General features: G+C 35.4%; 1 protein-coding gene across 2 annotated transcripts; it reads right to left on the bottom strand.

The window, feature by feature from the left end:
• Window positions 1-12,089: 12,089 nt before the first annotated feature.
• LOC143249847 (all trans-polyprenyl-diphosphate synthase PDSS1-like) lies at window positions 12,090-38,543 on the bottom strand. Of its 2 annotated transcripts, XM_076500393.1 has the most exons (9): window positions 38,329-38,543; window positions 37,275-37,408; window positions 35,582-35,720; window positions 24,251-24,340; window positions 23,164-23,295; window positions 20,104-20,184; window positions 16,309-16,422; window positions 14,158-14,238; window positions 12,090-12,817 (listed from the first exon to the last, which is right to left on the bottom strand). In XM_076500393.1, exons 1-9 carry the CDS (start codon window positions 38,527-38,529, stop codon window positions 12,677-12,679), a joined length of 1,113 nt encoding a protein of 370 aa, XP_076356508.1. In that variant the 5' UTR covers window positions 38,530-38,543; the 3' UTR covers window positions 12,090-12,676. The 2 variants fall into 2 exon arrangements, with proteins under 2 accessions (XP_076356508.1, XP_076356509.1); XM_076500394.1 differs by lacking the exon at window positions 37,275-37,408 and having other exon boundaries at window positions 38,329-38,477.
• Between the last annotated feature and the right edge of the window lie 18,564 nt (window positions 38,544-57,107).

Below are 57,107 nucleotides of genomic sequence, written 5' to 3'. Positions count from 1 at the left end.
GGGTGGTTAATGTTGAAGCTTTCTCCTTAGTTTATTTTTGATATAAAAATCTAATTCAATTTTACTTAGTATCCAGATTACTTATTCTAAATTCATTTCAGCCTGAATATGATGTGGTTATTAATTCGTCACACTGTAGAACAAACAGTCTAAGATTCAAGATGTGTTGCTATTGTAGAAGTAGTTGCCAAGTTACAAGCTTTGGCAATCAGTCTTGTTACTTATTTCAAAGAACCACTTGGTGGTCAGTAATTCAGCATTAGGATAACTATACTTGAACCCTAAGGGTTCCGGAACTGGCCGTGCAACCAATGTACACATGAGGTGCTGCTCAAGTTAAAATATTCCAGTTTAATTAATCTTTCCTATTTCTATTTTAAATATACACACTTGTATGTATACACATTTTCGTGAACCTAAATTCTTTATGCATGTTTTACATCACTACCGACCTCTATCATTTTGTCAATTGTTGATTTAGCATTTAGTTTTTTTGCGTTTTACATCCAAGTCTGTTTTAATTTGTTTTGCCACTAACGACTCAGCCCCTATTACTTTTACGGATTTTACTCTTTTGTGTCTTTTCGTATTCCATGTCTTGAAATATCACACACACGTAAGCAAACCGCATCCATCCATCCATAAACACGGTCTGAAAATGGTTTTGCCAACCTGAATTTAATAATGCTAAGAAAAGCTTCTTCTTTCCATAAAGTGATCACAGCTTACCAGTTAGATTTTAACTAGTATCAGAATGCGAAGTTGATTATTAGATCTCCAATGTAAAGAGAATTATGAAATTTGGTTTTGTTTCCAAATTTAACACATAACTACACGAGGGTTATCTGTGCTAGCCGTCCCTAATTTAGTAATGGAATATTAGAGGGAAGGTAGCTAGTCATCACCACTCACCGACAACGCTTGGGCTACTCTTTTATTTACAAATAGTGTGATTTACTGAAACAGTATAACGTGCCCACAGCTGAAAATGTTTGGCGTGATGGGGATTCGAAACTGCGACTCTCAAATTGAGAGTCAGGGATCTAACCATTTGTCTATACAGGGCCTTGAGAGAAGGCAGCTAGTGAATACATCGCTCATTGCCAATTTTTTGGATGAGAGGAATTCGGGCCTATTAATGGAATTAGCCCTAAGCATCAGGCTATGCCAGGCTGGATCATGTAGAGATAATAGTGAAAACTTTAGTAAGTCGTGTTGAAGATGGAAAATAAATCATAATAAGAATTGAAGACGTAAAAGAATTAGGTTTTTTTTTAAATGTAGGTTCCAAGAAGAGACTGGTATTAATAGTGCAAAGACAAAACTTTTTGAAAACAATATGCAGAAAATAATGATTTATTTAAATCAGCTGTGCTGTTTAACATTTATCGTATAAAAACAATACGATAATTATAATGTAAAAATAATACTGGAATGATAATATTTTTTTGAAAATGTAATGTTCTAGGCATCTGCTTAACGGAAACTACTGTTATCACCACCACTAACAACAATAGAAGAAAATTCTTTTCTTGAAATTATTATTTGAGTAACTGCTAGGTGTTTGAAGTGAATTGGACCATATAAGAGCACATGCAATGTGATATGCTCTTCTGTAGAAGTTGAGCCATACAACCGTACATGTAATGTGACGTGCTCCTCTGTAGAAATATTTAGTGAATAAACTCCGTATATATTGATAAATAATTTAATCGATATTAAACTATTAAAGTACTCGTACATGATTGAGTTTTTTACGATTTTGTTAGTAATCGAATTTTCGATTAATGATTCAGCACTGACAAGTTTGTTTGTTTTTGAATTTAGCGCAAAGCTACGCTAGGGCTATCTGCGCTAGCCGTCCCCAAATTAACAGTGCAAGACTAGAGGGAAGGTAGCTAGTCATTACCACCCACCGGTAATTGTTGGGCTACTCTTTTGTCAACGAAGAGTGGGATTGACCGTAATATTATAACGCCCACACGGCTGAAAGGGCGAGCATGTTTGGTGTAACGGGGATTCGAACCTTCGACCCTCAGCTTACGAGCCGAGCGCCCTAAACACTTGGCCATACCGGGTCAGCACTGACAAAAACAAGAAGTACGCGAGTACGTGAGAAAATATGAAGACCAGGTTATGTATTCACGGAGTTACTTGCTTCCTCTGGAAAATAAAAAAAAATATAATTCATTATTAATTCAATATATGCAAGTGACTTATTTTTTATTTTACAATTACACACTACTTTGCCCCCACCTCCTCAGAAAAAAATTACCTGCAGACGCTCTGCCTGTATTAACTGGTCTTGGCATTTTAATACGTTACAAATGGTCTACTTTACTCATGAGATTCGAAGCAGACCCAATTATCAAATTAGTATGACAGCTGGAACTATGAGAGTGACGTAATACTCAGATGTTTGAAAGAAGTTGAGTATACAGGTACAGAGACACGTGCTCTGCGCGAACAAGAATAGAAATAAATGTTGGTTCAACAACGAAGACACAAACGTTTCATTATTTAGTAAATCTTCTGAAAATGGTGTCGTACAGACACTAACACATGTACAGACTTTTAAGGGGAGGTCTCTGTTCTTAATAACTATTTGTTGTGTAATATTTTACGGTTGTATTTTATAAAATTATAAACATATTTTACACAAGTGTCGTTTTCAAACAATGTATTGAATTGAGTCTGATTTATTTATGAAAATCAGTTCTGAGGCAAAAAGTTACCCTGGTCCAACAAGCTCTTTTTTTTTTTATTTCGCGCAAAGTTACACTAGGGCTATCTGCGCTAGCCGTCCCTAATTTAGCAATGTAAGACTAGATGGAAGGCAGCTAGTCATCATCACCCACCTTGGGTTACTCTTTTACCAACTAAGAGTGGGATTGACCGTGAAATTATAGCGCCTTCACGGCTTTAAAGGGCGAACATATTTAGTGTGACGGATTCAAACCTGCGACTCGGATTACGAGTCGAGTGCCTTAACTTCCTGACCGTGCCGAGCCTGCAAGTTCTTAATCCAGCTTATAATTTCTAATATTTCTGTGAGAAACTTTGCCACTGGAGTAAAAATTAGATAATCAACATTAGATAACCTAATAACATGTCCCTCGCTGGTACAGTGGCATTAGATAACCTAATAACATGTCCCTCGCTGGTACAGTGGCATTAGATAACCTAATAACATGTCCCTCGCTGGTACAGTGGCATTAGATAACCTAATAACATCTCCCTCGCTGGTACAGTAGTTGGTCTGCTGATTTCCATTGGTGGGCTCAGCAGATAGCCCGATGTGGTTTTGCAATAGAAAACACACACACGCTAATAACATCTTCGGTGCAGTTATATTCCTTATCGAAACCTAAGTTTAACGTTACAGTGCTCGTATCATAAATATGACGAATTATAGCACGTGACTCGTTACTGCGGAACGCGTGAAACGTTTTGGGACCTCAGGTGTTTTGAGTACCTCAGACGTAAGAAATATCTTTCTCAAATTTTTGATAATTACTTTGTCTTCGAGCTATAGCACTGTACTCTTTCTTTAATTAATTAACTGTTTCTGCATTTAAAATGTTTGTATTTATAGCTTGCTACACATCTCGTATTTAACATAATGATACTTGATATGTATTGACAATAATGTGAAACCAATGTGCAATACTGTTCGTATACACGTCTCGTTGTTCTTTTTCATCTTACATCCTGGACCCGGCATGACCAGGTGGGTTAAGGCGCTCAACTCGTAATCTGAGGGTCAGGTTCGATTTCCTGTCGCACCAAATGTTCGTCCTTTCAGCCGTGTGGACGTTATAATGTTATGAATCAATCCCACTATTCGTTGGTAAAGAGTAGCCTAAGAGTTGGCGGTGTGTGATGATGACTAGCTGCCTTCTCTCTAGTTTTACACTGCTAAATTAGGGACGGCTAGCGCAGATAGTCCTCGTGTAGCTTTGCGCGAAATTCAAAAACAAACAAACAAACATCTTACACCCGCTCAGATAGCCCAGTTGCTTTGCGCCATAAAGCGCCATTTTATATAAAAACAAGCCCAAGTTTTTTACAGCGACATATTTATATGCAATAGCTAAAACTGAGGCGGGCGTTTAAATGATTCGAAAAGCAACAAGTTAAATAAAGTTTACAAAAGCCCACGTTTCTCACTTGATAAGAGACGATGAGGCTTAAGTTTTAATGCTAGTTGATGATTTGTTTTTGTTTGTTTTTTTGAATTTCGCGCAAAGCTACTCGAGGGCTATCTGCGCTAACCGTCCTAATTTAGCAGTGTAAAACTAGAGGGAAGGCAGCTAGTCATCACCACCCATCGCCAACTTTTGGGCTACTCTTTTACCAACGAATAGTGGGATTGATTGTAACATTACAACGCACCCACGGCTGAAAGGGCAAACATGTTTGGTGCGACCGGGATTCGAACCCGCGACCCTCGAATTACGAGTCGAACGCCTTAACACACTTGGCCATGCCGGGCCGCTAGTTGATAAGAAACCATTTAAGAAGTTTCAGCTCAATTAATACGTTCTTAAAAAATAATTTTAATTATTGTACACTTAGGTATATTTGCTCAAAAAAAACATTTGGAACTTTAACAGTTCCGTACGTAATCTGAAAACGTGTAGTTTGGACTTCCTAGTGGATGACGTTGGTCAATCCTAGAGTTATGAAACAAGATTACTATAAAATGGCCAATAAAAGTTAGAGGTCAAAAGTTCATAGCCAGGTGTGACATAGTAGGAAGCGTATTTCTGTGGGCAGCACCCTTTACTCATTCCAACTTAGATTTGCCTAACTTTCCCTACTTAAGGTCGTAATTTTCCCACAGGTGTTTGGATATTAGAGAGGTGGCGAGATTTTGGCACCCTCAAGATTCGTGGTTCATGTCCTGTAGATGCAAAAATGCTCACCCTGCTTTAAGGCCGTGGGCTCTTTGTACAAAGGATGGTTAAATACCACTCTTTGATTGGATTTTGTTAACAGCGTTCATTTTCTCTAATTGGTTATTTGACATGAAAGAAAAGTTGTATACATATATAACTTTACTGTATAATTTTATTCGAAAACTTCAAAGTAAAGGAACTAAATAAGCCGATTATGGCGCAAAGGTTTTTATAACGACGTATCCACGATCAAGGATTGTGGCAATCCCAAAGACTTGCGAAATATTTTTCTTCTTAGCACAACGTTCATAGCTAGTAAATCTTTCTTCTTAGCACAACGTTCAGTAAATCTTCCTTCTAAAATGCATTACTGATAACTTCATTTGCAAACATTGAGATGTTAGATCTCTCTCTCTCTCTCGTGACTTGGGTGATCTTATGTACCCTGAAGGGTCAGGTACACTACCTCTTCCTCCTTCCTTCACTTTCATAGTCATACAGTATGAGTTGGTATGGCTACTGCTTTAGGGTCAGAGTAGTCTGAGTTTACTCTGTCCCTTTTCAGAACAATGTCCATGTGTTACTTTCGTACATTTGTCGATATGAATTTGTCCTGTCAGTAGGGAGTCTAGTTTGATGGTGGCCTTTTGTTTTTTTCTCCCTTTTTGATATTATTTTATTTAGTTATTTTTATGTTTAAAACGTATGTTGATCGGGGAGAGATGTTTAGGACCATCTTTACCATGTATGGTTCGCATAATAATTCATTTTTTATCCAGGTTTTATCAAATTACGTCGCTGTACTATGTAGGAGTCTATCTACTATCGTTGGTATGTTTGAATATTTGTGTATGAAATTAGATGATGTGGTTCTGGGAACTCTGTATGCTGTTATGAGTTGTGTGTTTTGTATTGTTTGCAGTTTGGCTTTTATAATCTTATTACTTACATTAATCCAAGCTGGAGCTGCATAGTAAACTGCTGGTCTAATATATGTTTTGTAAATTTTTAACACATTGTATATTGTCTGTTGATGCTCCACTGTTCTTGCCAGTTAGACTTCTAGCATAGTTGATTTTTCGCCAGACTATACTTTTAATTTCATTTAAATGGTTAATCCATGTTAATTTTGAGTCACAGGTTAGACCGAGAAATTTTGCCGATGTGGAAGTCTGAAGTAATGTTCCATTCATTTTTCTATGCTTTGTCAGTTTGCTAAAATACAATTAGTTATGTTTTTACTGTATTTATTTTGATTCTATATTTTGGGCACTATTCACTTATTCTATTTAACTGTGGTTGTATGTTTGTGGCTGCTTATTGTTGGTTTTGGGACACTTTTACAGACTGCCACATCATCAATAAACTGTGAAGAAAATCCATGATCCTTCAGTGGCATATTGTTCACATACATGATAAAGAGTATAGGACTAACCACCCCTCCTTGAAGGGCGCCAGCTTCTGGAGTAAAGTACTCAGAAAAGGTTCTCACATATTTGTTGTTTTCCAAAAAGTTAGATAACCAGAAAATAATTCCATGCGGTAGTCCCATTTCATTCATACGGAATCGTAAACCATTGTGCCATACAGTGTCGAATGCTTTCTCAACGTCAAGAAAGCAGGCGACAGTACATTTTTTTTTTTGAAGTTATTATTTCTTCAGTTAGTCTTACTAAGTGATCACTTGTTTGTCTAAATTTCCTGAAGCATGTTAAGATGCTGGATTGATTTGATTTGTTTTGAATTTCACACAAAGCTACTCGAGGGTTATCTGTGCTCGCCGTACCTAATTTAGCAGTGTAAGACTAGAGGGAAGGCAGTGAAATCATATTTCACCACCCACTGCCAACTCTTTTAACAACGATTGACCGTAACATTATAATGCTTCAACAACTGAAAGGGCGAGTATGTTTGGTGTTACGGGGATTCGAACCCGCGACCCTCAGATTACGAGTTGAGTGCCTTAACCATGTGGCCATGCTGGGCCCGATCTGTTGGATCAATTGTTTTTTAAATATCCGTGTTTATACTGTTTAACTACATCTCTTATTTAGGAAACACTACATACTGAAACCTACTCATAATAGGATCCACGACAACGTCTCACCTTCGTGATCACTTCAAAACAACCAAACTTTTGATGTTACATTCCTTTTCATAAATACTGTTTTGATAAAAAAATCGGCGTTAATTTAAAAAGGACAAGATGCATATTTTATGAAAAATTGTAACTATAAGACTTGATAATTAATAATAATGTAATAATTAAATGAAGTCAATCACCAAAATTTCTCTAATTTTTACAAATATTCAGGAAGTTTCAATTTTTCTTTACATGAATTGATTCATCATATTTTTTTGTGTTCAGACAAAACCTTTTCGTATCGGTATGACTTTTGTATTTTCGAATCATTTTTTGAAAATTTTAGTCTCTTGTAATGGACTGAAAATTTGTTTTATTAGAATAGAACCATTTCTTTCTAATGACATGCCATTTTATGCAACAAAGTGCCGAATTTTTTACAACAACGTGTAATTTCTCATCTTGAAAAATACAATCTATAATTACCAAATTACCTACCTAATTAGATTCTCACTTGGAAACAAACTTTCAAGATTCTTTAAAGAAGTAATAACAAACAAATAAAAATGTAAAATAAAGAAATATTTCTGTGACAAGAGTTTTCAAAATCTGGTTCGACTTTGTCCATCTCCTGCTCATAATAATTGATTTTTCCTATATTGTATTAACGATGTACGTTATGCTATAGTGCTTGTTAAAATATTTTTGTTCGTCAGGATTCTTATGAAATAGTAAAATGGAAACCTTGAATACCCAAACAGACATTAAAATAGCCATTTTTTTAAAGTTTATCTCGTGATAGTTCTGTTTTTTTCTAAAGGAATAGAAAGAAATTATATTTAAAAATTTAGTAGCATTAAACTGCCACATTCTTCGCAATCTTTTAGGGTACCTTAACAGGGACCGGTTTCTAGTTGTTTATGTTAACCATCAATCGTAAGTAGGTTGTTTATGGTTAGACAAGACAGTTTGGTTGCTAGCTTTTATTTACACACTGTAAATAAATATAAAGAACTAGAAGTGTCATGTGCGTACCTGAAGGTAATCAAGATACTAAAGGGATATAATAATGTTGGAGGAAAAAAAAATTAATAGTTACAGAAATACTTTATTATAACTCTGACATTTTTTTTTATTTATCTCATACAAAAATATTGTTCCAACCCAATATCTAACTTCAGAGCCAGATTGTTTTATTTATTTATTTGCAAACTGAAGAGTAGTTTAACGTATAACTTGAGATACAAATAGACGAATATGTATCATAACCAATAAAAAGATTATAAAAAAACACATCGGTCAACATAAAATATTCGTAGTTATTTTTCAAAATCTGGTACCATGCATGTCCCAGAACATTTAACATTTGACCCGTGAAATCCTTTATCAACTTAACTGATAAAGTGTTTAGTGTTACATTATGTTTCAAGACATGCATTTGCTCAGATTCTTTAAAGAAATATATATATTAGGTAAATAATGGATAAACAAATTCAGAACGACATTTAATTAAAATACATTTTAACGCAAGAAAAAGAAGAAAATATACATTACATGAACAACGTCAATATACATCATCAGCCTACCAGTTGAATTTTCTGTCAGTGGAATGCTTGGAAATATATCAATACGTCAGTGTTCAACCAAAGATTTTAACATCTGATGCTCATTGTATGGAACATGAAAGATAACATTTCGTTGCTAGTTACACCAGACAGTGGTTGAACTAATACTTGAACAATAACCATCTTTTTTGTTCTCAACACCTGCTTGTAGAATATTTCACTTTATTTTTTATTCCTGAAAGCCTCGCGCATATGGAACAAATTATACTTCTATTCTGAGTTATTAAAACAAAAGAAAGATTAAACAGCAGGCAGAAGACCAGACTGGTAACGATGAGGCAAAATGATCAATCGAATAGCGTACCTTGTCATAATCTGTCGGGCCCCCAAGCAGAGAAAGATCGAATAGTGTACCTTGTTATAATCTGTCGGGCCCCCAAGCAGAGAAAGATCGAATAGTGTACCTTGTCATAGTCTGTCGGGTCCCCAAGCAGAGAAAGATCGAATAGTGTACCTTGTCATAATATTTCGGGCCCCCAAGCAGAGAAATCTGGTGGAACTTTACTCCTGCTATTTCTTCTAGCTAAGAAAATTTCAAATAAACCATCAAGACATATTTTTGTGCCTCATCTCATGTGTGGTCTCCCAATTAATAGCGTCTAAAATAATATTGAATATTAATGTAAAACAGTGCTCATTTTAAGTTTAAAAAATTACAATAATACCTTTAGAAAAATAATCCTAATGCTCACTTAAGATAAAAGAAACGGTTAACCACGAATAAACCATGTCAGTCAAACATTTGTTAACACTAATAGTACGGATGATTGGTAATTGCAATTCCATAATTATTTTTAGTGGAAAATCGTCAGTCATTTAAAAAAAAAATTCCTTTAATTGTAATAATTTTCTTATTTCATATAAAATAGATGTTTGTATGAGTTTCTATACATATTTTTATATTAATATAAAGTCTACCTTCGTCTGAATATCTTACGTTATTTACAAATGCAATACGTGATCGTATATTTATTAAGAGTCACTATTTTAAAAATACGTCCCTTATTCCCTATATCCAATCTGAAGAATTAATCTAACAAAGTTTCAAGTCTATTTTAATATATTCTCAAATAAGATGAAAACGCGATACGAAAAAATAAGTAGAAAACAAAACAAAGTGATTAAGAAAACATTTCAAATTACAGCAAAACTAACTTGTCAGCTAATTTATCAAGTAACATAAAGTCGAAGACAATTAATTTAATAATTTGTTTGTAATAAATCGTGTGTAGTATGGATTTATAGTTTTGTAACCAATGCGTGGTTAATAAAATATTGTCACACACATTTATTTAATAGGTTTAATTTTTCTCAATACGCGAGTAAATAGACAATATATGCAAACAATACGCTAAGTTCACAAAATTTAAAACACCCCAGTAAGATACTTAAAACTATTGATGATTCTCTCTTAAAGAGAAGCCTACAAAATATACCCAGCTTCTTGGACTCAAGTACAACCGCCCTAAAATTACTTTTTAACTAGAGTTTTCACGAAAAATAAGTTTTAAAGATGAGTTTGTGTGTAAAACTACAACCAAGTACTTAGCTCAATAAATGTTGGTTATTATGTATATTTACAATATTTATTTTACAACAATTTACGCCTCCTACAATTAGTAATAGTAATGTTTCTGCTTTTACCATCAAAATCGGTTTGGTTACTTTTAAAATAATACAATATCAGCGTAATTCATTATGTAAAAGTAGTTTTTTTAAAAATTGAAACTGGAGACAAAAAGCCTATTAAAACGATTAAAACAAGTGCATACTTTAAAAGATAGCACCTAATTTATTTTATTAATGTGATTAAAGGATTAGTCTTTTTCTAGATGTCGCTAGTATCTCACATTACATATTTGATTTAACCCGCGATTCAACGGTAACTTAAAATTGATATTCTATTAATGAAAAAAAATAATTTGTCCGCGTTAAACCATTTTCTTGTGTGCGCCAGATAAAACGATTTAGTTTGGTAAAACTTGCATTTGTTGTTGCATTTCAATGCAAGTCACATGTGGTATCTTTTATGACATTGTTCTCAATTTTAACACATTTTGAATTACATGTACAAAAGAAAAAAATAAGACTGCTAAAAGCTAAACCCTTCTTGGATGAAGAAATTCCAACATTAGACTACCAAGTTAAATTCCTTAAGCTTGTTTCGCATTTAACCACAGTGAGTTAATTACCACAATATGGTAAATTTTAAAAATAACTTTACCGAGAAGATTCGTAACTGTGTGCCTTATAGCGGGTATTATTTTGGTTAATTCGTACGTATGTGTAATCATACGTTATGAATTATGCTCTAAATAGAAGCTTAATTATGTCTATAATAGAGGCTTAATTATATCTAGAATAGAAGCTGAGTTATGAAATGATAATTTGACATGGGTTCTTCTGCTTAAACTTAAACGCATCTCTTCCATGTTTTTTTATTATTTATATGCAATATTCTTTGTGATTTATTTAATAATTCATAGTGTGTACGTAAGTTTACATACTTCTAGGTTATTTTATGGATTTGTAACAAAAATTATTAATACTGGAGAAAGATTAAAAGATTTGATTATGATAAAACTACAATATCGAAGCTCAGGATTGGATTAAGGGAGGGAGGGGAGAGTAAATGTGTGGGAATGTATCGGTTCTCCAGGGTTGAAGAAGCTGTTGACTAAAAGAATCAAAGTAAATTAATCTAAGAATGGATAAGTCATTAAACAAGAATAGTTTGCGCCTTTCTTCACTATGACAAAAGCAATCCTAGTCGTTTCATATAAGCCCATTATTTTATAACTTTTCATTAACATGTTATTACAGGTTAACTTTCCATGAATATTTGGTTAGTCATTTAACAACAAATTCATTGTAATTACTTTATATTTATTATAAATATCACAATTAGTATTTTGTACATTATCTGGTTATCATGTGCATTTGTGTATTGCTTAAACTGTGGTTAAATATACTACTGAATTGTACTTGACTTATTAATGAAGTTTTACGGGGACCTCAAGTCTTTAATCTGGCCTTGCCTAAGCCCCCAACATGGAAAAATAAAGAGCGGTTTTGGTATTTCAATTCTATTAAGATTTTCAAAGTGGAATATATTTTTTTGAAATCAAGAGATTAGACCATGTTCTATGTGAAAGTTTAAAAACATGCCGATTACTTGATCTATAAATGTGAAAGTCAATCCTATATCTAACCCTGTAGATAATGTTAAAATTAATAATTTTTTAATTCAAAACATTTCAAAGTAAATCGAGAATATGCTACACATAATGCATAATAGTTCTGCTACATATATACTGGTCGGTGCTTAAACAGTTGTATGTCCGAATTTAGTACACACACCTATTTGAGTAAATGTTATGTATAGCATAGAGTTAAGGTTATTTGTGATTAGGTCACGATGCATTTAGAAAACAATGAAACTCCCCCGTATCAGGAATAATAGTACACCTTTAACTAATATGAAGAAGTTAACACCTTTATTAAGTTATTTTCTAAAGTCCCTTATAAATGCAAGGTCCTACTTCTAGTGTATTTTTTTTTTATTGAACCCCACTTCGATCCCCTATTCCTTTCCCCCACTTTCATTAGCGTGTTCTAAACTGTGATATTATATCTGTAGAAACACATTCCATTAAATTTGTATAATCTATCACAATTATACAACAAAATGAAACTATCCAACTTATGTACGTTTCGAATGTGAAGTGCTCTAGTAAGTTTAGCTTACACAACTTCAAGTCATGTAAAGTATATATGGAAATTTTCTGATGTAGGGCCTCACAGTTAATAGGCGACTCACACATGAAAATATGTGAAAGTTTGTTAACATGTTGGTAGTTATTTGATGCCAGCACCTTATATTTTTAAATTTTTTTCCACAGTTTCCGTGAACCACTTAACGAGTTTTCTAATCGTCCTTTACGTGTATTAAAGCTGTTAAGTTTTTTACCTCGTTTTGTGGAGGTTAGTAAATCACTCATTCTTAATCTTATAACCTAAAAGCATTTTTTCAGTATCCATTCATCTTGATAAAACTCTAAGAACACTCATTTCTTTCTGTTCAATACTTTGTTCATGATTGTCACCAGAGCCTGCTTCTCGGGTGATTCCCGCCAACTGTCAATGTGACGTAAGGCTTCGTTGCAGTGCTTTTGTGCCAAGAGTTTCGTCTGTTCAAGGCCCTCGCTCTAAAAGAAACCATAAAGTATTGAAAATGTTAAATATTTACATACATAATTAATAAAATAAATAAACCAAATATGATTCTCGCTTAATGAAGTAAATTAGGCATACATAAGAAATGTAAACAAATCCAAAAACTGCAAGTCACAGGATCTATTTCAAACTACCTGGCTACTGTAACACATTTATAAATATTGTCGTATACAATTAATTAAGAAAACATTTTCTGATAAACTGGTTTGTTATTCACACTGAAATTGCTTTTTAAGAATTAATTAAATTTTCCATAATTTGGATTGATCAATAGAATTTTCTAGGGTTTCACAGTCTCTTCCTACAGCATATATTCTCTTAGTATGTAAGGAACAACGGATTACTCTAGAGACAGGATGGATAGGTGGAAATGGGTTATACTGGTTAAAACCAAAAAGGCCCTTTTGACTTAGATAGAAATAAAAATCAAAAATTGGATTTCTCATTGAGAATATATACGTTTGCAACTGTATCACTACGACAAAAGTGATTTTATTCATTTCAAATCTGTTATTTTCTAACTTTTATTAACGTTATTACATCTTATTCTTTCATGAATAGTTGGTCAGCAGCCTTAAAAATCTTATTATAAGTACCGAAATTATTTGTGTGTATTGATCAAACTGTAGTTAATAAATAGTATTGGATTGTATTTGACTTAGTTAAGAATGCAAGTTCTGAGAGCCTCCTTGCAAAATTTACATCAGATCCTAAGTCTAAACGACTCTATAGATATGTTAAACCACTTATTATATAGATAGCATTTATCAAGGGATTCTTAACACTGATGAAGATTGGTCTCTTTATTGAAGTCTTCCTGTCTTCTAATGTTACTCACTGTTACCGAGATTAATGATGCTAACGATGTTTTAGGTTACATGCTAAATCAATCTGTTGGAATACTTGATTCTGATGATGTTTCAGGCTAAGTGCTGAAACTTTCTCTTGGAATGCTTACTTCTGATGATGTTTCAGGCTAAGTGCTGAAACTTTCTCTTGGAATACTTGATTCTGACGATGTTACAGGCTAAGTGCTGAAACTTTCTCTTGGAATACTTGATTCTGACGATGTTACAGGCTAAGTGCTGAAACTTTCTCTTGGAATACTTGATTCTGACGATGTTTCAGGCTAAGTGCTGAAACTTTCTCTTGGAATGAATAATACTAATGGCATTTCAGGTTACATGCTAAATCCATGTTGTTGGAAACACTTGATACTAATGACGTTTAAGAAACATGCCAACATTTCCAGACAGTTGCTGACTACAAAACAGTTATTATAAGTGCTTCACTACTTAAAATTGATGAATACCTTCATTACTGCTTCATAGGCCTGTTCAACGTCTCCAGGATGTGAAAACCTTCTCATTATCAATGTATTCAGTTCTGGAAACTAGAAAATAAAAGGAATTAATGAAGAACTACAAACACACATCAAAAGAAATGTAAGATAATTCTATTTGTATTTGGTGTTTTAAACAAATGTACTGTTAGTAGAAATGTCTGTAGAGAGCCTGGGAACAACCATCTTGCTTGCATCTTTATCTGGTGAGTTTTTTTTTTTTGTAAATTACTAGAGTTGATGACAGATGACCCTCAGTGAGGCCATTCAAAAGAATTTCACTGTATGCAACAACCTACAAGTTTTGAATTTTAAAAGACATTGAAACTACCATAATCGATAATTGTATAACATTCAGTCCACCTAGAAAATTTCTCATGTTAAAGTTGTTTAAAGGAAATAATAAAAGTAAAAATACTCAGTGTATGTATATATATATATATATATATATAATATGAATGTTATATGAATACTGAAATCTCGTTCTGTGTACCAGTTCTTTACCTGTAACAGTTGTAACTAACATGCACATGCATCAGATATATATTTATTTATGAGAACCAGTTCATTCTGCATTTTAGGAAGCTTCCCACTGGCACAGTGGCATGTTTGCAGACTCACTCTGTTAGCAACCAGGTTTCGATTCCCATGGTGAGTAGAACATGGATAGCACATTATGTAGCTTTGTGCTTCATAACAAACAAACTTTAGAAATTTATTATGCACAAGTAAAGTTTTTCTCATCTTTAAGAATACGTGATCTAATGGGTCATTTTATGTTAAATCTCTTCTAACATTTCCAAATACTTTCAACATAATATATAGCACACACTTTAAAGTATCTACATTATGTTCTTACAAAAAATTAAACAGATAAAACATAAGTTAACATCATTATTGTTTGTTTGTTTTTGAATTTTGAGCAAAGCTACACAAGGGCTATCTGCACTAGCCATCCCTAATTTAGCAGTGCAAGACCAGAGAGAAGGCAGCTAGTCATTACCACTCTCGACCAACTCTTGGGCTACTCTTTTACCAATGAAGAGCTGGATTGATCATCACATTATAACGTCCCCATGGCTGAAAGGGCAAGCATGTTTGGTGTGACGGGGGATTGGAACCTGCGACCCTCAGATTACGAGTCAAGTGCCTTAACCTACTTGGCCATGTTGGGCCTAACATTATTATTATTTTATTTAATAAATCTTAATAAATGTTGATCTTCAGGTATACTCCAGTAACATTAAGTTTTCTCCAAAGTAGATATCAATTTATATCAGAACTGACTACAGTTTTGTTAGTGCAAGTCTTATTTTGAACTCAACAGCATTAAAGTATAGATATTACCACTTTCAGATTTAGAGAAATTTAAAATTCTAATGTCTCTTTGTGTACTGTGCAGATAAACAGAACATTAGATATTTTAACCCATCTGTAGAAGACTGCTCTAGTTATACGATGTCTTTGTGATTATTTGTATATCTGGATAGGTTGACATTGTTTTAAATTATAAATAACTGCAGCTGTAATTAGATCTCAAATTGGTCAAGAAATGGAGTTATGAGCTAAAAGTTGGTACTTCATAAAAAATATCAGAGCCATTCTGTAAACCACTGTCACGGCTAATAACAAAAATAACGTGTTCTTAATTTCGTGCAAAATTACAAGAGGGCTATCTGTGCTAGCCATTCATAATATAGACTAAAGGGAAAGCAGCTAGTCATAACCACCCACCACCGACTATTGGGCTATTCTTTTACCAATGAATAGTGGGAGTGACTGTCACATTATAATGACCCCATGGCTGAAAGGGTGAGCATGTATAGTGTGACAGTGATTTGTACCCTGACCCTCAGATTGCGAGTTGAACTCCCTAACTATGTTGCCATGCTGAGTCATGCAAAAATATAAATACACGGAAAAAAGTAGTTATTAATATATTTTCCAGAAATGAGAATCAAAATTCTGGAGGTCTGAATACAAGTGCTGGAACTTTGAGAAAAATTAAATGTGGAGGAATTTGGATAGGCTTGGTTTTATCTACAATTAATTTACAATAACAATACCAGTTTGTCATATTCAACATCATTATATTTTATTTACAATGAAAGTTTTTCTTACCTTTTCGCAGGCAAAAAGAACTGGTGATGTTGCCAAACCCAGCTTTAGATCAGCTGCAGCAGGTTTTCCCATTTCGTCCTGACTTGACACAAAGTCCAACAAATCATCAACCAACTAAAAGTTAAAAAAAAAACATTTCTCAAAATCCAAAAAATTGTCAAGCAGCTAAATGTTAAGGACTTTTCGAAGAGTCCACCAAATCGTGAACTTTCTGAAATTGAAAATAGTTTGCACGTTCCAATAACTGATTAATCTGTCTTTGTATTTAGCATTTATGGCAAAGCTACAAAGGCTGTCTACCATTGTCCTTAATTTTGAGTAACTGGTTAGCAGAAACTTACCATCCACTATGTACGCTAATGGATTGATTGACAATTTTATAATGCACTCACAGCTTAATGTGTGTTCCCCACTGGGACAGCAGCAAGTCTACGGATTTACAACTCTAAAATCAGGGGTTTGATTCCCACTCGGTGGACACAGCAGATAGCTCAATGTGGCTTTGTTATAAGAAAAATACACTAGAACAACTTAATGTGAAGGAAATATTTCATGGTGTAATATCGCACAAATTAGAACCAAGCTTGCAGCTGTGGTTTTCAGAGCACTACGTTCAAGATGGAAGTGGGCACAAAGTTCAACAAATCGTCAACAAGCTAGAAGTTTTTCTATTTAGAGAAAAACTTCACAATGGGGCTATTTGTGTTGTGCCTACTTCTAGGATCTAAATCGAATTTTAATGCCATAAGCCATCAAGCTCACAGAGGAGGGACATCACATAAATGTATATATATTTTGCAAGCAACATACTCAATTTACTAAATAATGAATAGTTTTGTATCATTTGGCAAAGCTATTCTACCACTTTCAAGAGTACTTTTTTTTTATTGTTGTTCAGTACAAAGCCACACAATGGACAATATGTACTGTATCCACCAGGGATATCAAAACATTATGTCTAACATGATAAGGCCTCAGACATAACAATGAGCCACCATGGGGTTATCACTAGTTAATGTCTGTCTTAACAGTACTTAATGAAATAATTGTTTGTTTGTTTGAAATTAAGCACAAAGCTACACAATGGACTATCTATGCTCTGCCCCCCCATGGGTATCAAAACCCAGTTTCTGTCAGTGTGAATCTGCAGATATACTACTGTGCCACTGAGGGGCTAATGAAATCAACAAACCAGTTTTTGTGATTAACGTCTAATTTGACTCTATCTAAGAAACAAAACCAGACTACTAACAAAAGCTAGTTTAATATTATTTATTGAAAACAAATACTCTAATATTTGTTTATTTTTGAATTTATGCAAAATGATACACTAGAGCTGTCTGCATCAGCCTTTACTTTAGAAATGATAAAGTAGAGGGAAAGTAGCTAGTCAACACCACCCACTGCCAACTCTTAGGCTACTTTCCTACGAACACATAGTGGGATTGACCGTCATGGCTGAAAGGGCGAGCATGTTTGGTATAACTGGATTTGAACCCGTGACCCTCAGATTATGAGTCAAGTGCCTTAACCACCTGGCCATGCTGGGCCTTAGCATGTTTGTTGATGGGATGTGATGGAAACGATATATATTGGTAAACTATATATAAGGAAAGTACAACCCCCCTTCTATTATTATGTCTATTTTAATTAAATGTTTCTCTACATTACATGGTTCACATTCACATGGTTTGTAAAAGTCAAGATCTCCCACATGCATCAGTTATAAGAAAGGACCTCGCGTACCTTTCAATGAATGATAGCTACTGGATGTAGGAATGACCAAAGCACTTCAACTCTCCTGTTCATTACTTCAATCCAATATGTGTAATCTGATAATGAAATAGAAGATGGCTGTATTCATGTCAGTTTGTAATAATCTTCCCTATGTCTGAACAATTCACCCATATTTTGAATAAGAGATATCCTGAGAGCTTCGCACTCTTGGGCTGAAATCCATAAGGTGCGTATTACAGCCACGAATGTTTGGTTTCTGCTCTGATGTGTCGAAAACAATAAAAATCTTATCATATAGGGTATGAATATCTCTTTTGATTCTCTGGTCTGCACGAGTGCAACAGCCACCTACAAACACTTTAGATATAACTACGTTGTTCTAATCATTAAAGTATAGAGGAGACAGTATGTTGTATCATGATGTAGTCCAGTTTAGACTAGTCTGGACTTGTTGCACTGGCAATGATTAAGTAAAATACGAGTATTTATTGAATTTTGCAAAAAAACTATTCGAAAATATCCACTGACAATCTTTGAGCTATTCTAATCAAATAAGGGGATTGACCATCACAATATAATGCTCTTACAGCTAAAATGGTGAACATGTTTGATGACGAGATTGGAAACTGCAATCCACAGATTATGAGCCAATCACCTTCACCACCAGGCCATACAGGCCCTAGTTACAAGTGTCTCATTGCATTTTGGTGGAATTATATGGGGACAGTTTATATCTCTTACCACAATTGGTTTGAAACACAACTTCAAGTATGTGTCTGGTAGGTCTAGATCTCCAATCATGATCTATCAAAACCACTCCGTGACGTTTCAAAATACCGCCTAAAGAACAGAAAAGGGAGAACCAAAGATGTCACTATACTTGGATGTACTTTGTGAGAAGGGTAGCAGTTTATTCCAGTAAAGGTGTATTTATAATTAGTTTCATGCACAAATTAGCATCAGAGTCCAAGCTCAATTGATGCCATAGGTGGTGGTTCTGCTTTTTAAAGAAAACAGGGCTTCAATAACGAAACACGAGTCCTCCCCTTTCAAAGTGTGTTATTCCAAAATGTTTGCCAGTATGTGTGTTTGCATATATATTCTCCAACAAGTCAGCGGCAAATTAACAGACTAGTGATGCTAAGAATCTGGATTCGATCTGACGAGGTTGACAGAGTGCAGATAGTCCATTGTTTGGTTCAACATATTTTCATTGGGCCTAAATGTCACTAATACCCAAATTTCTGAATATTACTGTATTATAGTGCAGGAACTAACTCTGTAACTTTAAACTGGTAGGCCAAGAAGAAGGCAGACAGTCAATGATATCTACCACCAATTCTTGGACTACTCTAAAGAAGCAATGATATTTAACATATAGCCTTGAAATAAGAAACACGTTTTGTGGCAACGGAATGTGAACCATGGACCTCTTGATATGTAGTCTGTCATGCTGACTACTAAGTAACGCATGACCCGCGAAGCTTCAGGTTTTTTTTTTGTCTCTGGAATATAAGAAATATTATTGTAAAGAGCTAACAATAAGTTTCTGTTAATTTATTCTAGTCGTTTTGTATTTATTCAGTGACCAAACATCCATAAATATTTAATGTAACATATGTCAATGAAAAAACAAAGTTTCAAATTTTTAAGTTACATCAGCAATCAGGCAGGTCGGAGTAATTTTGCACTGAAAAAATATTACATATACAAATTTATAAGTAATTTCACTTTTTTTTCAAGATTGGCACACCTTGGTGCTTAGGGAGCTTGACTCACCTCCTGCAGTTCGCAAGTTCAAATCCCATCACTGAAGATGCTTGTCTTTTTAGTCACGCAGAAGTTATAATGACATGATAAATCCCACTTTTCTTTGCCAAAAAGAGTAGTCCAGTAGTTGACTGTGAGTTGTATTGAGCATGCATGCTCTCCTTATCAATCACCTCTTAATTAAGGAAGACTAACATAAATAACGTTTGAGAGGCTTCACTTGAAATTCAACAAATAAAGTTTTTATTTATAATTTACTATTCCTGTCCATATTGTAAGCTATCTTACCTGAAATGCAATACCAAGATTTCTGCCATATTGAAATGCTCCTTCAAGCAGAGTTTTATCAGCTCCACCTAGGTAGGCTACCTGTTAGATATGTCAATATTTAAAATGTGGTTCTTAAAAGTTAAAGAAAAAAACACCCACCCACCCAAATAATATTATTTTTGTCTTTTTCATTAACAGCTTTATAACTGTACAACGATTTGAATGACAAACATTAAAGTTCAAAATAAAATGTTTCTATTTTTCCGTAAAAAATTAAATAATGAATTTTTTCACGAACAAATTTTTCTATTTTTTAGGTTAACAAAAAATTTAAGTAACAGTCATGAAGTAGTTTGGACATGTTATAAACAACTAAATAATTCATATAAAAGTGTTTAATTTCAACATAAGCTTCAGAAAATGTGGCAAAGTCACATCAACAAAGAAAAACAATAAACAAATAGCCAAAACGTGAAGTGGCAACAATACCAGTGTCAACAGTGAGATACGAGAACAAAGTTCATGTGTTAATTAGGTCTAAAACAGTGGATAATGGTAAATCAAAGAAGAAAAGGCAACAGCAGCAAATCCACTTGTAACTTTAAACAGAGAAACAGTAATTAACACTAAGAAACTCAAATATGGCATATCTATATTGAAAATTAAAGAACAAGGTAATAAAAATAACTGTTTAATAAATAATGATGAACAATTGATGAAACTAGTTTTTTTTTCAATGCTATTACTGATTCACTGTAAAAAAAATATGATTTTTTTTCATTTTGTTTTAAGATATTTAACGAATAATATATCATCAAAATACTTTTCATAAACCATTGCGGATATGTAGGGTATACTGACAAGTTAGCCAACTAGTGCAATCTGGCAAAACATTTCAAATACATTTATATAGCAGATAGAAATCCTGAAGTTGTACATAAAGGACACAAATCATGAAGAGATTATTAAATGAATGCAATGTATTTCTGTTGAATTCTATGTTTACCCACAGCTAATATTCTGAAAATGTTAAGACGCGAGTCAAATACAAATGACTGAAATTATGGAAAATAAAATATTTTGTTATCAAGTTGTCATATGGAAGAAGCTTCTTTTATTTTGTTTAAATAAAATATTTTATAATCCAATCATGAGAAAACTGAATTTAAAAAGTTTCAGAGGTTATTAATACAAAGGGTTGAGAATGTTATATTAAAACAGTTTTGACCATGTCGTCACATTCCATGTCACAAGATTCTGTCAAGCTGTATCTAATGGCCATATAGGTTACATTAAAAAAATACTGAGTTGTAAATCTCTCATGTCCAAAGTGTATCATTCCCCCCTGCCTGTTTTCCAACTACTGTACGAGGTTGGCAGTTTCCTAGTGCCCGTTTCAATGAAAATCCAAAGGCACTGCATCAGGCTATTTGATGAATTTCATTCTCCAGCTGGTTAAGATATCCCATGGTTGAAAGGCAGGTAAAACTATAAACCTTATCTTTGTGAACTCATATCCTATTGTCCTCATTTCTAGATGGAAATACATCTTGATTACGTTGTGAATTTTTGTTTCCTGGAACAAGTGGATGGTTTTTGCTACTGGAATTTGCATTTTTAACTCTTACAAGATACCTCACTTTGATTAACAACAGCTGGGGTATGACTTGTTGCAGGTTTCCTTCTGGATGATCTTGCTAAGTTCATTCACAATCCCTTGTTTATCATTGAATACAAGAAGTATCTTCTTCTCAGATATTACATACTTCCAATATGAACAAACCTTTATGTATACATAGGAATGTTTTGTGCCAAAAAGTGCTTTAAGAAAAGCAATCAGTTTTTAGAAGCATCATATGACCTGTGAAACATCAATTTCAAAATGCAGTTTTAACACATTCCATACCATCACAACTATTAATGAGCTGTGGTGGATAAGCAATTTGTTGATTTACATATTCAAAATTGTTTTAACATATCCTGCTCAACTTGTTTGATCCTTTAATGCAGAGCATTTACTTTAACAATTTGTATCTAAATAACAAAAATATTACATATAAAGTGAAAAAAAATGGACATTTTCAACAATTCTGAGTTAGGTTCAAGTAACCTATGTAACAAATTATTTATTGGTGATTGTGAAAATGGAACTGTTTGTATTACACGAGCTTCATAAAAAAAAAAAGACTCAAAAACTGAATTTGTTATTAGTAATTAACAATTAGCTCAGTTTCAAAATGAAGTTTTAAACGAATATATCTAACTGTTAAGCATCAACTTTACTAAACCAATTTATCCATTGTTGGTGGTAAGAGTAGTTACTAAACCAATTTATCCATTGTTGGGGGTAAGAGTAGTTACTAAACCAACTTATCCATTGTTGGGGGTAAGAGTAGTTACTAAACCAATTTATCCATTCTTGGGGGTAAGAGTAGTTACTAAACCAATTTATCCATTGTTGGTGGTAAGAGTAGTTACTAAACCAATTTATCCATTCTTGGGGTAAGAGTAGTTACTAAACCAATTTATCCATTGTTGGTGGTAAGAGTAGTTACTAAACCAATTTATCCATTCTTGGGGTAAGAGTAGTTACTAAACCAATTTATCCATTGTTGGTGGTAAGAGTAGTTACTAAACCAATTTATCCATTGTTGGTGGTAAGAGTAGTTACTAAACCAATTTATCCATTGTTGGGGGTAAGAGTAGTTACTAAACCAATTTATCCATTGTTGGTGGTAAGAGTAGTTACTAAACCAATTTATCCATTCTTGGGGTAAGAGTAGTTACTAAACCAATTTATCCATTCTTGGGGGTAAGAGTAGTTACTAAACCAATTTATCCATTGTTGGTGGTAAGAGTAGTTACTAAACCAATTTATCCATTGTTGGTGGTAAGAGTAGTTACTAAACCAATTTATCCATTGTTGGTGGTAAGAGTAGTTACTAAACCAATTTATCCATTGTTGGTGGTAAGAGTAGTTACTAAACCAATTTATCCATTGTTGGTGGTAAGAGTAGTTACTAAACCAATTTATCCATTGTTGGTGGTAAGAGTAGTAACATAGAGCTATAAACTTACAGCTTTACAAGTGTAAGCCATAAGGCTGGCAGTTTTCATAAATGTTTTTTGGAGATAGTGGGAAAATCTTTCTCCTGCATCTTCTTTGGATCCTAATTGCATCAGTTCTCCTTGTACGAGGTCCAGTAACACCTGTAAAATGATATTAGTTTGAAACAAAGGTTCCATCAAGAGTTGCTGTAAAGATACAATAAAGGAACTTTCAAGTATTGTCTTTCTAATGTTAAAGAGAATGTGGTTTTGAATGTTTTTGCATTACTGCATGTGCATCATAAACATTTTGTTTGGACTGAAAGCAGTAGTAGACCCACAGAAATTTTACTGTTTAATAATAATATCTCCTTCTAACAGATATGAATAATAATACCCTGTTGTTTAAGATGATAATGACAGAGCATGTTTATTTTTAAAAGTCAAGTAAAGAGCAAATTTTTAGATCTTTCTGCAAATGTCTACATCTCATACATTTAAGGCAAGCTGTTCCATTTGATTTCATTTCAGCATTTACACGATTGAAGTTCTCAAATCTCAGGGTCATAGGTTCGAATCCCTATCTCACCAAACATATTGACTCTTTCAGTCTTGGGGAGATGTTATAATGTTACAGTCAATCCCACTATTCCCTGGTAAAAAGAGTAGTCCAAGAGTTGGCGATGGGTGATGATGACTAGCTGCCTTCCCTCTAGTCTTACACTGCTAAATTAGGGATGGCTAGCACAGATAGCTCTTGTGTGGCTTTGTGCCATGTTCAAAACAAATCAAACAAAGTTCTCAAGTATTGCCTTTCCATTTTAGGTTTTTCAGAAACATGATTCTGGAATGATTTTTTTTTTTTTTCACGAATATATCATGATCTGTACAATCTGGTAAGTCAGGGTTCATTCAAAGAACTTTTCGATTTACTATGTCGCTTTAACTTTGTCATAGACCTTAGTTCTGCTTTTATTAAACATTAGCATTTGATTTTCTCAATTACTGAAATAGGGAAACAGTGAGGCCACCAAAGATGCATCCTTAATGAATAAAAAAATATATATGGTATGGTTTCAGAAACATAATAAGTAGGTATTAAACATTCTCCACTTGCCTGCGTCAACATGATAACAACTTCTTCATTACCAATACGAGCAAGAATCCTGCCAGCTTTGGACAGTATAAAATCTCCAGCTAAGATTGCCTATAATAAAAGAAAAAGAATTATTTGAATGATGAAGTATATATTTTTAAGTGGAAATCATTTCATAAGCCTCAAGAACCTTATTATTCTTAGTTGATTTTCTTTCCATTGTTAACTCTATTCCTTATTCCTCACCATGACCAGATTATTTACGCACACATTTTTTACTGGAAGGAGACATAAAACATTTTAATGTCAGGTAGTATAATAAGTAGATGAAATGTACTATATTTTACTACACTGCATCAATCTTCTTGATACCAAAGCCACTAGTCCACTGCTGGTAGAGTAGTAAGTCTCTGGATTTAAAACACTAAAATGAGGGGTTTGATTCCCCTTGGTGGACTCAGCAGATAGCTCAATGTGGCTTTGCTGTAAGAAAACACTCACACACACACAAAATCAGTAACATATCCAGGCTGGAGTGGGTGGGAAGCAGAGGATTCCAGGTTGCATGGAACATATATAATTGTCTCATTACTAAAATTCTATTAAAATGTTATTTTCAAATTAACTTTTCTATTAAAAACAAAAGTAGATATTTTTCTGTCATAAATAAAATGAACCACAAATTCCTATTGCTTCAGTGCCTCACAGACAGTCATGTTTGACCATTGGATTGGTTCCCTCACCTCTCGGGTAATCACAGATACGCCATTGACACACAATGTGTCATCAGAGTTCTAATTAATTTTAGGATAAATCTTATCTTGAAAGTATGAGAGGTGTATTTATAAAACAGGTTCTTAGCAAGTGGTAATCAAACTGAACCTCACAGGTTAACAAAGGTAACCCAATTTGGTCACTTACTCTGGTTAACGTAGAATCTGAATATGTTTTATTACTGATCTACGATTTCTTATGTTCATGATTAATAATGATGTCACATACTCAATACTACAAATACTACAGAATTTAAAGATGTACCCTACTGAAACAACGAATATTTTAAAAACATCTGTTTTTTGTTCTTTCTAAAATTGGTAGCTAAAGACGATTATCCAATTTAGTTTCATGTTTCTGTTTTCTGACACACAAAATCGTGTTTAGTGATCTCCCTTGTTTACTAACATAAGTAAACAGGTCACTTGATTTTTGGAAAAGAATCCCACCTGTAACACCCTGGTCATGAGCCAGCATAGGTTTTGAAATTATGCGGATGCGGTTTTCAGACCCTAAATCATATTTCTTTACATTCGGTGAGAAGAGCACAGATAGTCCACTGCTTTGTTTTGTGCCAAAATAGATTTCACATTACAATAATGTTTCCATGTAAACAATATATGAAAATCCATCATCTATAAAATACCAGTATTATTTGTTAAATAGAAAGAATTAAATTACTTTGATGTGACACTCTGTAAGAACACATCATGCAAAACTATTAGCAATAATTTCTAATTTTCCCTTGTAATTAATGTCCAACTTACAAACCAATTTAATTTCAATTTTGTTTTCTTAATATAAATTTATTTATTATTTACAAAGACTTATATTGGCTGTAAGTTCTAGAAGATCCTAAATATGGAATTGTTGTTGCTATTGTAACACAAAGTTATAAAATGGTTTATTATTTGCACCCAGTGTTCAAAGGCGTGGCAAAGGAAGATCTGGATTGTTTTCTGAAAACTTTCAGGCAGATAACTGCTTGGAAATGCTGGACTCAAGAGCAGGTAGTTAAGCCCTGAATTCCATTTAACATCTTGGCAATGCACAACAAGAGTGGAAAATGTTTATGTTCAGGTATGTTACTGACTTGACCCGATGAAGAACTCAACAATCAAATAGGCTGAATTTAGTTTAGTAGCAAAACACTACCAAGAGTCTGGCCATTTATGCAGGTAATTTTCACTGTCTGAATGGATCAACTTATTTTGTGATGGCTCCAGCAGATTGTGAAAATATACTTATTAATAAGGTTTTCAAAAGAGACCATGAGGTACCAACTGTGTGCGAGGGAGGTCCCTTACTTAAATGTTGCAGTTCCTATTGTGGTTATGCATGAAGTTATAGTTTCAAGCTGGTAAGTAGAAAGGAAGAAGCCTGCAGGGGACAGCTACTATGGTTATACTTGAATTGGACTGTCTTACTCAGGTGCTTCTGCTATGTCAAGTTCAAGCAATGCTTAAGGTTATGAGGCCATCCACAAAAATTCTGATGCTATGATGCAACCACACTGGATTTTAGTGTATGGGTAAGGTTATCCAGATCTACCCATGGTTTATATGCTACAACTCAGAACTACAATGATTCACCTTGAATGTCATAAAGGATAACACCTGAAGCATTTACTTTTGTTGTGGCATAGCAAATGTGGCACGTTTATTGGTTCTAAATGATGGTTCAGCAGATGCTAAAGAATCAACAACACCTGCAATTTGTCAGGTAGCAAAGTAGGCATGGATATTGGTTTTGATCAATGGCTTAAGAGGTCCAGGAGAATTAATATACAGGAAATACTGTTGAAACAGCTCTGGAAACTGAAGGAGCCCAGCAAAATCTGGCTTTTGATTTGGGAAGGCATGATAGATAGCTTGCACTAAAAATTTGGTGATCATTCCAGTTATCTCATGGCTAGACAGTCCTTTGTATGCATCTGTTTCCTGATTTATAATACAGGCAGGCAGAACAATGTTGATCTTGCAATACATCAAGCTCAGCAAATAAGAGCAGGCCAATAGATGATGACTTTATTCTGGTAAATGGAAAAGACTAGATATAAATTGAAAAGTACAGCCCTTGGAATTGTGCTTAAGAAATGTCAGTTGCAGAATAAAGGTGATTATTTCCAATCTTGGATCTGGCATCTTCAGGATATATTAATTTCAGTAATCATCTATCAATTTTACCTGCACAGCTAGTAAACTAATGTTTTGTAGGGTGTTATCTGATGTCAGCTAGATTGGGCAGAGGAATAGTGGACTGCATGAATGTATGTAATGAATGGAATAACATATACACAAGTTTTGTCCTGTGGTTGACTAAGGAATACATTTTGTATTGGTACACTAATGTATCAGTAACATGTGATGCAGTTATGGAAGTCACAAAAAACATTAACTGTTTTCTTGCCAAAAAAGTAACCAACATTAATTTTGAAAGTTATTTGTCTAAGAAGAGATGAAGTCCTGGTGCTGTTTTGTAATTATGGGCAATTGCTTATCCAACTCTGTGCTGTTATGGCCAAAGATATGATTAAAGGAGTGGAATAACCAAGGCTAAATAGAAATAAAACTATGGTTTCATCTGTCACACTGTAGCTGAAAACAAATACAAGGGCACTACACATCTGAGATTGTTGGCTGAGGTTTTTGCAAACTATCTAGACCAGGGGTCACCAAACTTTTTCACAGGGGGCCAGATGACTTGGGAAATGAGAAACTCAGGCCACATGATCATTATGTTTAATGCTCATAAGCTAGAATGAAAGCTCTCTGTAAAAGACTTAACACTAAGTTTAGGATGCCACATTAGCCATGTGGGAGTAGCATGCAACACACACATATCATAAGAAACAAACAGAAATACAACCAACATTTTTATTTACCAAAAGGTTATCAAAGAAGGTAACATTAGCAAAAACAATTGTCACATCGCATATAGTGAGTACATATCTGAATTTCACTAAGCCGCAAAAAAGTTAGTGAGATTTATGAAACTGGCGTTTGGCTTTCAAAATATTTTCAATGCTCGGTTTTGAATTGCTGCATCCTATCATTAGAATTGCTTTCAAATGTTCATCAGTCAACCTTGATTGATGTACCGACTTCACATACTTCATTTTTGAAAATGCTTGTTCACAGACATAAGTTGTTCCGAACATTGATGCCATACCAGATGCAAACTGCTTCAGCTTTGGAAAATCATCTTCAGGTATGCAGTTGCAAAATTCAGTAAGTTGCCCCTCTCTGTGTTTTGCTTTCAACAAGTCATTTCCTTGCAAATCGATGACCTCCAGCTGAAGTTCCACTGGCACGTCATCAATGACACAATCAAAAGGATTCTGAAAAAGGAGAATGTCAATTTCGATTCTGTCGAGATCCAAAAATTTCTCTAAAAATGCTTATTTAAGTCACCAATAATCTTTTTCTGAAACTCCAGGTTGACATCTTCTGTGATTCCAGCATGAAACTCATTGAAACACTGAAAATGAGAGAGGTTTCCTCCTTCCAAATGTGCACAATGACAGCTTTCTCCGAAATCCTTTAATGATTCTATAGAGATCACGGACAAGGTTATTCTTCCCCTGAAATTTCAAGTTCAATTCGTTCATGTGGGATGTGATGTCAACCAAAAGTGACAACTTTGACAACCAGGTTGGATCTGACAGAAGTGGATTGGCTCTATATTTCTCGATAAGAAATATATCTATTTCTCTTCTCAGCTTATAAAAATGAAACAAGGCTTTACCGCAGCTGAGCCACCTCACCACCGTGTGATAAGGCAAGTCACAGAAATCCAAATCAATTTCTTCAAGAAACACCTTGAACTGGCAATGATTAAGTGCATGACTCTGAATGAAGTTCACTGCAGAAATGACTGGTTTCAGTATGCAAGAAATATCTAAGTTTTTTCCACAGAGTGCTTGGGAGTTGAAGATCTTCCAACTGTTTCCTGATCAGCCCCACCATACCCTTCTTTACTCCAGCCATGTTTTTCCCTCCATCAACTGTTACACCTCTAAGCTGATTCCACTGAAGGATATAGTCTTGCAAAGTTTTTTTATGCACTTCCATGAAAATGTTTTCTCCAGTTGTTCTTCTGTGCATGTTGCAAACTGATGCTAATTCGTCTGTGATCTGAAAGTCCAAATTAACTCCACCAATAAACACAAGAAGTTGTGATGTAATCGAGAGATCAGTAGACTCGTACAGAAGCTTTTAGGCGTATCTGTAATGCGATGTTCTCTTGCTCGCCGTACAACTGAAGTTGCTGAAAGGCTAATACTTTAAAAGAAATTGGCTTTTTCAGGACACAGCTCATTTGCTGCTTCCATCTTACACTTTTTGATGAAGTTGCTGTCAGTAAAAGGTTTTCCTCACTCTGCCTGCCTATGCACTATTTTGTAACTTGTACGAGTGACAGATTCATTTTCAGCAAACTTTCATGATTTCAAATTTCTCAGAACAGAACTTTCCTGAAAATTTCAAATATGTTGATAGATGTTTTGTTTCATAGTGACGTTGAAGATTGTACTCTTTCAAAATGGCAACACTTTTGGTGCATATCACACAAGTAGCTTTCTGGTTTTTTTGTTTCTGCAAAGAAGTACTTTTCTCCCCATTCTTCATTGACATTCAGAGTCCACTTTTGTTTTTTTAAAAGTAGCCATAATGATGGGCGAAATAAAACAGGATCTAAAAATGAAAAACACAGAATGTTGGGAGAAAAGTATTGTTCACAAACAAAATATATTGAAACGTACGTTTGCCACGACACTTACCTAAGAACGAGTTACGAAAAGTGCATAACCCGACTACTAAGAGAAATGAGCTTGCTGAAGGGGTAACCCTAGGTTGCTGAATTTGCAAGATGAGTCAATAGGAAGAGGGTTAAGTCTGTACTTGTTTTCGAAATCCTAATGCTTTCATTATGAATAAACGGGCAGCAAGGACAAAACAAGAATTTTCCTATTGGTTAGAAAATGCACGTGAGAACCTCAATATTCTTTTTATCATAACGTCTTGTGTTTGCCAGCTTAAAGCAACCATTGATGTAATTTATTTTGTAATGACAGTCGAATATTTGATGAAATGTCACTTTTTATTTCCAAGGGACCAGCTGCTGGCAGGTCTGAAAAAATGACCTCGAGGGTCGTATCCGGCCTGCGGGCTGTAGTTTGGTGATCCCTGATCTAGACTTAGATTTGTTGGTTGAATATGGTTATTTTTGGGACCAGATGAAGAGCTGTGATTCACCCTACAAAGATACAGATGATGTATATCAAATATATATCAACCACATCACCACATTTCATGAACCAGTAAGGATTTAGCCTACAATGAAATACAGTTGATGTTGAAGTACAAAACCATACCACCTTTGAAAACTACGTTTGTTTGTTTCTAGTAGTGATTTTCAGGAACAGAGAAAGAACTACAAGTTTCTGTATTGAATTTCATACTGGTAAGTCGAGCTGGACAGTAAGAGCGGGCCTGAAACATCTATTAGTTCATGAGATTATTTGAATGACTTTGACATAATGCTACTTGGTCTGGATAATGCATCTGTCACTCTCAAGACAGCATGGAGCTTACACTGGAGGGCTGGAATTGGAGAGAGAAAAGAGACCTGGTCTATACTGACAATGCTTTAATGTTTGGTTACAATTTCGAGTCTCCCAGCAAATAACCTGCAAACAGAATTGTAGTGAATAAACAAAACACTCTTGAAATAATAATCAGTGATGTCGAGAAAACCCACTTGTAGAGAAATATGTACGTAAAACACTCTTGAAACTGTAACTAGGAAACTATGTGCTCATGCACAAGATAGTAAAGTTCCTCTGTCACATTTTATGTGAAGATGGGGTCTCCACCAACCCTGCTAAAATAGCAGTGGTTAACTAGCCTCAGTCCAAGATCAAATTAGAAATGCATTTGTTTACATCATATTATCAGTGCTTTGTGGCCACCTTTTTTAAGATAGTTACATCATTGTTTGCTCTCTCTAAAACTGAGATAGACTATGAAAAGAACAAGGAATATCAACAAGCACTGCAATTCCTAAAACAATAATGGACTTGTGCAAAGTATGGAAACATCAAGGTATTACCCATGTTTCTGCTAACAATCAATGGTGCTTCTGGCTGCATTTCAGTCGATATGATGGGTGCTGGTCTGTATATTGTACGCCATATGCTACTCAGAGTAGAATAGCTCTAACAGAAAATTATTGGGTCTTCTTTACAAAGGGTATCTCTGGATAATGTTGGTCCAGCACTGGATATTGAGCAATGTTATCAGTACTTATTCATTCCCATTGACTACTCCATAAAGTGTGTCAAGGTTTATCCATCGGGTGATACATGGACACAGTCACAACTATTGTTAGTGGAACACTGGATAGTACAAATTGAAGTACCAGTAGAGATCCAATTTTATCAGTGAGCTATTTTAATATCCAGTTGTTTTTTAATTATTAGGTGTGTGATGAAGATGTTAGTTTGCTTTATTATTCAAAGTAAGATGGTTTTGCAGAATGGATAATACAATGGCTATCTCATCAATCTTGAAGAAGCTGAGCCTCCAAGAAGCCCAGCCACTGACTACACCAATCATGATGATGACACCCAAGTAGGAGTCAGTACTGGCCAAGAATAAATGTTACCAATTATATATAACACCACAAGTGTTTACATCTTGAATGAGAGTACTACATCCTTAAGCCCAATAAAAATGTTCTGGAGTATGGATTTTCCAGGAGAGGTGGGCAGAACTCAAGGTCAGGGTAATACATGCTTTCACTGGACTGGAGCTCCAGCTGTCAGGGTTTATACCACTACAAAGTCAGTAATACATACTAGCCAGTAAGCTTCTTCACTACCATCTTGCCAATGAGGAAACATCCATTCATTGACAGTATAGACCACCACCCAGAAGAGGTAAAGGACCTTTATTTTGGCATTTGCAAAGGTATCACTGGCTAAGTGATTCTAATAACAAACAAGAGATTATCAAGGGAGGAGGCTCCTGATAAGCCCCCACAGGTTAGGACAGACTGCTATGTACAAGACACTGCCTGGAATAATTTAAATGTATTTTGTATATTTTATTCACAGACAAAAGTTCTATAAATAATTATGTAATACTGTATTTTAGTTCTTTTTTTACTGTTTAGTATTTATTCCTGAAAGCTAGTTGATAGATAAATATATTGTGCTAGTTTATGTACAGCTTCTTTCGAGTTTAATATCTTAAAAAAATAAATACTGAAAGATAGTTCAGTAGTTCTTTTATGAGGTTGCCATGGTAGTTTAAGTTAGAGTTATTTCTGTGGTAAATGATCAAAAGTTTTTTGTTTTTTTTTAAGTTTAATCCTCTTAATGGGTTGTGTGAGAGTATTAAGGGTTAGTTTCATGTTTGTTTACAGGGTTTCATTCTTGTTTTTTACTAGTCTTTTTATATTACTAATACTTCACATGTACATAATTTTCCTTGCTAGAGTTTTTCTTATTTCTTAAGTATGGGTTTTCTTATGTCAAAGGAGGTTTGTTATTTTACCTGTTTCATTCATAATGCATTACACTATTCCATCTTAAAATGGTAGGTAGTCTTCGTTATATATTTGTTTTTGTTTCTGCACTTTTTCTTTATAAAAGTATATTTTGTATGTGCATTTGTATGTGCGATATTTATTAAGGATATTCTTTGTATTATATAATATTCTTTGAGCCAATGTGTAGCAACTCAATATGAACTAATGTGAGGAATTAATATCAACTATCCTTCCAAAATTACTATGTATGTGATCATGAAATCTCGCAACCTTTTAGAAAAAAGAATAAGTTAGTTACACACAAAACAACAAATGTGTTAATAAAGTATTTGTTATTAAGAATTGATGACACCAGTCTCACTCTAACTCTGAGTAGTTTGAGTTCAAGTTGTTATTCATGTGAAGAATGAAAATAGTCTAACTTATCATACACTTTGCACATTTCACTTGCATAACTTTTGAAGTCTTTGAAATGCATATTTACAATTTTGTTTTTCAGTATCCATGTACACTGTATTTGATATTTATTCTCCTCTGCTAAGAAATATTGCTAAATAAGCAATATAGCATCAAATGAATAGATGATAACTCTGAGAAGAAATGTATATCACAGAGTTTAACAGTACTCAGTGCAAGTTCATGGAATGTGCACCTGAACATACACCCATGGATGTGTGTGTGTGTATGTGTGAATATATATAATTCTCACTCAATTTTTTTTTTAAATTTTGTGATTACAGAGATTTGCTTTTAGATTTGAATTATAGTGCTTTATTTAAGGGTTGCGTTGTTCACATTGAATGTAAAGTGTTTACAGGGAGAACAAAAGATTAACATACTTGTTGAACATGTTGAAGTCAAATTTATTTGTTGGCTTGAAGTAAGCCTGAAACAAAGGGGAAGTGACATACAGTGCAGTTTTCTCATCCTTATTTTGATATAGAATTTTTCAAAAAAAATTTTTTATTTTGAGTCTATTTAGTTTAAACATAAACATGTTTTTCATAAAAAAATAAGTTGATTTTGCTCTTGCTGCCTTTGTTGTTATCTGAAGATTATATCTGTTCTGCCTTTGAGAGATATTACTGTAACGCTGCATGTTGTGCAGAAAGTCCTTCAGCAGTGGCCTTCACTGGTTAAACTGATAATATCTATGGCCTCTCACATGTTGAATGAGAATGACCATCATTCTTCAACTGGAAATGTTAGGCTTAAACAGTCTACATAGAATCTCAGGAAGAACATCATGAAAGAAACAAAAAATGGTTAATTTACTAATTCAGTATATGGTGACCATTCAGTATCCAAAAATCATGCATGAACCTTTGGTTTTTTGTCTATTAAATGAATAAAAATAGTTTTCATTTTGTGTAACTCATGCCCAATATTTTTATTTCCTAGCTTGAAATCAGTTAATAGTTAAGTTCAGATGTGCTTCATAATTTATCCTGCCAATCCTCTTGTTATAAAGCAGATCCACCCAATATTTGTTTCTGAAATCAGTTTAACTGAAGAATACCACAGTACAAGAAGCTTAAAAACAATTAAACTGGACAATTTCTATATTCGAATTTTGTTAGGAAGTATAAAAAAATTGTCTTTCTGGTGATACCTTATTTAATATTATATTTATTGTACTACATCCAAGTGATATATAAACAGATAAAGTTGTTTTAATTTCCTATAGTGAGATAATGAGTCAATTACTGTACTAAAATTATAGGAAAACTAAATGTGTGTATATAATGTCCAACAGCTAAATACTAAACACCAAAATATTTATTAAAAAAAATACCAACCTTCCTATTTAACTTGGAAAAACAAGAATTTCTAAGTGATGAAAGGTACAATGAACATCTGTAGAAAAATTCCCTACATCATATTTCTCGCAGGAATAAATCAAAAAACTTTAAAGTACAATAAACTTTGACTCTTACTAAAAATTGACCACAACTTTGCTTTAAATATGCACTTAGCTGATAGGCGAATAAAAGTTAAGCATTATTTTACTATTCCTCTTCTGAAAAGACACTTCATAAGTGACTCGCCCAATACAAAGAATAATAATTTTTAAAGGTTAAATACCACAGTAAAGGCATCTATCAGAGATTTAATGCATAACCAATGACTATGATGCCGTAGATTATTGCAGAGAAGATGGATAGTAAGTGACCACAAATAATGAATGGGTCTTTGATTTCTAATGGAATGAAAATGAATTGTGCTTACAATTCTCGTACAAATTATGTTTGATTCCTCAGTCAGGTCATCGGCAAAAACAGCTTATATAACAAACGACAAAGTCAAAACATTTCAAAACTGTTAGATAATAAGACCTATTCTGCATTTAAATTCAAATAGGATCCAAGAATCTCGAAAGAAGCTTCCTGAAGTTAACATTACTTCGTGACTTATATTATGCAAAGATAAATATCAAGAAATTATGTTAAGAAATTCCCAATGAAAGAGATATTAGTATTTTTTTTAATTGCTCAGTTAATCTTTATGAATTGTGATGTTTGAGTCCACGTATTATAAATTATAAATATTATTTTGTGTCCACACAAGAAATAAAACCTTTACTAAACTAATAATATCGTTGAGCGCTGTTAGGTTTTCAGCAAATTTACACATTTGTGTTACTAATGTAAAGAAATACTCCTTATTTTTATGTCTTTTGTAATTTTTTTTAATTATTTTAACATATGGAGCTTAATTTCGCGATAACAAGTTAAATTTCGAAATTTCTAGCGTATCGGCATACAAAGGTTTATACTGAAACTGAATTATATTGGTTAGGCAGGGAAGTATACCTACTTTGTTAAGGGCGAACATAAATTTTGAGCCCGTATTAATAAAGTGTGGAAAAAAGTGTTCAAATGATAATTAATTTATTACAAAGATGTTTTTGAACAATTACCTAAATACCCTTAGATATTTTTAATGGTTTCAAGTACGTTTTAAAATAATATAATGCGGGAAATGAAACTTAAAACCTCGATCTAAAAGTGTTATAACACAAACCTTGTTTTGCCCCCACAGTAAATTCACACTAGCCTTTCCTCTTCTTGTATCTGATGTATCGATGACGTCATCGTGAACTAGGCTAGCTGTGTGAATCATTTCTGCGACCAAAGCAATTTCTCGTTGGGATTTCAATACCCTAGAGAGGTCACAAGTTAGTTTTTATTCTCAAAAATAGAGAACGCTCTTAAAGCATTTAATAATCATATTATACATCATCCATATATATCTTGCTTACTCTTATAAACGACGTCTCATTTAATAACACGGTAAATATTTATCACATTCTTTAAACTGTATTTATATAAATTGCTAATTGATTTAGGGTTTCAAAGGTTGCTCTATAAAAGGTGTTTAATTTAAGGATTTAAAAAGACAATCTTTTTCGAGCTAGTGACTAAGAACATTGTATAATACAGATGTTGAGTACGTCATATTAAAACATGGAGCCTCACGGCATTTATATTCATATCACCATGTCCAGTCGTACTCTACTTGACGACCGTTCATCTTGACAAATTCTATGCAGTGTAGTTTTAAATGCAAGTCTCCATTGTAAGGTTGTTGTGTCCAAAGCATACCATTTCTCCCTGTAAGCTTTGCATAATCGAACACGTGTACGAGGATGATGGTTATCTAATGCCTATTTCAACAGTGGTTACACAGAAATTTATTAGCGTTGTATTGTTTATTTATGGAATAGCATGAGTAATCTTTTAATTCACCAGCTGCTTGAGATATGTGGCTGTTGAACAACAAGTATAAGTGGAAGCTTTATCTTGGTGATCCCACACCCTTCTGGATTATGTTGTATGTTGGTCCCTGGAATAAATGGACGTTTTTTATCACTGAGCATTGTGTTCTTTGATTCTCACCTTTTAGAGGATCTGACGCTTTGCTTACCATGGTTGGGGTATGACTTGTTAAAGGCCTCTTTGTAAATGGTCTAGGTACCCCATGTTGATCCATATTGCTGTTTTCTAATGCCATTAAATAGAATGGATATCCATTTCTTCAAAAGTAAAATCTCAGATATTAACACATCTTTATGAAATGTGTACATCCTTATTTCACGTTTGAAATAGCTGTTATATACTCTTCATAAAAGCAATCGATTCTCGGAGACATTATAACGCCTATGTAACGTCAAAGTAGTTGATCTGATATATTTACCATTCTGTCGCGACTTTAAATCAGCTAAATGATTTCCTTATTCAAAATCTTTTTGAAATAATATACTCAATTTGGTTAACATTTGTGAACACTTGACTGACAATATGGGTCATTATTAATATTTTAACGAAACTAATAAAAATATAGTTCAATATATTTAAGTATTTGCTTAAACACATCGCAAATTGCTTTGCAAATGTTTAAACTACACCTAACGTCTAAGCCACAATGACGATTATAAAAAATGAGAGGACGCCTATTAAATTCAGTAACAGTACCGAATGTTTTGTTACTTCTAGCCTAAATTACGTTCTTAAAAACCACACCTATTTATTTACACTTTTCCAATCATGTAATTAGTATTTCTGTCATGAGTTCTTAAAATGGACGATAAAACAAAAACTGATAGAAAAAATCACTATATTCCCATTTTCTTAACCTAACCCTAAAATGTGCATTAGGTGTGGAGTGCCGTTAAATTATATTATCAAACTACGCAGAAGTAATGTGGTTTACTTACTCCCTTGTGTCGTGCGTGTGATAGTTCACTGCCCTAGAAACCAGAGCGATTAACATCGGGCGAAAAATTTTACCATTACCGTCGAAGTAGTATCTAGATATTTGTCTCAGGTGTTCCATCGGGACCCATAACTCCTGTAAACGTAATCACGACTTGGGTTAGAAAGTGCATGGTGATAACAGACTGAAAACAATGACAAAAAGTTTCATATTTTTTGTGTTGTCTAGTATTAAATTTAGTTGGTGATGCATTGTTAAAATTTTTTTATAAGAAACAGAACATGGGAGTGATAGACTTTCTATCCATTTCTAGCTTCTCTTCACGAGTTTTACAATTAAAAGAAAATTCTGCTGTGGCCAGGTGGTGAGGGCACTTGTCTCGGAATTTCCGTCCCACAAAACATACTCGCCTTAGAGGACGTTATAAAGTATGGTCCATTCCACTATTTGCTGGTAAAAGAGTAGCCCAAGAGTTGGCGGTGGGTGATGATGACTAGCTGCCTTCCTCTTACACTGCTCAATTAGGGATGGCTAGCGCAGATAGCCTTCGTGTAGCTTTGCGCGAAGTTAAAAACAAACCAAATCTGGAGTTGAATACCAGGTTTTAGTGTTTTAAGTCAAACACCTTACGACTGGCCCTGATGATGTAATAATTGTATTAAAAAAAAAAAGAACACCAACAGCAGGGAGAAAATAACATAGCTTATTCACCAAATTACAAAGACAAAGATTTTATACGTTTAAAGAATGTTAAAGCCACAGTGGATGGAGTTATCCTAACCAAATTTGAATAAGGGTCAAGTAGGGCTATCTTAGCGCCAGAAATTAAAACTGCTTAAAAGTTGTTGTTTTTTTCTTTTTCGTCTACTTATAACAAATTACTCTCCTAGTCGCAAAGACCACAGAATCCGATCTATACTTTTATTCAGTTTCATTCAAAATAACCAAAGGAAACGATACAAAAAATAAATAAAATATTCCTTTTTAAACAAAAGACTAAATATTCAAGCTTAAACAAGTTCTTTTTTTACGTTTAAAGAAATAAATTAATTTACCTTTCTAATATCTGAAAACAATTCAGTAAGAACATCTTGTGTTAGCTTGTACGGGTCGTCTTGAATATCTGGTAAACTGCCTGGTTGTTGGACCGCTGAACTCTGTTGAAAGGGAGAGCAGGTGGAGACCTGAAGACGACTTTGGTGTGCAACTGAACCGATTACTAGCTTGGTAAGAAACGGAGGATGACTTCCAATCATCTTTAGAAGTGCTTGATCCTGATAAATATAACAAAAAAAAATTGTGACAAATGTGTAAGATTATACGTGTTTAGTAAGTTAATTCAACCACAACAGAGTGAAGTAACTATATATAGATTATACGTGTTTAGTAAGTTAATTCAACCACAACAGAGTGAAGTAACTATATATAGATTATACGTGTTTAGTAAGTTAATTCAACCACAACAGAGTGAAGTAACTATATATAGATTATACGTGTTTAGTAAGTTACTTTAACCACAACAGAGTGAAGTAACTATATATAGATCATACGTGTTTAGTAAGTTACTTCAACCACAACAGAGTGAAGTAACTATACATAGATTATATCTGTTCAGTAAGTTACTTCAACCACAACAGAGTGAAGTAACTATACATAGATTATACCTGTTCAGTAAGTTACTTTAACCACAACAGAGTGAAGTAACTATACATAGATTATACCTGTTCAGTAAGTTACTTTAACCACAACAGAGTGAGTAACTATACATAGATTATACCTGTTCAGTAAGTTACTTTAACCACAACAGAGTGAAGTAACTATATATAGATTATACCTGTTCAGTAAGTTACTTCAACCACAACAGAGTGAAGTAACTATATATAGATTATACCTGTTCAGTAAGTTACTTCAACCACAAGAGTGAAGTAACTATACATAAATTATATCTGTTCAGTAAGTTACTTCAACCACAACAGAGTGAAGTAACTATATATAGATTATACCTGTTCAGTAAGTTACTTCAACCACAACAGAGTGAAGTAACTATATATAGATTATATCTGTTCAGTAAGTTACTTTAACCACAACAGAGTGAAGTAACTATATAAAGATCATACGTGTTTAGTAAGTTAATTCAACCACAACAGAGTGAAGTAACTATATATAGATTACACGTGTTTTGTAAGTTACTTTAACCACAACAGAGTGAAGTAACTATATATAGATCATACGTGTTTAGTAAGTTACTTCAACCACAACAGAGTGAAGTAACTATATATAGATCATACGTGTTTAGTAAGTTACTTCAACCACAACAGAGTGAAGTAACTATACATAGATTATATCTGTTCAGTAAGTTACTTCAACCACAACAGAGTGAAGTAACTATACATAGATTATACCTGTTCAGTAAGTTACTTTAACCACAACAGAGTGAAGTAACTATACATAGATTATACCTGTTCAGTAAGTTACTTTAACCACAACAGAGTGAGTAACTATACATAGATTATACCTGTTCAGTAAGTTACTTTAACCACAACAGAGTGAGTAACTATACATAGATTATACCTGTTCAGTAAGTTACTTTAACCACAACAGAGTGAAGTAACTATGTATAGATTATATCTGTTCAGTAAGTTACTTCAACCACAAGAGTGAAGTAACTATATATAAATTATATCTGTTCAGTAAGTTACTTCAACCACAACAGAGTGAAGTAACTATATATAGATTATACCTGTTCAGTAAGTTACTTTAACCACAACAGAGTGAAGTAACTATATATAGATTATACCTGTTCAGTAAGTTACTTCAACCACAACAGAGTGAAGTAACTATATATAGATTATACCTGTTCAGTAAGTTACTTTAACCACAACAGAGTGAAGTAACTATATATAGATTATACCTGTTCAGTAAGTTACTTCAACCACAACAGAGTGAAGTAACTATATATAGATTATACCTGTTCAGTAAGTTACTTCAACCACAAGAGTGAAGTAACTATACATAAATTATATCTGTTCAGTAAGTTACTTCTACCACAACAGAGTGAAGTAACTATATATAGATTATACCTGTTCAGTAAGTTACTTCAACCACAACAGAGTGAAGTAACTATATATAGATTATATCTGTTCAGTAAGTTACTTTAACCACAACAGAGTGAAGTAACTATATATAGATTACACGTGTTTTGTAAGTTACTTTAACCACAACAGAGTGAAGTAACTATATATAGATCATACGTGTTTAGTAAGTTACTTCAACCACAACAGAGTGAAGTAACTATATATAGATCATACGTGTTTAGTAAGTTACTTCAACCAAAACAGAGTGAAGTAACTATATATAGATCATACGTGTTTAGTAAGTTACTTCAACCACAACAGAGTGAAGTAACTATATATAGATCATACGTGTTTAGTAAGTTACTTCAACCACAACAGAGTGAAGTAACTATATATAGATTACACGTGTTTTGTAAGTTACTTCAACCACAACAGAGTGAAGTAACTATATATAGATCATACGTGTTTAGTAAGTTACTTCAACCACAACAGAGTGAAGTAACTATATATAGATTACACGTGTTTTGTAAGTTACTTCAACCACAACAGAGTGAAGTAACTATATATAGATTACACGTGTTTTGTAAGTTACTTCAACCACAACAGAGAAGTAACTATATATAGATTACACGTGTTTTGTAAGTTACTTCAACCACAACAGAGTGAAGTAACTAGATATAGATTGTACGTGTTTTGTAAGTTACTTCAACCACAACAGAGTGAAGTAACTATACACAGATTATACCTGTTCAGTAAGTTACTTCAACCACAACAGAGAAGTAACTATATATAGATTACACGTGTTTTGTAAGTTACTTTAACCACAACAGAGTGAAGTAACTAGATATAGATTACACGTGTTTTGTAAGTTACTTCAACCACAACAGAGTGAGTAACTATACATAGATTATACCTGTTCAGTAAGTTACTTTAACCACAACAGAGTGAAGTAACTATGTATAGATTATATCTGTTCAGTAAGTTACTTCAACCACAAGAGTGAAGTAACTATATATAGATTATACCTGTTCAGTAAGTTACTTTAACCACAACAGAGTGAAGTAACTATATATAGATTATACCTGTTCAGTAAGTTACTTCAACCACAACAGAGTGAAGTAACTATATATAGATTATACCTGTTCAGTAAGTTACTTTAACCACAACAGAGTGAAGTAACTATATATAGATTATACCTGTTCAGTAAGTTACTTCAACCACAACAGAGTGAAGTAACTATATATAGATTATACCTGTTCAGTAAGTTACTTCAACCACAAGAGTGAAGTAACTATACATAAATTATATCTGTTCAGTAAGTTACTTCAACCACAACAGAGTGAAGTAACTATATATAGATTATACCTGTTCAGTAAGTTACTTCAACCACAACAGAGTGAAGTAACTATATATAGATTATATCTGTTCAGTAAGTTACTTTAACCACAACAGAGTGAAGTAACTATATAAAGATCATACGTGTTTAGTAAGTTAATTCAACCACAACAGAGTGAAGTAACTATATATAGATTACACGTGTTTTGTAAGTTACTTTAACCACAACAGAGTGAAGTAACTATATATAGATCATACGTGTTTAGTAAGTTACTTCAACCACAACAGAGTGAAGTAACTATATATAGATCATACGTGTTTAGTAAGTTACTTCACCCACAACAGAGTGAAGTAACTATATATAGATTACACGTGTTTTGTAAGTTACTTCAACCACAACAGAGTGAAGTAACTATATATAGATCATACGTGTTTAGTAAGTTACTTCAACCACAACAGAGTGAAGTAACTATATATAGATTACACGTGTTTTGTAAGTTACTTCAACCACAACAGAGTGAAGTAACTATATATAGATTACACGTGTTTTGTAAGTTACTTCAACCACAACAGAGAAGTAACTATATATAGATTACACGTGTTTTGTAAGTTACTTCAACCACAACAGAGTGAAGTAACTAGATATAGATTGTACGTGTTTTGTAAGTTACTTCAACCACAACAGAGTGAAGTAACTATACACAGATTATACCTGTTCAGTAAGTTACTTCAACCACAACAGAGTGAAGTAACTAGATATAGATTACACGTGTTTTGTAAGTTACTTCAACCACAACAGAGTGAAGTAACTATACACAGATTATACCTGTTCAGTAAGTTACTTCAACCACAACAGAGAAGTAACTATATATAGATTACACGTGTTTTGTAAGTTACTTCAACCACAACAGAGAAGTAACTATATATAGATTACACGTGTTTTGTAAGTTACTTCAACCACAACAGAGTGAAGTAACTATACACAGATTATACCTGTTCAGTAAGTTACTTCAACCACAACAGAGAAGTAACTATATATAGATTACACGTGTTTTGTAAGTTACTTTAACCACAACAGAGTGAAGTAACTATATATAGATTACACGTGTTTTGTAAGTTACTTCAACCACAACAGAGTGAAGTAACTATACACAGATTATACCTGTTCAGTAAGTTACTTCAACCACAACAGAGAAGTAACTATATATAGATTACACGTGTTTTGTAAGTTACTTTAACCACAACAGAGAAGTAACTATATATAGACTACACGTGTTTTGTAAGTTACTTCAACCACAACAGAGTGAAATAACTATATATAGATCATACGTGTTTAGTAAGTTACTTCAACCACAACAGAGAAGTAACTATATATAGATTAGACGTGTTTTGTAAGTTACCTCAACCACAACAGAGTGAAGTAACTATATATTGTTATATTTTCACAAATCTTTTTTTTTACTTCTCTCTTTACGTTTTTAATCTGTTGTTGAACTGAAGCCTCTTCCCCATTTGTAAACATTTGTTAGATGTACCTTTAAGATGATAATCTATTGACTTTGTTAAAGCAATAAAGCTGTGATCGCTAGTTGTATATTTTATGTTTCTTTGTTTTTGAATTTCGCGTAAAGCTACATTAGGTCTACCTGCGCTAGCCGTCCCCAATTTAACAGTGTAAGACTAGAGGGAAGGCAGCTAGTCATCACCACCCACCACCAACTCTTGGACTACTCTTTTACCAATGAATAGTGGAATTGACCGTCACATTATAAGCCCCCACGGCTGAAATGGCGAGTATGCTTGGTATGGTGGGGATTCGAATTCGCAACCCTCAGATTAGGTATGTTTGACTTATGACTAATCAATGTTGGAACTCGCGACTGAATAAAACACTTTATTTGTAAGCGTTTCAGGTGGACATTATGCGTGCCTTAGAGTAGTACTGGGTTAACAAACCGCCAGTAAATGGACACAAAAAATGTTCCTTCTTTTGCTTTGTTTGTTTGTTTTGGAATTTCGCACAAAGCTACTCGAGGGCTATCTGTGCTAGCCGTCCCTAATTTAGCAGTGTAAGACTAGAGGGAAGGCAGCTAGTCATCACCACCCACCGCCAACTCTTGGGCTACTCTTTTACCAACGAATAGTGGGATTGACCGTCACATTACACACCCCTACGGCTGGGAGGGCGAGCATGTTAAGCGCGACGCGGGCGCGAACCCGCGACCCTCGGATTACGAGTCGCACGCCTTACGCGCTCGGCCATGCCAGGCCTCCTTCTTTTGCTAATCTGTCCTACGATGAAAGCGTTTATTTAACTTTCACCCAAAACTTTAAGTTTAACAATTACTCACTGCACTCAGGATTTTCACCCAGCTACCAAATACGCTTACAATGGCCCCCCAGTTGCTCAGTGTATGTCTGCGGACTTACAACGCTAAAAACAGGGTTTCGATACCCGTGATGGGCGGAGCACAGATAGCCCATTGTGTGGCTTTTTGCTTAATTCAAAACAACAACAACAACACTTACAATGTTTCAGACATATTTCTTCTTTACTTTACAATAACATCGACAAACAGAGGACTTTGGTAAAACTTCACTGCACTGCAGGGTCGCTATCTTACTTAGATTACCATTCTTTTTACCACCTTGGAAATAAATAACATCGTCTCTAAAGGAGAGAATTTCTTAAACCACTACCTCACTGGAACAGACTAAGGTCTGAACAGTAAAGCTACTGAAATCGCAGCTTTTACTTTGACATGATCAACATTACCCATGCACTCTTCTGAAAACAAAATAACCTAATTGAACACATCTCTTGTCAGTTTAATATTCCACAATTTGAAAAGGACCGTAATAGATAGGATACTAAGAAATTATATTAACAATTATCAATTTATTATTGCCACATTTATTTGAGCTTAGAGTTCAAAATTAAACAATTTTCGGAATGCTAAGTTTATTTATTATACTTCACAGCTAAGTATCTGTGCGTCAGATGCACTTAAGTGCAAAAAATGAGATGAAATGAAATCCTGTGGTTCATTTCTCTGTTGAACTTGGTGTTGTTAATACCACAATGAAACTCTTACTTTATATATTTGTTTATTTCAAGCATTTAACTTTAACTCAGTTTTTATTTAAATCCTGACAACCAATACACTCGAGACCGTCATCCTAAAAGCTATTTCATGGTTTAAGTTTCTTACAGGTGCAATTTCAAAATCTACTCAATGATTAATGCTGGAAGCGTTAACTTCTTCGGTGGTGTCATGTGTTCATTTGCTAGAAGCAGGGAAAGAAATATGCTCGGGTTCGAACTCTGGGTTCTATTAGCCCTGTAAGGAAGTGCTAGGTGCTACTGGTTTCTGTGTCTGTCTAGTAGCTAGATTTGAACAGCCCTTTATTAATTTTAGGGGAACATTACTTATGTTATTGGGTCCGGCATGGCCAGGTGGGCTAAGGCGTTCGACTCGTAATCTAAGGGTCGCGGGTTCGAATCCTCATCGTACCAAAGAGCCGTGGGGGCGTTATAATGTGGCGGCCAATTCCACTATTCGTTGAAAAAGAGTAGCCCAAAAGTTGTCGGTGTATGATGATGACTAACTGTCTTCCCTCTAGTCTTACACTGCTAAATTTGGGACGGCTAACGCAGATAGCTCTGGTGTAACTTTGCGCGAAATTAAAACAAACAAACAAATTTACGTCATCATAAAGTGAAGTTTTTATACAGTGTAGTGTTTGTGTGAAAATATCACTCAGCCAGCATACGTTGTCTTGTGTGTAGGTGTGTTTGCTTACAGCAAAGCCACATCAGGCTATGTGCTGTGTCCACCGAGGGAAATCTCACCGCTTATTTTAGTGTTGTAAGTCCGAAGACTTACATCTGTCCCAGCAGGGGACAAATGATAAAAGATTAGAATGGAAGGTAAAGTATATACGTCTAAACTAATTTTATTTTAATATATTTTAACGTATTAAAGAATTGTATTTTACCTTTGTATGTCTTGATGTTTGTTTTTTTGAATTTCGCAAAAAGCTACTCGAGGGTTATCTGTGCTAGCCGTCCCTAATTTAGCAGTGTAAGACTAGAGGGAAGGCAGCTAGTCATCACCATCCACCGCCAACTCTTGGGCTACTCTTTTACCAACGACTAGTGGGTTTGACCGTCATATTATAATGCCCCCACGGCTGAAAGGGCGAGCATGTTTGGTATGATGGGGAGTATATTTTAAGGAACTCTGTTGTGAAAGTGTACGTACTTAGGTTACGTACAAAGTAATTTGTATCCAGACATTCAGGGTAATAGGTTTTCAAAATCATGTACTTAAAATCTTAGACATAAAAAAGTGAATTTTATTTATTGCATAACAAGTTATATGTTCTATATCTCTGTTGTTATCCACATATCACACGAGTTGAGGTGCTTTTTGAATAAGTTTAGATTAAAAGTTCGGTTAAACTCCCCCTCAAGCCACCTCGGCATGGCCAGTTGGTTAGGGCGCTTGACTCGTAATCTGACAGACATAGCTTCGACTCCCCGTCACACCTAATATGCTTGATCTTTCAGCCGTGGGGGCGTTATAATGTGACAATTAATCCCACTATTCAGTGGTAAAAGGTTGGTTTGTTTAGTGTTTTATGGCGTAGAGCAACTAGACTATCTACGCCAAACATTCGCTTAAAATTATTAAAAGGAAATTAAGGTAAAGTTTAATTTTTGAATTAAAAAAATAAATATTAAATCCAATTTTTACATCTAGTCTACAGCAGTAAGAGAAAAACTACAGTAATACAAGTTGTAAAGGACTTTCTGTAGCATAATTTTAATTATTATAACTCACCAGGATGACTAACGGGTTGTTCAAACAGCAGCGTCAGACACCTGAAGTTGACCTTTCAGTTCTGGTTTCGAGTTATTTGACATTATGGCCATTTTCTAATTTCAAATCGAACTAGATGGACTTTGATTCGTAAAGAGAATCACATTAAAAAAGGTCTAATGTATAAATTAAAAAATGTATATAGCATTAGAAAGATTAATGGCCTTTAAAAAACTAAAAACATTTCTAAGATGGGCAGTGTCACCATCACCAATAACACTGTCTAATGTTACGGATAAACGTTGTAGCAAAACATGTTTAAAATGGTGCCGTCGTTGAGAGTCGTAACGACGGTTGACAGTAAAATGGGGCTTATTGTGACGTGAGTGTTACACAGACAACACATTGGCGCATCAGTCCCAGATGAAAGAAAACAATGAGTTAAAAACTGTGACCAATGCTTAGTCTAGTTACAACAACTTCCTCCTTCCGATCCTTACGGAAGCAAGATGGCCAAAGTCCAATAGAGGGTTTTATTTGGAAAAGCTTGTTTTCACGTTGCTCACTCCAAGTCGACTATCAACTGGCACGGAACCGAGCTTTAAATACATGACAACAGTCACAGCAGTGATAGTGCCAGAGCAGACAGATTTAGCTGCGGTGTCGGGGAGCCAGTTCCCGCGAATACTAATGTGGCCTGGTATCCAGAAAAACTAGATAGAAGCAGATGTTAAAGAGAAATGTGCCAGTCGGTGTTTAATATCAGAGAGAACAGGGTGAGAAGTAATGCGAAGCGATTCCAGGGTCAGTAGAGAACTAAGTGAGTCACTATAAATAGTGCAGTTGGAGTACTGCATGGCTTCTATGTGATCCAGGGCAAGAGAAATGGCATACAGTTCAGCAGTGAACACAGAAACTGTAGAGGGGATTCTGCGGGCAACCACCGAACCACAACAAACCATGGCAGATTCCACACAGTCACCTGATTTCGAACCATCCGTATAAATATGAATGGAATAATGGTTCCAGGGATGTTCAGCAAATAACAGACAGTATTTATAATCGGAAGTGTCTGCTTTTCTCAGACGACTTAAAGATAGGTCACATTCGGAGACTGTAATAAGCCATGGTGGGATGGGCTGACCAGCGGATACAGCAATGTTATCCAAGGATAGACCCAATCCATCCAACTGCACCTGTATACGAAGGCCAAAAGGAGCAATGACAGATTCTTCTCTCCTAAAAAAGCATGACACACCGAGGAAGGAAAACACAACCACAGGTGGGATGCTTTGGTAAGAAATGAAGTTTCGAAGCATACAGTAGACAGTTGCAAAGGGCGGAGGTGCAAATGAGGTTCATGAGACTTTGTGTATGAGCTCTGAACTGGGGAAGTGCAGAAAGCTCCGGTGCAGAGCCGAAGTCCCTGATGAAGAATGGAGTCCAGCATCTATAGGGCCAAGGTCCTGACAGAGCCATAGACCAGTGATTCATAGTTTACATGTAGTTTTGTTCAAATAAGAGCACAATATACCTTTAGCATAGAACATCGATCTGCTCCCCAAGTGGTGGAAGAGAGAAAGCAGATGTTCAATGCTCTTGTACATTTGACTCATAGCTGCTGGATATGTTGTATAAAGGTCAACTTACGGTCAAATGTAAACCCCAAGAACTTTACCTCGGGAACCACAGGTAGCACAACTTCACTGATACGGAGTTCAGGATCAGGGTGAATATCCCTTTGGCGGCAAAAGTGCATGAAAACGGTTTTAGAGAGAGAAAAGTTAAACCCGTTTGCTGTGGTCCACTTCAGTAAACGATTGAGGGCAGTCTGTAGCTGCCGCTTAATATACTTCATGTTCGACAACTGACATGAGATGTGAAAGTCGTCAACATAGAGCCCATTTGCAACAGTAAGAGGGAGTTGTTGAGTAATGGCATTAATCTTTATACTGAAAAGTGCGACACTCAAAACTCAGCCCTGAGGGACTCCAAGTTCTTATAGAATAGAAGGAGAAAGTGTCGAACCCACATGTACTTGGAATCGCATGTCCATTAACATTTTTTAATAAAAAAGGGGCAAATGGCCACGTAACCCATATACATGAAGATCTTGCAAAATGTCATACCGTCATTTGGTATCATAAGTCTTCTCAATGTCAAAGAATATTGATACAAGATGTTGTCGCTTGAGAAAGGCTTGTCTGATTGATGTATCAAGTCGAATCAGGTGGTCCAAGTGCTGTCGTCGGAACCCACACTGGGTGGACGAGTGGAGGTTGTTTGATTCGAGAAACCAAACAAGATGAGCAGTAACCATCCTCTCTAAGGTCTTGGGATTCTTTCTAGGCTGAGAGAAAGGTAGGACAATAGCCTGGTACCAGGCATCAGGAAGAATATTCTCCTGCCAGATCTGGTCAAAAACAATCAGAAGAATATCAAGAGAAGCAGGAGATAGACGCTGCAGAATTTCATGGTGTATATCATCAGGTCCGACCAGTGTACCGTCAGACTGATGAAGGGCCAGTTTAAGTTCCACTAGTGTAAAGGGGCGATTATAGTCATAGAGACAATCAGCTCTGGCCGAGTCTTGATGGCTAAGAAGGTAGAGAATGAATCAGAAGTGCTATATACCTGGCAAAAGCTTTTACCTAGAGTATCGGCAATGACCTTTTAAATTTTGTCCCATTTGACTTTGGAATTGGTGGTAGAAGATAAGCTGGCTGTGAATTTAATCCAAGAGTTCTTCTGGTTTTGACGTCTTACCCACCGAGCATGTGCACGGGCCTGCTGAAAAGCAATGCGGTGTGAGAGTGTGGGATACCTACGAAAAGTATTCCAAGCCTATTTTTGAGCTTTGCGTGACATGTGGTAGGCAAGATTCCACCACGGACGAGGATATCGTGTCGATGGTTTAGGAATACAGTCAGTTACTGCTGCCACACAGTCGTCTATTGATGGCTTACGTACGATGGCAGGATCAAGTTCTCCAAGAGCAGTGGAAGAGGGACAATTTGCTTGATCCAGCTTCTACTGGAGCAGGCGGGTCGGGTGGCACAGATCACGGCCAGTCTCCCTCAAAATTATAGAAAATGATCATGCCTCGTGGATTATTGTCAATCCTCTATGAAAAATGGGAGAATAGTAAAGAGGAGCAAACTGAGAGATCAATAGCAGTAAAGGACAGACTAGGTGTATGAAAATAAGTATAAGAACCAATACTGAAAAGAGAAAAGTTGTGATAAGAGAGCATACGCTCTACAGAGCGACCCCTCCCGTCAATATTAGCACTTTCCGAGAGGGGATAGTGTCCATTAAAGTCCCACGAGATTAAAAAGTAAGACGGCAACTGTTCAATGAGAACATCAAGGTCTGATTGATAATAGGTCTCTCCAGGTGACAGGTAGAGAGAACAAACAGTGATGGTACGACTCACGAAAACACGGATGGCTTCGACCTCCAAGGGTGTGTCGAGTAGCAAAGACAGGGTGGGCAAATGCTGATCAACCAACAATGACATCCCTCCATGCACTCATCCATCACACAGCCTGTCATTTCTGTACAATGAAAACTGCCGAAAGGTGACTGTATTAACAGGTTTCAGAAATGTTTCCTGTAAGAAAAGAGGTACAGGATGGTAGGAAGCAATCAGTGCTTTGATGCCACCCAGATTAGAACGTAAACCTCGACAGTTCCATTGTATCAAGTCCGGCATGGCCAGGTGGGTTAAGGCGTTTGACTCGTAATTTAAGGGTCCAGGGTTCGAATCACGGTCGCAACAAACATGCTTTCCCTTTCAGTCGTGGGGGAGTTATAATGTGACGGTCAATCTTACTTTTGTTGGTAAAAGAGTAAGCCAAGAGTCGGTGCCTTCTCTCTAGTCTTACATAGCTAAATTAGGGACGGCTAGTGCAGATAGCCCTCGTGCAGCTTTGCACGAAATTCCAAAACAAACAAATCCATTCTATCAAGGTGGCCATTTTAATTTATGTGTAGGCGAATTGGATGGAGAGCCCTTTTGTTTACGACCACATCTTTTTCTTTATTGTCTTTATTTGAGGTAGGTCTATCGACCTCCATGGATCCTGCCTTAGGTCGATTGGGCAGGTCTTTGTTGTTGGAAGAGGATTACAGCGACTGCGAACTTGAACGAATGATTGTTTTGCATTTTGGGGTGGGAAAAGAAGATTTACCCGACGAAATACCCGTACCCAGAATAAAAGGAAGTGGATCTTGGGGTTTCCTGGAATGTATGCTAGGGACAGAGATGGGTATGTTGACGTTGATTCATCAACTTTTTTAACCATGGACGTCAAAACACTTTTAATTTGGTTTGAGAATGATTTTTTGAGGCACAGAGAGATCCATCTGCACTCTCACTGTATTAGAGGAACGAAGTGCAACAGCATACGTCCGAGATGAAGTGGTGGACAGCAACTTTCGAGCCTCATGGTAACTAATGTTATGAATTGTTTTCAAATGCTGCACCTCTTTTTCTTCCAACCATTTAGGGTAAGAACGAAAGTAGGACAGGTGAGAGCCATTGCTATTGTCGCAATGAAGGTCCATTTTACACTCGTAGGCATCGTGGTCCTTGCCACCACAACGAGCACACGTTATGGAACCACGACATGATGTCTTCGAGTGACCAAACAGCTGACACTGGAAACATCTGAGAGGGTTTGGGATGTATGGCTGTAATTAAGATAACCTGTCTTGATGGTGGCAGGTGGACGCAATGATGCAAATCTCAGAATGAAGACACTGGTCGGCATCATAATTCCATCTTCGCGAGTGGAGATACACCTCACTGCAGAAACTCCTTGGGTAGAGAAACCAGCGAGAACCTCTGACTCGGGGATGCTCTTCAAATCCCTCTCAACAATAACTCCTTACGACGAATTCAAAGTAGCATGAAGCATAACCCCAATAGGTACATCCCCAATTGCCTTTGAATGCAAAAGGAGTTCACTGTGTTGAGATGTGGATGTTTTCACCAATATATCACCAGAACAAAGCTTCTTTACTGACTCTGGATAGCTAGCAAGTCCCTCTAGTCCCTTCCGAATGAAAAAGGGAGACATTTGCCTTAAAGATTTGTCTGAAAGCTAATGTAGGATAAGAAAATGAGGTACAGATGTTAAAGACATTGAAAATTACTTCTCAGAATCTCCAAGAGGTGGTCGTTTACATATGAACTAATTTTTCACTGTTTTATTTAATTTTTTTTAGTTGCAGGATCAATTATACAAAAAGAATACTTCGGTGCCCATTGATTCCACCTACCATGGAGCCCTACGAGGAGACGCACTACAATGCCAAACAAGGACACCACAGCAACGCCAGGGTTTCGTGAGCACTATACCCAAACATCAGCATCAGATAGAATGTCCACAACACTTGTGAGAACATTCATGGCACTTGGTTGACCTTAGACCATGTAGATCAGCCGACTGACTCAAGGAAGCCTACTCCAAGACCGCCCGTCTACAGGAATTAAAAATCAAAGTGATGTGTTAAGGTTGGACTCCTCAACCACCAGGATCCTCTTCTCCCCTTCACTGGCCACCACGCACGGCAAACACGTGGGTGGATGTTTAGATCACTGAAAGAACAAAACCTTCCCTGGGAGGTCCTCTTACCACGTACAGGAATCCACACTGAGGGGCGTTGGTAAAAGAGTAGCTTAGGAGTTGGACTTGGGTGGGGGTGACTAGCTGCCTTTTCTTTACCTCTCTGCCTTAGCTGCTAAATTAGGGATGGCTAGCGCAGATAGCCCTTGTTTAGCTATGCGCGAACCCAAACAACGCACGTAGTCTTAGTTATTAATAATAATAAATAAATAATTCCCGATTGTTTTAAATATGCGTTGTTACTTATGCAAATTAAATACAATATTTGTTATTAAGTTAATGATACAAGATACTATTTGTCTTATGACTTCAGATGTTAAGTTCTTCTCCATCTTACTAGTGTGATCAAAGTCGGATTAGGTTTTGTTTGTTTGTTACTAAGTTCAAATTATACAATAAGCTATCTGCGTTGTGCCCACCACAAGTATCGAAACCGGCTTTTTATTTAGCGTTATACGTTTCAAGAGTTATCCCTGAGCCAATGGAGGGAGGGGTTTAATGCACTCCTTTAAGATATACTGAAGAATCTAAAAACATTCTAACAATACTTATATACATAAAGCACAAGTCCCCGATGCGCCAAACATGCTCGCTCTTTCAGCCGTGGGGGCGTTATAATGTGACGGTCAATCCCACTGTTCGTTGGTAAAAGAGTAGCCCAAGAGTTGGCGGTGGGTGGTGATGACTAGCTGCCTTTCCTCTAGTCTTACACTACTAAACTGGGGACGGTTAGCACAGATAGCCCTCGAGTAGCTTTGTGCGAAACTCAAAAACAAACAAACAAACAATAAAGCACAAAAACTTCTATCTGTCTATTAGCTAACTAGTCTTAAATCGTGGGGAAAATCTCGACCAAACTTTATGGGATGATAGTTTGAAACAAGAGGTATGTTATTGGAGGTTCAGACCCTTCTCCTCCTGCCATTATTGGTATTATTTAACGTAAGTTAACATCAACTAGATTCATGGGTAGCGTCACGTCCTTACACCAAATAAATTAAATAACTTTATCTACTCTAACAGCTACGATAACATTCATATAAAGAGCCGTTTTTTGAGTAATATCCACTTTTTACTTTGACCCGTGACCTTTCAACTTCAGCCGGTAAGACATTTCTTCGACCAATGACTCTTAAATTAATAAATCACGTGAAACAATGACCGTCACATTATAACGCACCCACGACTGAAAGGGCGAGCATGTTTGGCGCGACGGGGATGCCAACCCGCAACCCTCAGATTACGAGTCGCACGCCTTAACACGCTTGGCCATGCCGGGCCGAGGCTATATCTAAAATTAACCTAAAGTTGGGTTTATGTGTGGTATTAGCTGAGGAGGTCAACAATATTTTGGGGTAAAGAGGGCGTGTTCTTTGCTTCTATCAACGATTGGTACAATTTAAACTTAATGTTCAGGACATATCACTACAACTTTGGTGTTTCTTGTCGAAATAATTTTACACATTTCAAGACACCATTAAATAAGGGTTTATAAAAATCAATATTTTTCAAACACGTGAACAGTCAAAAGTCAATGTTGTAAATTTAATGTTTGTTTGTTTTTAAAGATAAATGGCCCGGCATGGCCAAGCGCGTAAGGCGTGCGACTCGTAATCCGAGGGTAGCGGGTTCGCGCCCGCGTCGCGCTAAACATGCTCGCCCTCCCAGCCGTGGGGGCGTATAATGTGACGGTCAATCCCACTTTTCGTTGGTAAAAGAGTAGCCCAAGAGTTGGCGGTGGGTGGTGATGACTAGCTGCCTTCCCTCTAGTCTTACACTACTAAATTAGGGACGGCTAGCACAGATAGCCCTCGAGTACTTTGTGCGAAATTCCAAACAAACAAACAAACAAACAATTAAAGATAAATAGTAAACCAGTCAGTGTGTAACTATCGCAGTTAGTATTGTACAATAAATGTATTTGTATTACATTAGTTTGTGTCAGTTGTAACGAAGCCTACAGTAAGTTACGACAATGTACAAGTGTTCAAGTTTGTGGAAACGTTAAAGAAGGAAATAATGTATGTTATCATTGCGTGGACTGGAAGTTGAATTATTTTCACCAGATAATTAGAAAGAGTTTGTCGAAGAGAAAACCACGCCTCTACAGTACAAAGTTTCATGAATTTTAATCATTCAATTTTTACTTAAAACGAGAAATTTATTTATCAAGCAAAATAATATTATGTCTAATACAGTATATATGGCCTGGCATGGCCAAGCGCGTAAGGCGTGCGACTCGTAATCCGAGGGTCGCTGGTTCGCGCCCGCGTCGCGCCAAACATGCTCGCCCTCCCAGCCGTGGGGGCGTTATAAAGTGATGGTTAATCCCACTATTCGTTGTTAAAAGAGTAGCCCAAGAGTTGGCAGTGGATGGTGAAAACTAGCTGTAGCCCAAGAGTTGGTAGTGTTGACTAGCTGCCTTCCCTCTAGTCTTACACTGCTAAATTAGGAACGGCTCGGTGCAGTGGGCTAACAACCTACTCACTTAAATACCTGTTGAAGAATCCGCAAGCGATTGCGGCCCTATGTTCCTTGATGGAATCTAAGGGTGATAACTAACTTACTAACAGTATATATAGTTATAGGTTTAAAAATGTTTGGTTTCTTTGAATTTCGCGCAAGGCTCCACAAGGACTATCTGCGCTAGCCGTCCCTAATTTAGCAGTCTAAGACTGAAGGGAAAGCAGCTAGTGATCACCACATACTCTTGGGATACTCTTTTACTAGCAAACAGTGAGATTGACCGTAACATTATAATGATTCTACGGCTGAAAAAGCGAGCATGTTTGGTGTGATGGGGATTCGAACTCGCGACCCTAACCCACCTGGCCATGCGGGGACACTTAAAAATCTCAAAACACATTTTAAGCCTATGTTTTAAAGGGTCAGTTGTGAATTATTTTATTGTCAACTGATCGAAGGTTATTTTTTAATATTTAAAAAAAGCACTTCCTTGGAAGATTGTTACATTACTTACAATCAGTCAAAATTTATTTACGGCTATTGTAAGTATGTAAAGATATCTTCAAATGTTAGGTTCCATACAAGCGAAAGCGTACATAAAGCTTTTAGAAAGGACATACATCGCCTTTTCAAATTAGTGATATACTTAAATATCACTGCAATGTGCAACAGTTGAGAAAACTTTTCTTGTCAAAAGCCTCAGGTTCTGTTGGTAACAACATGACATAAAACATAATAGCAACTTGTAAAAACTAAAATAAATAAATAATTTTAAAAATATTGTACAAAAAATTCAACCTTTTGTTTTTTCAATTTGAAATAAAAAAGTAAACATATATTCCTTTTAAGTTGTTTTTCATTATTATTTTCCCTTTATATGATGGTTGAGCAAAGTAATGCATAGATTCATAAAGATATGTTTATAATAAGTTGAATGTATGTGTGCTAACATTGTTATTGTTGTAGCGTGTTTTATTGTGGGACGGATTCGTTTGGATTATTTGCGCCTGCGTCGCGCTAAACATGCTCGCCCTCCCAGCCGTGGGGGTGTACAATGTGACGGTCAATCCCACTATTCGTTGGTAAAAGAGTAGCCCAAGAGTTGGCGGTGGGTGGTGATGACTAGCTGCCTTCCCTCTAGTCTTACATTCCAAAAAAAAAAAAATCGTTTGGATTATTTCTTAAAATAATGCCAAATCCAGTCCACATAACGAAAATCAGTTAGTTTATTTTTCTTTAACTTCTGCTAAAGGCTGTTTTCACTTGTAGGTTTCAAAAACAACATTTGAATAGAAATCCTGATACTAACAGTATTTTTAACTCACAAGTAATCTTGTTAAAGTTCCTGTCATTAATCGGTCAACAAGAAACACATTAACTCGTTCGTTGTTTGTCTTATTAACTGAATCAGAGAAACGAATAACTAATCGAATGTCACTGAAATTAGTCACTCATTAATTCCTTGTTCTTACATTTCACCCTTGTTTCTACACAGTACACGAATTTTTTAGATCTTGCAGAGGTCTTAACTTTCATAAACATTCAAGATATTAGGTCTTAAGCCCCCTGCCAAGCAAGCATCTAAGTTAATATATCAAGATATAGCTAATAACAATATATATAAAAATGCACGCTTGCATGTGTGCTATCAAATTGTTACCAAGAAAGCTTGGGTAGAGCAGATTTTTATATCTCTCCCTGTCCCCTACACACGGTTCGTAATATTCTTAGTAAGTAAATGTAGTGGTCACATTTGAAATAAGTAACTACAGAATTCTGATCAGATTTTAATAGCTCCTGGCTTCAGTTCTTCTAAGTTGGGGGAATCGGTTAGATAATCAGACATATAACGAGGCTATATCTAAAATAAACCTAAAGTTGGGTTGATGGATGGCATTAGCTTAGGTTTGGTTTGAATTTCGCGCAAAGCTACACGAGGGCTACCTGCGCTGGCCATCCCTAATTTAGCACTGTGAGACTAGAGGGAAAGCAGCTAGCCATCACTACCCTCTGCCAATTCTTGGGCTACTCTTTTACCAACGAATAGTGGGATTGATTGTCACATTATAACGTCCCCACCGACGAAAGGTCGAGCACGTTTGGTGTGACGGGGATTCGAACCCGCGACCTTCGGTGTACGAGTGGAGTGCCTTAACTACCTAGCCACTAGGGTACATACATCTTGCCTTAACGTAAATCAAGCTGTTAATGGTACAGTACTAACTACTTTGTTGGATTAAAACATTGGCCTACTGAACATCGGTGACAAGAATGATATAAAGTTGGCGAACTTAACGTATTATACACAATTAAAGCATATGTTTATATGGTACTGAAGTTTAACAAGTAATAAAAACACAAACATAAAATCAGGTGTTCATCACTATTCGTTATTACGACTACTACAAATTTGTAGCAGTCTCGTCGTTCGGAAAGATCTGGTCGTATGAACCTTCAGATGATATAGTTCTTCACGTTCTTAAAGAGTAATTTGTTCAGT

Source organism: Tachypleus tridentatus, chromosome 4, assembly GCF_004210375.1.
Source record: "Tachypleus tridentatus isolate NWPU-2018 chromosome 4, ASM421037v1, whole genome shotgun sequence".
Lineage (NCBI taxonomy): Eukaryota > Metazoa > Arthropoda > Merostomata > Xiphosura > Limulidae > Tachypleus > Tachypleus tridentatus.
Note: the sequence above shows the minus strand (reverse complement) of the source record. Positions and strands in the feature narration are given on the sequence as shown.

Coding starts and splice junctions, on each gene's coding strand:
- LOC143249847 (XM_076500393.1), bottom strand. CDS start 38,529: ATGATTGGAAGTCATCCTCCGTTTCTTACCAAGCTAGTAATCGGTTCA. Junction 37,409..38,328: donor TGTTTTCAGATATTAGAAAG/GTAAATTAATTT, acceptor TTACGTTTACAG/GAGTTATGGGTCCCGATGGA. Junction 24,341..35,581: donor TACTGTGGGGGCAAAACAAG/GTTTGTGTTATA, acceptor CTTTTATTATAG/GCAATCTTAGCTGGAGATTT.